This window comes from Oncorhynchus keta, unplaced genomic scaffold, assembly GCF_023373465.1.
Source record: "Oncorhynchus keta strain PuntledgeMale-10-30-2019 unplaced genomic scaffold, Oket_V2 Un_contig_18445_pilon_pilon, whole genome shotgun sequence".
NCBI lineage: Eukaryota > Metazoa > Chordata > Actinopteri > Salmoniformes > Salmonidae > Oncorhynchus > Oncorhynchus keta.
The window spans coordinates 72,090-135,509 of NW_026280921.1; the positions used below are offsets into that span (position 1 = coordinate 72,090).

Genomic DNA, 63,420 nt, shown 5'->3' on the forward strand with positions numbered 1-63,420 from the left:
TGTCAGTGGTTCCAGAACCCCCAACAGAACACATTATATACTGGGTCTCTAATGTCAGTGGTTCCAGTTCCAGAACCCCCAACAGAACACATTATATACTGGGTCTCTAATGTCAGTGGTTCCAGAACCCCCAACAGAACACATTATATACTGGGTCTCTAATGTCAGTGGTTCCAGATCCCCCAACAGAACACATTATATACTGGGTCTCTAATGTCAGTGGTTCCAGTCCTCCAGAACCCCCAACAGAACACATTATATACTGGGTCTCTAATGTCAGTGGTTCCAGTCCTCCAGAACCCCCAACAGAACACATTATATACTGGGTCTCTAATGTCAGTGGTTCCAGTCCTCCAGAACCCCCAACAGAACACATTATATACTGGGTCTCTAATGTCAGTGGTTCCAGTCCTCCAGAACCCCCAACAGAACACATTATATACTGGGTCTCTAATGTCAGTGGTTCCAGTCCTCCAGAACCCCCAACAGAACACATTATATACTGGGTCTCTAATGTCAGTGGTTCCAGAACCCCCAACAGAACACATTATATACTGGGTCTCTAATGTCAGTGGTTCCAGTCCTCCAGAACCCCCAACAGAACACATTATATACTGGGTCTCTAATGTCAGTGGTTCCAGAACCCCCAACAGAACACATTATATACTGGGTCTCTAATGTCAGTGGTTCCAGAACCCCCAACAGAACACATTATATACTGGGTCTCTAATGTCAGTGGTTCCAGAACCCCCAACAGAACACATTATTTACTGGGTCTCTAATGTCAGTGGTTCCAGAACCCCCAACAGAACACATTATATACTGGGTCTCTAATGTCAGTGGTTCCAGAACCCCAACAGAACACATTATATACTGGGTCTCTAGTGTTCAGTGGTTCCAGTCCTCCAGAACCCCCAACAGAACACATTATATACTGGGTCTCTAATGTCAGTGGTTCCAGTCCTCCAGAACCCCCAACAGAACACATTATATACTGGGTCTCTAATGTCAGTGGTTCCAGTCCTCCAGAACCCCAAACAGAAAACATTATATACTGGGTCTCTAATGTCAGTGGTTCCAGTCCTCCAGAACCCCAAACAGAAAACATTATATACTGGGTCTCTAATGTCAGTGGTTCCAGTCCTCCAGAACCCCAAACAGAAAACATTATATACTGGGTCTCTAATGTCAGTGGTTCCAGTCCTCCAGAACCCCCAACAGAACACATTATATACTGGGTCTCTAATGTCAGTGGTTCCAGAACCCCCAACATAACACATTATATACTGGGTCTCTAATGTCAGTGGTTCCAGTCCTCCAGAACCCCCAACAGAACACATTATATACTGGGTCTCTAATGTCAGTGGTTCCAGAACCCCCAACAGAACACATTATATACTGGGTCTCTAATGTCAGTGGTTCCTGAACCCCCAACAGAACACATTATATACTGGGTCTCTAATGTCAGTGGTTCCAGTCCTCCAGAACCCCCAACAGAAAACATTATATACTGGGTCTCTAATGTCAGTGGTTCCAGTCCTCCAGAACCCCCAACAGAACACATTATATACTGGGTCTCTAATGTCAGTGGTTCCAGAACCCCCAACAGAACACATTATATACTGGGTCTCTAATGTCAGTGGTTCCAGAACCCCCAACAGAACACATTATATACTGGGTCTCTAATGTCAGTGGTTCCAGAACCCCCAACAGAACACATTATATACTGGGTCTCTAATGTCAGTGGTTCCAGTCCTCCAGAACCCCCAACAGAAAACATTATATACTGGGTCTCTAATGTCAGTGGTTCCAGTCCTCCAGAACCCCCAACAGAAAACATTATATACTGGGTCTCTAATGTCAGTGGTTCCAGTCCTCCAGAACCCCCAACAGAACACATTATATACTGGGTCTCTAATGTCAGTGGTTCCAGAACCCCCAACAGAACACATTATATACTGGGTCTCTAGTATCAGTGGTTCCAGTCCTCCAGAACCCCCAACAGAACACATTATATACTGGGTCTCTAATGTCAGTGGTTCCAGTCCTCCAGAACCCCCAACAGAAAACATTATATACTGGGTCTCTAATGTCAGTGGTTCCAGTCCTCCAGAACCCCCAACAGAACACATTATATACTGGGTCTCTAATGTCAGTGGTTCCAGAACCCCCAACAGAACACATTATATACTGGGTCTCTAATGTCAGTGGTTCCAGTCCTCCAGAACCCCCAACAGAACACATTATATACTGGGTCTCTAATGTCAGTGGTTCCAGAACCCCCAACAGAACACATTATATACTGGGTCTCTAATGTCAGTGGTTCCAGTCCTTCCAGAACCCCCAACAGAACACATTATATACTGGGTCTCTAATGTCAGTGGTTCCAGAACCCCCAACAGAACACATTATATACTGGGTCTCTAGTGTTCAGTGGTTCCAGTCCTCCAGAACCCCCAACAGAACACATTATATACTGGATCTCTAATGTCAGTGGTTCCAGTCCTCCAGAACCCCCAACAGAACACATTATATACTGGGTCTCTAATGTCAGTGGTTCCAGTCCTCCAGAACCCCCAACAGAACACATTATATACTGGGTCTCTAATGTGAGTGGTTCCAGTCCTCCAGAACCCCCAACAGAACACATTATATACTGGGTCTCTAATGTTAGTGGTTCCAGTCCTCCAGAACCCCCAACAGAACACATTATATACTGGGTCTCTAATGTCAGAGGTGTCCAACTCCAAACACTGATATGATTTGGTAATAATTCCAGTGTATTAATTAAGCAACAGTGATGTGGTTTTCAGTGGAGGTATTCTCCTTCCCCGCAGGCCAACACCTGTATTAATCAACAGTGACGTGGTTTTCAGTGGAGGTATTCTCCGCAGGCCAACACCTTCTCCAGTGGAGGTATTCTCCTTCTCCGCAGGCCAACACCTGTATTAATCAACAGTGATGTGGTTTTCAGTGGAGGTATTCTCCTTCCCCGCAGGCCAACACCTGCATTTTCACCTGCCTTTTCACTATGCCACAAACAGACAGACTTCTTCTATGGTAGTTCGACATTATGGCCCAGTATTGATACAGTAACACTAGAGAAATGCCACTGGTTCGAATCCCTGACCACGTGGAACATCTGCCACTGTGCCCTTGAGCAAGGCACTTCACCTTAATAGCTCCCGTAAGTCTTCTACACCCCCGTTTTCAGACCCTTGATTTATTTTGTGCACCTTTTGTTTTACTGTTCAGTCTAATTCTAAAATTGATTAAATACATTTTTTTTTACCTCGTCAATCTTATTTTTTTTAAACCTTTATTTAATTAGGCAAGTCAGTTTAAGAACAAATTCTAATTTACAATGACGGCCCTAGGAACACGGGCAGAAGGACAGATGTGTGCCTTGTCAGCTCGGGGATTCGACCTTGCAACCTTTCGGTTACTCGTCCAACGCTCCATCCACTAGGATACCCCGCCGCCTATCTACACACAATACCCCATATTGACGAAGTGGGAACAGGTTTTTAAGACATTTTTGCAAATGTATTAAAAATAACTAAAAACAGAAACCTTATTGACATAAGTATTCAGACCCTTTGCTATGAGACCTGACATTGAGCTCAGGTGCATCCTGTTTCCATTGATCATCCTTGCGATGTTTCTACAACTTGATTGGAGTCCATCTGTGGTAAATTCAATAGGATTGGATGTGATTTGGAAAGGCTCACACCTGTCTATATAAGGTCCCACAGTTGTCAGAGCAAAAACCCAAGCCATGAGGTCGAAGGAATTGTCTGTAGAACTCCGAGACAGGATTGTGTCGAGGCACAGATCTGGGGAAGGGTAACAAAAAAGTTTGGCAGCATTAAAGGTCCCGAAGAACGCTGTGGCCTCCATCATTTTTAATGGAAGAACTTGGGATCCACCAAGACTGTCTCTGCAGCCCTCCGCCAATTAGGCTTCATGGTAGAGTGGCCAGACGGAAGCCACTCCTCAGTAAAAGGCACATGACAGACAGCCCGCTTGGAGTTTTCTAAAAGGCATCTAAAGGACTCTCAGTTCATGAGAAACAAGATTCTCTGGTTTTATGAAACCAAGATTAAACTCTTTGGCCTGAATGCCAAACGTCAAGGCCTGGAGGAAACCTGGCACCATCCCTACGGTGAATCATGGTGGTTGTGGCAGCATCATGTTGAGGGGGATGTTTTTCATTGGCAGGGACCGGGAGACTAGTCAGGATCGAGGGAAAGATAAACAGAGAGATCCTTGATGAGAACCTTCTCCAGAGCACTCAGGACCTCAGACTGGGGTGAAGGTTCACCTTCCAACAGGACCACGACCCTAAGCACACAGCCATAACAATGCAGGACAAGTCTCTGGATGTCGCTCAGTGGCCAGGCCAGAGCCCGGACTTGAACCTGATCGAACATCTCTGGAGAGACCTGAAAATAGCTGTGCAGCGACGCTCTCCATCCATCCTGACAGAGCTTCAGAGGATCTGCAGAGAAGAATGGGAGAAACTCCCCAAATACAGCTGTGCCAAGCTTGTAGCGTCATACCCAAGAAGACCGAGGCTGTAATCGCTGGCAGAGGTGCTTCAACAAAGAACTGAGTAAAGGGTCTGAAATTCTTATGTAAATGTGATAACATGTTGGTTTTTTTTTTTAAAGAAAGAAATTTGCCAAAATGTCAACACATGTTCTTGCTTAATCATTACGGGGTATTATGTGTAGATTGACGTAACAAAATGTGGGAAAAGTCCAGGGGTCTGAATACTTTCTGAATGCTCTGTAAATTACTAAAATGTATTTACATAAATCCTGTTGTTTTAATGTTTGAATTTTTCTTTCTTCTACCAGGCAATTTGCCAGCGCTAATTAGATGTGGGCTAACGGAAACCCTGGAGTGTGTGGTGGTGAGCCCGTGTGAGAGGTGCAATATGCCCTGTCCAGACTTGCCTATGCGGCCACCAGAAACTCAGGAGTAATACAGTAAACTGGTGACTCCCCTCCACAGCTAGTCTCTCTGCGTCAGCCTCAAACAGAACACAATACGAACTGACGGTCTGATTGAGAAACAACAGTTTATACAGTTGACGTCAGAAGTTCATACATACACCTTAGCCAAATACGTTTTAACTCAGTTTTTCCACAATTCCTGACATTTTAATCCTAGTTTTAAAACAATCCCTGTTTTAGGTCAGTTAGGATCACCACTTTATTTTAAGAATGTGAAATGTCAGAATAATAGTAGAGATAATTATTTATTTCAGCATTTATTTCATTCATCACATTCCCAGTGGGTCAGAAGTTTACATCGACTCAATTAGTATTTAGTAGCATTGCCTTTAAATTGTTTAACTTGGGTCAAACGTTTTGGGTATCCTTCCACAAGCTTCCCACAATAGGTTGGGTGAATTTTGGTCCATTCCTCCTGACAGAGCTGGTGTAACTGAGTCAGGTTTGTAGTCCTCCTTGCTCGCACACGCTTTTTCAGTTCTGCCCACACATTTTCTACAACATTGAGGTCAGGGCTTTGTGATGGCCACTCCAATACCTTGACTTTGTTGCCATTTTGCCACAACTTTGGAAGTATGCTTGGGGTCATAACATCTAGTTACACAGCAGCGCCGACGCAGAACAGGAAGCCAGTTCATAGTGGCAGGAAGTGGCAGCAGGATGAGTGAGCAGACTCAGTCGGCTTAAATAGACCCAATCAGGTAGGTGTGATTTGTTCCTAGCCTTGTCTAATTGGTGCCATCTCAGCTGATGCGTCAGCCTGAAGCAGGGCATTTGGGTTTCCCCTCTGAACAGGCTCAGCTTCACACCCACCAGTCAGACTGAGAAACAACAGGCTCAGCTTCACACCCACCAGTCAGACTGAGAAACAACAGGCTCAGCTTCACACCCACCAGTCAGACTGAGAAACAACAGGCTCAGCTTCACACCCACCAGTCAGACTGAGAAACAACAGGCTCAGCTTCACACCCACCAGTCAGACTGAGAAACAACAGGCTCAGCTTCACACCCACCAGTCAGACTGAGAAACAACAGGCTCAGCTTCACACCCACCAGTCAGACTGAGAAACAACAGGCTCAGCTTCACACCCACCAGTCAGACTGAGAAACAACAGGCTCAGCTTCACACCCACCAGTCAGACTGAGAAACAACAGGCTCAGCTTCACACCCACCAGTCAGACTGAGAAACAACAGGCTCAGCTTCACACCCACCAGTCAGACTGAGAAACAACAGGCTCAGCTTCACACCCACCAGTCAGACTGAGAAACAACAGGCTCAGCTTCACACCCACCAGTCAGACTGAGAAACAACAGGCTCAGCTTCACACCCACCAGTCAGACTGAGAAACAACAGGCTCAGCTTCACACCCACCAGTCAGACTGAGAAACAACAGGCTCAGCTTCACACCCACCAGTCAGACTGAGAAACAACAGGCTCAGCTTCACACCCACCAGTCAGACTGAGAAACAACAGGCTCAGCTTCACACCCACCAGTCAGACTGAGAAACAACAGGCTCAGCTTCACACCCACCAGTCAGACTGAGAAACAACAGGCTCAGCTTCACACCCACCAGTCAGACTGAGAAACAACAGGCTCAGCTTCACACCCACCAGTCAGACTGAGAAACAACAGGCTCAGCTTCACACCCACCAGTCAGACTGAGAAACAACAGGCTCAGCTTCACACCCACCAGTCAGACTGAGAAACAACAGGCTCAGCTTCACACCCACCAGTCAGACTGAGAAACAACAGGCTCAGCTTCACACCCACCAGTCAGACTGAGAAACAACAGGCTCAGCTTCACACCCACCAGTCAGACTGAGAAACAACAGGCTCAGCTTCACACCCACCAGTCAGACTGAGAAACAACAGGCTCAGCTTCACACCCACCAGTCAGACTGAGAAACTACAGGCTCATCGATCAACATGAGTCAAAATAATATCACGCTATTGTGTTTATTATGTTGTTAAATATGGAACCATTTCCTGTCTAGTATCACTGCAGGTGGTTTGTTGTCAGTGATAAATATGGAACCATTTCCTGTCTAGTATCACTGCAGGTGGTTTGTAGTCAGTGATAAATATGGAACCATTTCCTGTCTAGTATCACTGCAGGTGGTTTGTAGTCAGTGATAAATATGGAACCATTTCCTGTCTAGTATCACTGCAGGTGGTTTGTAGTCAGTGATAAATATGGAACCATTTCCTGTCTAGTATCACTGCAGGTGGTTTGTAGTCAGTGATAAATATGGAACCATTTCCTGTCTAGTATCACTGCAGGTGGTTTGTAGTCAGTGATAAATATGGAACCATTTCCTGTCTAGTATCACTGCAGGTGGTTTTAGTCAGTGATAAATATGGAACCATTTCCTGTCCAGTATCACTGCAGGTGGTTTGTAGTCAGTGATAAATATGGAACCATTTCCTGTCTAGTATCACTGCAGGTGGTTTGTAGTCAGTGATAAATATGGAACCATTTCCTGTCTAGTATCACTGCAGGTGGTTTGTAGTCAGTGATAAATATGGAACCATTTCCTGTCTAGTATCACTGCAGGTGGTTTGTAGTCAGTGATAAATATGGAACCATTTCCTGTCCAGTATCACTGCAGGTGGTTTGTAGTCAGTGATAAATATGGAACCATTTCCTGTCTAGTATCACTGCAGGTGGTTTATAGTCAGTGATAAATATGGAACCATTTCCTGTCCAGTATCACTGCAGGTGGTTTGTAGTCAGTGATAAATATGGAACCATTTCCTGTCTAGTATCACTGCAGGTGGTTTGTCGTCAGTGATAAATATGGAACCATTTCCTGTCCAGTATCACTGCAGGTGGTTTGTAGTCAGTGATAAATATGGAACCATTTCCTGTCTAGTATCACTGCAGGTGGTTTGTAGTCAGTGATAAATATGGAACCATTTCCTGTCCAGTATCACTGCAGGTGGTTTGTAGTCAGTGATAAATATGGAAGCATTTCCTGTCTAGTATCACTGCAGGTGGTTTGTAGTCAGTGATAAATATGGAAGCATTTCCTGTCCAGTATCACTGCAGGTGGTTTGTAGTCAGTGATAAATATGGAACCATTTCCTGTCTAGTATCACTGCAGGTGGTTTGTAGTCAGTGATAAATATGGAACCATTTCCTGTCTAGTATCACTGCAGGTGGTTTGTAGTCAGTGATAAATATGGAACCATTTCCTGTCCAGTATCACTGCAGGTGGTTTGTCGTCAGTGATAAATATGGAACCATTTCCTGTCTAGTATCACTGCAGGTGGTTTGTAGTCAGTGATAAATATGGAACCATTTCCTGTCCAGTATCACTGCAGGTGGTTTGTCGTCAGTGATAAATATGGAACCATTTCCTGTCTAGTATCACTGCAGGTGGTTTGTAGTCAGTGATAAATATGGAACCATTTCTGTCTAGTATCACTGCAGGTGGTTTGTAGTCAGTGATAAATATGGAACCATTTCCTGTCCAGTATCACTGCAGGTGGATTGTAGTCAGTGATAAATATGGAACCATTTCCTGTCTAGTATCACTGCAGGTGGTTTGTAGTCAGTGATAAATATGGAACCATTTCCTGTCTAGTATCACTGCAGGTGGATTGTAGTCAGTGATAAATATGGAACCATTTCCTGTCTAGTATCACTGCAGGTGGTTTGTAGTCAGTGATAAATATGGAAGCATTTCCTGTCTAGTATCACTGCAGGTGGTTTGTAGTCAGTGATAAATATGGAACCATTTCCTGTCCAGTATCACTGCAGGTGGTTTGTCGTCAGTGATAAATATGGAACCATTTCCTGTCCAGTATCACTGCAGGTGGTTTGTAGTCAGTGATAAATATGGAACCATTTCCTGTCTAGTATCACTGCAGGTGGTTTGTCGTCAGTGATAAATATGGAACCATTTCCTGTCCAGTATCACTGCAGGTGGTTTGTAGTCAGTGATAAATATGGAACCATTTCCTGTCTAGTATCACTGCAGGTGGTTTGTAGTCAGTGATAAATATGGAACCATTTTGTCCAGTATCACTGCAGGTGGTTTGTCGTCAGTGATAAATATGGAACCATTTCCTGTCTAGTATCACTGCAGGTGGTTTGTAGTCAGTGATAAATATGGAACCATTTCCTGTCCAGTATCACTGCAGGTGGATTGTAGTCAGTGATAAATATGGAACCATTTCCTGTCTAGTATCACTGCAGGTGGTTTGTAGTCAGTGATAAATATGGAAGCATTTCCTGTCTAGTATCACTGCAGGTGGTTTGTAGTCAGTGATAAATATGGAACCATTTCCTGTCCAGTATCACTGCAGGTGGTTTGTCGTCAGTGATAAATATGGAACCATTTCCTGTCGAGTATCACTGCAGGTGGTTTGTAGTCAGTGATAAATATGGAACCATTTCCTGTCCAGTATCACTGCAGGTGGTTTGTAGTCAGTGATAAATATGGAACCATTTCCTGTCTAGTATCACTGCAGGTGGTTTGTAGTCAGTGATAAATATGGAACCATTTCCTGTCTAGTATCACTGCAGGTGGTTTGTAGTCAGTGATAAATATGGAACCATTTCCTGTCCAGTATCACTGCAGGTGGTTTGTCGTCAGTGATAAATATGGAACCATTTCCTGTCCAGTATCACTGCAGGTGGTTTGTAGTCAGTGATAAATATGGAACCATTTCCTGTCTAGTATCACTGCAGGTGGTTTGTCGTCAGTGATAAATATGGAACCATTTCCTGTCTAGTATCACTGCAGGTGGTTTGTAGTCAGTGATAAATATGGAACCATTTCCTGTCCAGTATCACTGCAGGTGGTTTTCGTCAGTGATAAATATGGAACCATTTCCTGTCTAGTATCACTGCAGGTGGTTTGTAGTCAGTGATAAATATGGAACCATTTCCTGTCCAGTATCACTGCAGGTGGTTTGTCGTCAGTGATAAATATGGAACCATTTCCTGTCCAGTATCACTGCAGGTGGTTTGTAGTCAGTGATAAATATGGAACCATTTCCTGTCTAGTATCACTGCAGGTGGTTTGTCGTCAGTGATAAATATGGAACCATTTCCTGTCTAGTATCACTGCAGGTGGTTTGTAGTCAGTGATAAATATGGAACCATTTCCTGTCCAGTATCACTGCAGGTGGTTTGTAGTCAGTGATAAATATGGAACCATTTCCTGTCTAGTATCACTGCAGGTGGTTTGTAGTCAGTGATAAATATGGAACCATTTCCTGTCCAGTATCACTGCAGGTGGTTTGTAGTCAGTGATAAATATGGAACCATTTCCTGTCTAGTATCACTGCAGGTGGTTTGTAGTCAGTGATAAATATGGAACCATTTCCTGTCCAGTATCACTGCAGGTGGTTTGTAGTCAGTGATAAATATGGAACCATTTGTCTAGTATCACTGCAGGTGGTTTGTAGTCAGTGATAAATATGGAACCATTTCCTGTCTAGTATCACTGCAGGTGGTTTGTAGTCAGTGATAAATATGGAACCATTTCCTGTCTAGTATCACTGCAGGTGGTTTGTAGTCAGTGATAAATATGGAACCATTTCCTGTCTAGTATCACTGCAGGTGGTTTGTAGTCAGTGATAAATATGGAACCATTTCCTGTCTAGTATCACTGCAGGTGGTTTGTCGTCAGTGATAAATATGGAACCATTTCCTGTCTAGTATCACTGCAGGTGGTTTGTCGTCAGTGATAAATATGGAACCATTTCCTGTCTAGTATCACTGCAGGTGGTTTGTCGTCAGTGATAAATATGGAACCATTTCCTGTCTAGTATCACTGCAGGTGGTTTGTCGTCAGTGATAAATATGGAACCATTTCCTGTCTAGTATCACTGCAGGTGGTTTGTCGTCAGTGATAAATATGGAACCATTTCCTGTCTAGTATCACTGCAGGTGGTTTGTCGTCAGTGATAAATATGGAACCATTTCCTGTCTAGTATCACTGCAGGTGGTTTGTAGTCAGTGATAAATATGGAACCATTTCCTGTCTAGTATCACTGCAGGTGGTTTGTAGTCAGTGATAAATATGGAAGCATTTCCTGTCCAGTATCACTGCAGGTGGTTTGTAGTCAGTGATAAATATGGAACCATTTCCTGTCTAGTATCACTGCAGGTGGTTTGTAGTCAGTGATAAATATGGAACCATTTCCTGTCCAGTATCACTGCAGGTGGTTTGTAGTCAGTGATAAATATGGAACCATTTCCTGTCTAGTATCACTGCAGGTGGTTTGTAGTCAGTGATAAATATGGAACCATTTCCTGTCCAGTATCACTGCAGGTGGTTTGTAGTCAGTGATAAATATGGAACCATTTCCTGTCTAGTATCACTGCAGGTGGTTTATAGTCAGTGATAAATATGGAACCATTTCCTGTCCAGTATCACTGCAGGTGGTTTGTAGTCAGTGATAAATATGGAACCATTTCCTGTCCAGTATCACTGCAGGTGGTTTGTAGTCAGTGATAAATATGGAACCATTTCCTGTCCAGTATCACTGCAGGTGGTTTGTAGTCAGTGATAAATATGGAACCATTTCCTGTCCAGTATCACTGCAGGTGGTTTGTAGTCAGTGATAAATATGGAACCATTTCCTGTCTAGTATCACTGCAGGTGGTTTGTAGTCAGTGATAAATATGGAACCATTTCCTGTCCAGTATCACTGCAGGTGGTTTGTCGTCAGTGATAAATATGGAACCATTTCCTGTCTAGTATCACTGCAGGTGGTTTGTAGTCAGTGATAAATATGGAACCATTTCCTGTCCAGTATCACTGCAGGTGGTTTGTAGTCAGTGATAAATATGGAACCATTTCCTGTCTAGTATCACTGCAGGTGGTTTGTAGTCAGTGATAAATATGGAACCATTTCCTGTCTAGTATCACTGCAGGTGGTTTGTAGTCAGTGATAAATATGGAACCATTTCCTGTCTAGTATCACTGCAGGTGGTTTGTAGTCAGTGATAAATATGGAACCATTTCCTGTCTAGTATCACTGCAGGTGGTTTGTAGTCAGTGATAAATATGGAACCATTTCCTGTCCAGTATCACTGCAGGTGGTTTGTCGTCAGTGATAAATATGGAACCATTTCCTGTCCAGTATCACTGCAGGTGGTTTGTAGTCAGTGATAAATATGGAACCATTTCCTGTCTAGTATCACTGCAGGTCACTGCAGGTGGTTTGTAGTCAGTGATAAATATGGAACCATTTCCTGTCTAGTATCACTGCAGGTGGTTTGTCGTCAGTGATAAATATGGAAGCATTTCCTGTCTAGTATCACTGCAGGTGGTTTGTAGTCAGTGATAAATATGGAACCATTTCCTGTCTAGTATCACTGCAGGTGGTTTATAGTCAGTGATAAATATGGAACCATTTCCTGTCTAGTATCACTGCAGGTGGTTTGTAGTCAGTGATAAATATGGAACCATTTCCTGTCTAGTATCACTGCAGGTGGTTTGTAGTCAGTGATAAATATGGAACCATTTCCTGTCTAGTATCACTGCAGGTGGTTTATAGTCAGTGATAAATATGGAACCATTTCCTGTCTAGTATCACTGCAGGTGGTTTATAGTCAGTGATAAATATGGAACCATTTCCTGTCTAGTATCACTGCAGGTGGTTTGTAGTCAGTGATAAATATGGAACCATTTCCTGTCTAGTATCACTGCAGGTGGTTTGTAGTCAGTGATAAATATGGAACCATTTCCTGTCTAGTATCACTGCAGGTGGTTTGTAGTCAGTGATAAATATGGAACCATTTCCTGTCTAGTATCACTGCAGGTGGTTTGTAGTCAGTGATAAATATGGAACCATTTCCTGTCTAGTATCACTGCAGGTGGATTGTAGTCAGTGATAAATATGGAACCATTTCCTGTCTAGTATCACTGCAGGTGGTTTGTAGTCAGTGATAAATATGGAACCATTTCCTGTCTAGTATCACTGCAGGTGGTTTGTAGTCAGTGATAAATATGGAACCATTTCCTGTCTAGTATCACTGCAGGTGGTTTGTAGTCAGTGATAAATATGGAACCATTTCCTGTCTAGTATCACTGCAGGTGGTTTGTAGTCAGTGATAAATATGGAACCATTTCCTGTCTAGTATCACTGCAGGTGGTTTGTAGTCAGTGATAAATATGGAACCATTTCCTGTCTAGTATCACTGCAGGTGGTTTATAGTCAGTGATAAATATGGAACCATTTCCTGTCTAGTATCACTGCAGGTGGATTGTAGTCAGTGGTAAATATGGAACCATTTCCTGTCTAGTATCACTGCAGGTGGTTTGTAGTCAGTGATAAATATGGAACCATTTCCTGTCTAGTATCACTGCAGGTGGTTTGTAGTCAGTGATAAATATGGAACCATTTCCTGTCCAGTATCACTGCAGGTGGTTTGTAGTCAGTGATACACAAGGCCAATAGAACATAGAGTAAGGAGACCTCTACTCTCTCTATCCCAACTTAACACACGTGTTTAACTGAACAGCCCCCATGCAAGATGCACTGGGAAGAGTTCATGTGTCTTGTCTCTGGATAAGAACTCAAATGTAAAAGTGTCTCTGTGTCCCCAGGTTAAATATATATAACTGTGTGTGTGTGTCCCCAGGTTAAATATATATAACTGTGTGTGTCCAGGTTAAATATATATAACTGTGTGTGTCCAGGTTAAATATATATAACTGTGTGTGTGTCCAGGTTAAATATATATAACTGTGTGTGTCCCCAGGTTAAATATATATAACTGTGTGTGTCCCCAGGTTAAATATATATAACTGTGTGTCCCCAGGTTAAATATATATAACTGTGTGTCCCCAGGTTAAATATATATAACTGTGTGTCCAGGTTAAATATATATAACTGTGTGTGTCCAGGTTAAATATATATAACTGTGTGTGTGTCCAGGTTAAATATATATAACTGTGTGTCCCCAGGTTAAATATATATAACTGTGTGTCCCCAGGTTAAATATATATAACTGTGTGTGTCCAGGTTAAATATATATAACTGTGTGTGTCCCCAGGTTAAATATATATAACTGTGTGTGTGTCCTCTGGTTAAATATATATAACTGTGTGTCCCCAGGTTAAATATATATAACTGTGTGTCCTCAGGTTAAATATATATAACTGTGTGTGTCCCCAGGTTAAATATATATAACTGTGTGTGTCCAGGTTAAATATATATAACTGTGTGTGTGTCCAGGTTAAATATATATAACTGTGTGTGTCCCCAGGTTAAATATATATAACTGTGTGTCCCCAGGTTAAATATATATAACTGTGTGTCCCCAGGTTAAATATATATAACTGTGTGTGTCCAGGTTAAATATATATAACTGTGTGTGTCCCCAGGTTAAATATATATAACTGTGTGTGTCCTCAGGTTAAATATATATAACTGTGTGTGTCCAGGTTAAATATATATAACTGTGTGTGTCCCCAGGTTAAATATATATAACTGTGTGTGTCCAGGTTAAATATATATAACTGTGTGTCCCCAGGTTAAATATATATAACTGTGTGTGTCCCCAGGTTAAATATATATATAACTGTGTGTGTGTGTCCTCTGGTTAAATATATATAACTGTGTGTGTCCCCAGGTTAAATATATATAACTGTGTGTCCCCAGGTTAAATATATATAACTGTGTGTCCCCAGGTTAAATATATATAACTGTGTGTCCCCAGGTTAAATATATATAACTGTGTGTGTCCTCAGGTTAAATATATATAACTGTGTGTGTCCAGGTTAAATATATATAACTGTGTGTGTCCCCAGGTTAAATATATATAACTGTGTGTGTCCAGGTTAAATATATATAACTGTGTGTGTCCTCAGGTTAAATATATATAACTGTGTGTGTCCAGGTTAAATATATATAACTGTGTGTGTCCCCAGGTTAAATATATATAACTGTGTGTGTCCAGGTTAAATATATATAACTGTGTGTCCCCAGGTTAAATATATATAACTGTGTGTCCCCAGGTTAAATATATATAACTGTGTGTGTCCCCAGGTTAAATATATATAACTGTGTGTGTCCCCAGGTTAAATATATATAACTGTGTGTGTCCCCAGGTTAAATATATATAACTGTGTGTGTCCAGGTTAAATATATATAACTGTGTGTGTGTCCAGGTTAAATATATATAACTGTGTGTGTCCCCAGGTTAAATATATATAACTGTGTGTGTCCCCAGGTTAAATATATATAACTGTGTGTGTCCAGGTTAAATATATATAACTGTGTGTGTGTCCAGGTTAAATATATATAACTGTGTGTGTCCAGGTTAAATATATATAACTGTGTGTGTCCCCAGGTTAAATATATATAACTGTGTGTGTCCCCAGGTTAAATATATATAACTGTGTGTGTCCAGGTTAAATATATATAACTGTGTGTGTGTCCAGGTTAAATATATATAACTGTGTGTGTCCAGGTTAAATATATATAACTGTGTGTGTGTCCAGGTTAAATATATATAACTGTGTGTGTCCCCAGGTTAAATATATATAACTGTGTGTGTCCCCAGGTTAAATATATATAACTGTGTGTGTCCCCAGGTTAAATATATATAACTGTGTGTGTCCAGGTTAAATATATATAACTGTGTGTGTCCAGGTTAAATATATATAACTGTGTGTGTGTCCAGGTTAAATATATATAACTGTGTGTGTCCAGGTTAAATATATATAACTGTGTGTGTCCCCAGGTTAAATATATATAACTGTGTGTGTCCCCAGGTTAAATATATATAACTGTGTGTCCCCAGGTTAAATATATATAACTGTGTGTGTCCCCAGGTTAAATATATATAACTGTGTGTCCCCAGGTTAAATATATATAACTGTGTGTGTCCCCAGGTTAAATATATATAACTGTGTGTCCCCAGGTTAAATATATATAACTGTGTGTGTCCCCAGGTTAAATATATATAACTGTGTGTGTCCCCAGGTTAAATATATATAACTGTGTGTGTCCCCAGGTTAAATATATATAACTGTGTGTCCCCAGGTTAAATATATATAACTGTGTGTCCCCAGGTTAAATATATATAACTGTGTGTGTGTCCCCAGGTTAAATATATATAACTGTGTGTGTCCAGGTTAAATATATATAACTGTGTGTGTCCCCAGGTTAAATATATATAACTGTGTGTCCCCAGGTTAAATATATATAACTGTGTGTGTCCCCAGGTTAAATATATATAACTGTGTGTGTCCAGGTTAAATATATATAACTGTGTGTGTCCCCTGGTTAAATATATATAACTGTGTGTGTGTCCAGGTTAAATATATATAACTGTGTGTGTCCCCAGGTTAAATATATATAACTGTGTGTGTCCCCAGGTTAAATATATATAACTGTGTGTGTCCCCAGGTTAAATATATATAACTGTGTGTCCCCAGGTTAAATATATATAACTGTGTGTGTCCCCTGGTTAAATATATATAACTGTGTGTGTCCCCTGGTTAAATATATATAACTGTGTGTGTCCAGGTTAAATATATATAACTGTGTGTGTCCCCAGGTTAAATATATATAACTGTGTGTGTGTCCAGGTTAAATATATATAACTGTGTGTGTCCCCAGGTTAAATATATATAACTGTGTGTCCCCAGGTTAAATATATATAACTGTGTGTGTCCCCAGGTTAAATATATATAACTGTGTGTGTCCAGGTTAAATATATATAACTGTGTGTGTCCAGGTTAAATATATATAACTGTGTGTGTGTCCAGGTTAAATATATATAACTGTGTGTGTCCCCAGGTTAAATATATATAACTGTGTGTCCCCAGGTTAAATATATATAACTGTGTGTGTCCTCAGGTTAAATATATATAACTGTGTGTGTCCCCAGGTTAAATATATATAACTGTGTGTGTCCAGGTTAAATATATATAACTGTGTGTGTGTCCAGGTTAAATATATATAACTGTGTGTGTCCCCAGGTTAAATATATATAACTGTGTGTCCCCAGGTTAAATATATATAACTGCGTGTCCCCAGGTTAAATATATATAACTGTGTGTCCCCAGGTTAAATATATATAACTGTGTGTCCCCAGGTTAAATATATATAACTGTGTGTGTCCCCAGGTTAAATATATATAACTGTGTGTGTCCCCAGGTTAAATATATATAACTGTGTGTGTCCAGGTTAAATATATATATAACTGTGTGTGTCCAGGTTAAATATATATAACTGTGTGTGTGTCCAGGTTAAATATATATAACTGTGTGTGTGTGCCCAGGTTAAATATATATAACTGTGTGTGTCCAGGTTAAATATATATAACTGTGTGTGTGTCCAGGTTAAATATATATAACTGTGTGTGTCCCCAGGTTAAATATATATAACTGTGTGTCCCCAGGTTAAATATATATAACTGTGTGTGTCCAGGTTAAATATATATAACTGTGTGTGTGTCCAGGTTAAATATATATAACTGTGTGTGTCCCCAGGTTAAATATATATAACTGTGTGTCCCCAGGTTAAATATATATAACTGTGTGTGTCCTCAGGTTAAATATATATAACTGTGTGTGTCCCCAGGTTAAATATATATAACTGTGTGTGTCCAGGTTAAATATATATAACTGTGTGTGTGTCCAGGTTAAATATATATAACTGTGTGTGTCCCCAGGTTAAATATATATAACTGTGTGTCCCCAGGTTAAATATATATAACTGTGTGTGTCCCCAGGTTAAATATATATAACTGTGTGTCCCCAGGTTAAATATATATAACTGTGTGTGTCCAGGTTAAATATATATAACTGTGTGTCCCCAGGTTAAATATATATAACTGTGTGTGTCCCCAGGTTAAATATATATAACTGTGTGTGTCCCCAGGTTAAATATATATAACTGTGTGTGTCCAGGTTAAATATATATAACTGTGTGTGTCCCCAGGTTAAATATATATAACTGTGTGTGTCCCCAGGTTAAATATATATAACTGTGTGTGTCCCCAGGTTAAATATATATAACTGTGTGTGTCCCCAGGTTAAATATATATAACTGTGTGTGTGTCCAGGTTAAATATATATAACTGTGTGTGTGTCCAGGTTAAATATATATAACTGTGTGTGTGTCCAGGTTAAATATATATAACTGTGTGTGTCCCCAGGTTAAATATATATAACTGTGTGTGTGTCCAGGTTAAATATATATAACTGTGTGTGTGTCCCCAGGTTAAATATATATAACTGTGTGTGTCCAGGTTAAATATATATAACTGTGTGTGTGTCCAGGTTAAATATATATAACTGTGTGTGTCCCCAGGTTAAATATATATAACTGTGTGTGTCCTCAGGTTAAATATATATAACTGTGTGTGTCCAGGTTAAATATATATAACTGTGTGTGTCCAGGTTAAATATATATAACTGTGTGTGTCCAGGTTAAATATATATAACTGTGTGTGTCCCCAGGTTAAATATATATAACTGTGTGTCCCCAGGTTAAATATATATAACTGTGTGTGTCCTCAGGTTAAATATATATAACTGTGTGTGTCCCCAGGTTAAATATATATAACTGTGTGTGTCCCCAGGTTAAATATATATAACTGTGTGTCCCCAGGTTAAATATATATAACTGTGTGTGTCCAGGTTAAATATATATAACTGTGTGTGTCCCCAGGTTAAATATATATAACTGTGTGTGTCCAGGTTAAATATATATAACTGTGTGTGTCCCCAGGTTAAATATATATAACTGTGTGTGTCCAGGTTAAATATATATAACTGTGTGTGTCCAGGTTAAATATATATAACTGTGTGTGTCCCCAGGTTAAATATATATAACTGTGTGTGTCCCCAGGTTAAATATATATAACTGTGTGTGTCCCCAGGTTAAATATATATAACTGTGTGTGTGTCCAGGTTAAATATATATAACTGTGTGTGTCCAGGTTAAATATATATAACTGTGTGTGTGTCCAGGTTAAATATATATAACTGTGTGTGTCCCCAGGTTAAATATATATAACTGTGTGTGTCCAGGTTAAATATATATAACTGTGTGTGTCCCCAGGTTAAATATATATAACTGTGTGTGTCCAGGTTAAATATATATAACTGTGTGTGTCCAGGTTAAATATATATAACTGTGTGTGTGTCCAGGTTAAATATATATAACTGTGTGTGTCCCCAGGTTAAATATATATAACTGTGTGTGTCCAGGTTAAATATATATAACTGTGTGTCCCCAGGTTAAATATATATAACTGTGTGTGTCCAGGTTAAATATATATAACTGTGTGTGTCCCCAGGTTAAATATATATAACTGTGTGTGTCCCCAGGTTAAATATATATAACTGTGTGTGTCCAGGTTAAATATATATAACTGTGTGTGTCCCCAGGTTAAATATATATAACTGTGTGTCCCCAGGTTAAATATATATAACTGTGTGTGTCCAGGTTAAATATATATAACTGTGTGTGTCCAGGTTAAATATATATAACTGTGTGTGTCCCCAGGTTAAATATATATAACTGTGTGTGTCCCCTGGTTAAATATATATAACTGTGTGTGTCCAGGTTAAATATATATAACTGTGTGTGTCCCCAGGTTAAATATATATAACTGTGTGTGTCCCCAGGTTAAATATATATAACTGTGTGTGTCCAGGTTAAATATATATAACTGTGTGTGTCCTCAGGTTAAATATATATAACTGTGTGTCCCCAGGTTAAATATATATAACTGTGTGTCCCCAGGTTAAATATATATAACTGTGTGTGTCCCCAGGTTAAATATATATAACTGTGTGTGTCCCCAGGTTAAATATATATAACTGTGTGTCCCCAGGTTAAATATATATAACTGTGTGTGTCCCCAGGTTAAATATATATAACTGTGTGTGTCCAGGTTAAATATATATAACTGTGTGTGTCCTCAGGTTAAATATATATAACTGTGTGTCCCCAGGTTAAATATATATAACTGTGTGTCCCCAGGTTAAATATATATAACTGTGTGTCCCCAGGTTAAATATATATAACTGTGTGTGTCCCCAGGTTAAATATATATAACTGTGTGTGTCCCCAGGTTAAATATATATAACTGTGTGTGTCCCCAGGTTAAATATATATAACTGTGTGTGTGTCCAGGTTAAATATATATAACTGTGTGTGTCCAGGTTAAATATATATAACTGCGTGTGTCCCCAGGTTAAATATATATAACTGTGTGTGTCCAGGTTAAATATATATAACTGTGTGTCCCCAGGTTAAATATATATAACTGTGTGTCCCCAGGTTAAATATATATAACTGTGTGTCCCCAGGTTAAATATATATAACTGTGTGTGTCCAGGTTAAATATATATAACTGTGTGTGTCCTCAGGTTAAATATATATAACTGTGTGTCCCCAGGTTAAATATATATAACTGTGTGTCCCCAGGTTAAATATATATAACTGTGTGTGTCCCCAGGTTAAATATATATAACTGTGTGTGTCCCCAGGTTAAATATATATAACTGTGTGTGTGTCCAGGTTAAATATATATAACTGTGTGTGTCCAGGTTAAATATATATAACTGTGTGTGTCCAGGTTAAATATATATAACTGTGTGTGTGTCCAGGTTAAATATATATAACTGTGTGTGTCCCCAGGTTAAATATATATAACTGTGTGTGTCCCCAGGTTAAATATATATAACTGTGTGTCCCCAGGTTAAATATATATAACTGTGTGTGTCCAGGTTAAATATATATAACTGTGTGTGTCCCCAGGTTAAATATATATAACTGTGTGTGTCCAGGTTAAATATATATAACTGTGTGTGTCCCCAGGTTAAATATATATAACTGTGTGTGTCCCCAGGTTAAATATATATAACTGTGTGTGTGTGCCCAGGTTAAATATATATATCTGTGTCCCCAGGTTCCGTGGTGTCCAGACGGGGACAGACAGCCGGGTGGCAGAGCTCCTGAACCAGGTGAAGCTGAAGAGCTTTGAGACAGAGCGCTCTCAGATGGTACAAGAGGAGACCGCCAGGAACCTGGGACAGTGTCAGATGGAGACAGAGAAACACCAGAAGAAGCTGGAGGTGGGGTCCCAAATGGTGCCCTGTTCCCTATATAGTGCACTACTTTAGACCAGAGCCCTATAGAACCCTATTCCCTATTATAGTGCACTACTTTAGACCAGGGCCCTATAGAACCCTATTCCCTATATATAGTGCACTACTTTAGACCAGAGCCCTATAGCACCCTATTCCCTATTATAGTGCACTACTTTCGACCAGGGCCCTATAGAACCCTATTCCCTATATATAGTACACTATAGACCAGGGCCCTATAGAACCCTATTCCCTATATATAGGGCACTACTTTAGACCATTACCCCAGAGGAGGAACCAGAAAACCAGAATCCTAAGCATTTTGGTTGTTAGAACGTCCTAGTAGGGCAGCCCATTAGCTCTGGTCCAGGGTGTTACATACAGCATGTAGCTCTGGTCCAGGGTGTTACATACAGCCCATAGCTCTGGTCCAGGGTGTTACAGCCCATAGCTCTGGTCCAGGGTGTTACATACAGACCCTAGATCTGGTCCAGGGTGTTACATACAGCCCCTTAGCTCCTGTCCAGGGTGTTACATACAGCCCCTTAGCTCCTGTCCAGGGTGTTACATACAGCCCCTTAGCTCCTGTCCAGGGTGTTACATACAGCCCCTTAGCTCCTGTCCAGGGTGTTACATACAGCCCCTTAGCTCCTGTCCAGGGTGTTACATACAGCCCCTTAGCTCCTGTCCAGGGTGTTACATACAGCCCGTAGCTCCTGTCCAGGGTGTTACATACAGCCCCTTAGCTCCTGTCCAGGGTGTTACATACAGCCCTTAGATCTGGTCCAGGGTGTTACATACAGCCCCTTAGCTCCTGTCCAGGGTGTTACATACAGCCCTTAGCTCCTGTCCAGGGTGTTACATACAGCTCTTAGATCCTGTCCAGGGTGTTACATACAGCTCTTAGCTCCGGTCCAGGGTGTTACATACAGCCCCTTAGCTCCTGTCCAGGATGTTACATACAGCCCCTTAGCTCCTGTCCAGGGTGTTACATACAGCCCTTAGCTCCTGTCCAGGGTGTTACATACAGCCCTTAGCTCCTGTCCAGGGTGTTACATACAGCCCTTAGCTCCTGTCCAGGGTGTTACATACAGCTCTTAGCTCCTGTCCAGGGTGTTACATACAGCCCTTAGCTCCTGTCCAGGGTGTTACATACAGCTCTTAGCTCCTGTCCAGGGTGTTACATACAGCTCTTAGCTCCTGTCCAGGGTGTTACATACAGCCCTTAGCTCCTGTCCAGGGTGTTACATACAGCCCTTAGCTCCTGTCCAGGGTGTTACATACAGCCCTTAGCTCCTGTCCAGGGTGTTACATACAGCCCTTAGCTCCTGTCCAGGGTGTTTACATACAGCCCTTAGCTCCTGTCCAGGGTGTTTACATATAGCCCTTAGCTCCTGTCCAGGGTGTTACATACAGCCCTTAGCTCCTGTCCAGGGTGTTACATACAGCCCTTAGCTCCTGTCCAGGGTGTTACATACAGCCCTTAGCTCCTGTCCAGGGTGTTACATACAGCTCTTAGCTCCTGTCCAGGGTGTTTACATACAGCCCTTAGCTCCTGTCCAGGGTGTTACATACAGCTCTTAGCTCCTGTCCAGGGTGTTACATACAGCTCTTAGCTCCTGTCCAGGGTGTTTACATACAGCCCCTTAGCTCCTGTCCAGGGTGTTACATACAGCTCTTAGCTCCTGTCCAGGGTGTTACATACAGCCCTTAGCTCCTGTCCAGGGTGTTACATACAGCTCTTAGCTCCTGTCCAGGGTGTTACATACAGCTCTTAGCTCCTGTCCAGGGTGTTACATACAGCCCTTAGCTCCTGTCCAGGGTGTTACATACAGCCCTTAGCTCCTGTCCAGGGTGTTACATACAGCCCTTAGCTCCTGTCCAGGGTGTTACATACAGCTCTTAGCTCCTGTCCAGGGTGTTACATACAGCCCTTAGCTCCTGTCCAGGGTGTTACATACAGCTCTTAGCTCCTGTCCAGGGTGTTACATACAGCCCCTTAGCTCCTGTCCAGGGTGTTTACATACAGCCCCTTAGCTCCTGTCCAGGGTGTTACATACAGCTCTTAGCTCCTGTCCAGGGTGTTACATACCCTATTCCCTATATAGTGAGCCCTGGCCCACAGCTAACTGCCCCTGGTCTTCCATCAGGTCATGACCAAGGAGTTGTACAGGCTTCAGGCGTCCTCGGAGAAGCAGATAACGGAACTCCAGGCCCAGAATGCTGAGCAGCAGGCCAGACTACAGACCTACGAGAAACTGGAGCAGGAGCTGGACGACGTCACCATGCAGGCTGCTGAAAGTAATGTTCTCACGACGTTAGAGGCATGTTGGCACGACGTTAGGATAGTCATGTTCTCACGACGTTAGAGGCATGTTGGCACGACGTTAGGATAGTCATGTTGGCACGACGTTAGGATAGTCATGTTCTCACGACGTTAGGAGAGTCATGTTGGCACGACGTTAGGGTCATGTTCTCACGACGTTAGGATAGTCATGTTGGCACGACGTTAGAGTCATGTTCTCACGACGTTAGGATAGTCATGTTGGCACGACGTTAGGATAGTCATGTTGGCACGACGTTAGGATAGTCATGTTCTCACGACGTTAGGATAGTCATGTTGGCACGACGTTAGGATAGTCATGTTCTCACGACGTTAGGATAGTCATGTTGGCACGACGTTAGAGTCATGTTGGCACGACGTTAGAGTCATGTTGGCACGACGTTAGGATAGTCATGTTGGCACGACGTTAGGATAGTCATGTTGGCACGACGTTAGAGTCATGTTCTCACGACGTTAGGATAGTCATGTTGGCACGACGTTAGGATAGTCATGTTGGCACGACGTTAGGATAGTCATGTTGGCACGACGTTAGGATAGTCATGTTGGCACGACGTTAGAGTCATGTTGGCACGACGTTAGAGTCATGTTGGCACGACGTTAGAGTCATGTTGGCACGACGTTAGGATAGTCATGTTGGCACGACGTTAGAATCATGTTGGCACGACGTTAGAGTCATGTTCTCACGACGTTAGGATAGTCATGTTGGCACGACGTTAGAATCATGTTGGCACGACGTTAGAGTCATGTTCTCACGACGTTAGGATAGTCATGTTCTCACGACGTTAGGATAATCATGTTGGCACGACGTTAGAGTCATGTTGGCACGACGTTAGAGTCATGTTGGCACGACGTTAGAGTCATGTTCTCACGACGTTAGAGTCATGTTCTCACGACGTTAGGATAGTCATGTTGGCACGGCGTTAGAGTCATGTTCTCACGACGTTAGAGTCATGTTGGCACGACGTTAGAGTCATGTTGGCATGACGTTAGAGTCATGTTGGCACGACGTTAGAGTCATGTTGGCATGACGTTAGAGTCATGTTGGCACGACGTTAGGATAGTCATGTTGGCACAACGTTAGAGTCATGTTGGCACGGCGTTAGGATAGTCATGTTGGCACGGCGTTAGAGTCATGTTGGCACGACGTTAGGATAGTCATGTTGGCACGACGTTAGAATCATGTTGGCACGACGTTAGAGTCATGTTCTCACGACGTTAGGATAGTCATGTTGGCACGACGTTAGAGTCATGTTGGCACGACGTTAGAGTCATGTTGGCACGACGTTAGAGTCATGTTGGCACGACGTTAGAGTCATGTTGGCACGACGTTAGAGTCATGTTGGCACGACGTTAGAGTCATGTTGGCACGACGTTAGAGTCATGTTGGCACGACGTTAGAGTCATGTTGGCACGACGTTAGAGTCATGTTCTCACGACGTTAGAGTCATGTTGGCACGACGTTAGAGTCATGTTGGCACGACGTTAGAGTCATGTTGGCACGACGTTAGAGTCATGTTGGCACGACGTTAGAGTCATGTTGGCACGACGTTAGAGTCATGTTGGCACGACGTTAGAGTCATGTTGGCACGACGTTAGAGTCATGTTGGCACGACGTTAGAGTCATGTTGGCACGACGTTAGGATAATACTAGTAGCAGTGATTGACACTACTAGTTATCTGACTATAGAATATGCTGCACAACCAGCAGAGTGATACACACAAACACACACACACACACACACACACACACACACACACACACTGCTCTGATGCAATATGTTCCGTTATGAAATGTAACCATTATTTCCGTTGGTCGTTGTCTCTCTGGTCAGTTGATAATGAGGAGGAAGCAGAGAGAGTTCTGTTCTCCTACGGTTACGGTGCCAACGTTCCCACAACCGCCAAGAGACGACTCAGGCAGAGGTGAGATCTGATCTGACGGGGTCCCTAACGGCCTCATATTCACTATGGGCCCTGGTCTAAAGTAGTGCACTATATAGGGTTCTATAGGGCCCTGGTCTAAAGTAGTGCACTATATAGGGAATAGGGTTCTATAGGGCCCTGGTCTAAAGTAGTGTACTATATAGGGTTCTATAGGGCCCTGGTCTAAAGTAGTGCACTATATAGGGTTCTATAGGGCCCTGGTCTAAAGTAGTGCACTATATAGGGTTCTATAGGGCCCTGGTCTAAAGTAGTGCACTATATAGGGAATAGGGTTCTATAGGGCCCTGGTCTAAAGTAGTGCACTATATAGGGTTCTATAGGGCCCTGGTCTAAAGTAGTGCACTATATAGGGTTCTATAGGGCCCTGGTCTAAAGTAGTGCACTATATAGGGTTCTATATGTCCCTGGTCTAAAGTAGTGCACTATATAGGGAATAGGGTTCTATAGGGTCCTGGTCTAAAGTAGTGCACTATATCGGGAATAGGGTTCTATAGGGCTCTGGTCTAAAGTAGTGCACTATATAGGGAATAGGGTTCTATAGGGCCCTGGTCTAAAGTAGTGCACTATATAGGGAATAGGGTTCTATAGGGCCCTGGTCTAAAGTAGTGTACTATATAGGGAATAGGGTTCTATAGGGCCCTGGTCTAAAGTAGTGCACTATATAGGGAATAGGGTTCTATAGGGTCCTGGTCTAAAGTAGTGCACTATATAGGTAATAGGGTGCAATTTGTGATACATGATTATTTTTTGGTTTTATGTTTGAAAGTTTATTTAATGTGTGTTGCAGTGTCCATCTGGCCCGTAGACTGTTGCAGCTGGAGAAACAGAACACACTGCTGAGGAGAGATCTGGAGAGACGCAACACACACACAGGACAGATCTCTGAGGAGGTATCACACACAGGACAGATCTCTGAGGAGGTATCACACACAGGACAGATCTCTGAGGAGGTAACACACACAGGACAGATATCTGAGGAGGTAACACACACAGGACAGATCTCTGAGGAGGTAACACACACAGGACAGATCTCTGAGGAGGTATCACACACAGGACAGATCTCTGAGGAGGTATCACACACAGGACAGATCTCTGAGGAGGTAACACACACAGGACAGATCTCTGAGGAGGTAACACACACAGGACAGATCTCTGAGGAGGTAACACAGGACAGATCTCTGAGGAGGTATCACACACAGGACAGATCTCTGAGGAGGTAACACAGGACAGATCTCTGAGGAGGTAACACACACAGGACAGATCTCTGAGGAGGTATCACAGGACAGATCTCTGAGGAGGTAACACACACAGGACAGATCTCTGAGGAGGTATCACACACAGGACAGATCTCTGAGGAGGTAACACACACAGGACAGATCTCTGAGGAGGTAACACAGGACAGATCTCTGAGGAGGTAACACACACAGGACAGATCTCTGAGGAGGTAACACAGGACAGATCTCTGAGGAGGTAACACACACAGGACAGATCTCTGAGGAGGTAACACAGGACAGATCTCTGAGGAGGTAACACAGGACAGATCTCTGAGGAGGTAACACACACAGGACAGATCTCTGAGGAGGTAACACACACAGGACAGATCTCTGAGGAGGTAACACAGGACAGATCTCTGAGGAGGTATCACACACAGGACAGATCTCTGAGGAGGTAACACACACAGGACAGATCTCTGAGGAGGTATCACACACAGGACAGATCTCTGAGGAGGTAACACACACAGGACAGATCTCTGAGGAGGTAACACACACAGGACAGATCTCTGAGGAGGTAACACACACAGGACAGATCTCTGAGGAGGTATCACACACAGGACAGATCTCTGAGGAGGTAACACACACAGGACAGATCTCTGAGGAGGTAACACACACAGGACAGATCTCTGAGGAGGTATCACAGGACAGATCTCTGAGGAGGTAACACACACAGGACAGATCTCTGAGGAGGTATCACACACAGGACAGATCTCTGAGGAGGTAACACACACAGGACAGATCTCTGAGGAGGTAACACAGGACAGATCTCTGAGGAGGTATCACACACAGGACAGATCTCTGAGGAGGTAACACAGGACAGATCTCTGAGGAGGTAACACACACAGGACAGATCTCTGAGGAGGTAACACACACAGGACAGATCTCTGAGGAGGTAACACACACAGGACAGATCTCTGAGGAGGTAACACACACAGGACAGATCTCTGAGGAGGTATCACACACAGGACAGACCCACAGTGTAGTAGTAGTATTGACTCCTAACCCACAGTGTAGTAGTATAGACTCCTAACCCACAGTGTAGTAGTATAGACTCCTAACCCACAGTGTAGTAGTATAGACTCCTAACCCACAGTGTAGTAGTAGTATAGACTCCTAACCCACAGTGTAGTAGTATAGACTCCTAACCCACAGTGTAGTAGTATAGACTCCTAACCCACACAGTGTAGTAGTATAGACTCCTAACCCACAGTGTAGTAGTAGTATTGACTCCTAACCCACAGTGTAGTAGTAGTATAGACTCCTAACCCACAGTGTAGTAGTATAGACTCCTAACCCACAGTGTAGTAGTAGTATAGACTCCTAACCCACACTGTCCTGTCCTCACCACACCTTCCTTCCTGACTCAGTGTAGTAGTATAGACTCCTAACCCACAGTGTAGTAGACTCCTAACCCACAGTGTAGTAGACTCCTAACCCACAGTGTAGTAGACTCCTAACCCACACTGTCCTCACCACACCTTCCTTCCTGACTCAGTGTAGTAGTATAGACTCCTAACCCACAGTGTAGTAGTAGTATAGACCTTCTAACCCACAGTGTGGTAGTAGTATAGACTCCTAACCCACAGTGTAGTAGTAGTATAGACTCCTAACCCACAGTGTGGTAGTAGTATAGACTCCTAACCCACAGTGTAGTAGTATAGACTCCTATCCCACAGTATAGTAGTATAGACTCCTAACCCACACTGTCCTCACCTAACCTTCCTTCCTGTCACAGTGTAGTAGTAGTATAGACTCCTAACCCACAGTGTAGTAGTCTCCTAACCCACACTGTCCTCACAACACCTTCCTTCCTGTCTCAGTGTAGTAGTATAGACTCCTAACCCACAGTGAAATAGACTCCTAACCCACAGTGAAATAGACTCCTAACCCACACTGTCCTTACCTCACCTTCCTTCCTGTCACAGTGTAGTAGTAGTATTGACTCCTAACCCACAGTGTAGTAGTATAGACTCCTAACCCACAGTGTAGTAGTAGTATAGACTCCTAACCCACAGTGTAGTAGTAGTATAGACTCCTAACCCACAGTGTAGTAGTAGTATAGACTCCTAACCCACAGTGTAGTAGTAGTATAGACTCCTAACCCACAGTGTAGTAGTAGTATTGACTCCTAACCCACACAGTGTAGTAGTAGTATAGACTCCTAACCCACAGTGTAGTAGTAGTATAGACTCCTAACCCACAGTGTAGTAGTAGTATAGACTCCTAACCCACAGTGTAGTAGTAGTATAGACTCCTAACCCACAGTGTAGTAGTAGTATAGACTCTAACCCACAGTGTAGTAGACTCCTAACCCACAGTGTAGTAGACTCCTAACCCACAGTGTAGTAGACTCCTAACCCACAGTGTAGTAGTATAGACTCCTAACCCACACTGTCCTCACCACACCTTCCTTCCTGACTCAGTGTAGTAGTATAGACTCCTAACCCACACTGTCCTCACCACACCTTCCTTCCTGACTCAGTAGTATGTTGTTTTGTGTTGTGGTGTTTGTGTGTTGTTGTAGTAGTATAGACTCCTAACCCACACTGTCCTCACCACACCTTCCTTCCTGACTCAGTGTAGTAGTATAGACTCCTAACCCACACTGTCCTCACCACACCTTCCTTCCTGACTCAGTGTAGTAGTATAGACTCCTAACCCACAGTGTAGTAGTAGTATAGACTCCTAACCTACACAGTGTGGTAGTATAGACTCCTAACCCACAGTGTAGTAGTAGTATTGACTCCTAACCCACAGTGTAGTAGTAGTATAGACTCCTAACCCACAGTGTAGTAGTAGTATTGACTCCTAACCCACAGTGTAGTAGTAGTATTGACTCCTAACCCACACTGTCCTTACCTCACCTTCCTTCCTGTCACAGTGTTTGACATCATGTTAGAAGGGTTGCCAACATGAAATATATTCCACCTGAAAGGTGTGTTTTTAGAGGGCCCTCCCAATCAAAGGCCAAGTCAGTGACTGTAGCGTGAATCAACAAACGGGTTCAACAAGTGTGTGTGTGTGTGTGTGTGTGTGTGTGTGTGTGTGTGTGTGTGTGTGTGTGTGTGTGTGTGTGTGTGTGTGTGTGTGTGTGTGTGTGTGTGTGTGTGTGTGTGTGTGTGTGTGTGTGTGTGTGTGTGTGTGTGTGTGTCCTAGCTGGAAGCAGCTAACCGTCTCCTACAGCAGGCCCAGCAGCCCTACAGTTACCTGATCGACACGGTGAGACAGAGAGACACACAGATACTGTCCCTCAGAGAACGCATCACACAGCTGGAGGAGGACACCAGGTACACACACCACTGTCTCCTCCTTTCAGTCTCCCCCCTCCAGTCTCCTCCTTTCTGTCTCCTCCTTTCAGTCTCCCTCCTCCAGTCTCCTCCTTTCAGTCTCCCCTCCAGTCTCCCTCCAGTCTCCTCCTTTCAGTCTCCCCTCCAGTCTCCTCATTTCAGTCTCCTCCTTTCAGTCTCCCCTCCAGTCTCCTCCTTTCAGTCTCCCCTCCAGTCTCCTCATTTCAGTCTCCCTCCTCCAGTCTCCCCTTCCAGTCTCCCCTCCAGTCTCCTCCTTTCAGTCTCCCTCCAGTCTCCCCTTTCAGTCTCCCCCTCCAGTCTCCTCCTTTCAGTCTCCCCCTCCAGTCTCCCCTTTCAGTCTCCCCTTTCTGTCTCCCCTTTCAGTCTCCCCCTCCAGTCTCCTCCTTTCAGTCTCCCCTCCATTCTCCCCCTCCAGTCTCCCCCAGTCTCCCCCTCCAGTCTCCTCCTTTCAGTCTCCTCCTTCCAGTCTCCCCCTTTCAGTCTCCCCTTTCAGTCTCCTCCTTTCAGTCTCCCCTTTCAGTCTCCCCTTTCAGTCTCCCCTTTCAGTCTCCTCCTTTCAGTCTCCCCCTTTCAGTCTCCCCCTTTCAGTCTCCTCCTTCCAGTCTCCCCCTTTCAGTCTCCCCCTCCAGTCTCCTCCTTTCAGTCTCCCCCTCCAGTCTCCTCCTTCCAGTCTCCCCCTCCAGTCTCCTCCTTTCAGTCTCCCTCCTCCCAGTCTTCTCCTTTCAGTCTCCCCTTTCAGTCTCCCCTTCCAGTCTCCTCCTTTCAGTCTCCCCCTTTCAGTCTCCCCTTTCAGTCTCCCCTTTCAGTCTCCTCCTTCCAGTCTCCTCCTTTCAGTCTCCCCCTTTCAGTCTCCCCCTCCAGTCTCCTCCTTCCAGTCTCCCCCTTTCAGTCTCCCCCTTCCAGTCTCCTCCTAAAAGTCTCCTCCTTCCAAACTCCCCCTTTCAGTCTCCCCCCTCCAGTCTCCTCCTTTCAGTCTCCCCCCTCCAGTCTCCTCCTTTCAGTCTCCCTCCTCCAGTCTCCTCCTTTCAGTCTCCCCTTTCAGTCTCCCCCTTTCAGTCTCCCCCTTCCAGTCTCCCCTTTCAGTCTCCCCCTCCAGTCTCCTCCTTTCAGTCTCCCCCTCCAGTCTCCTCCTTTCAGTCTCCCCCTTCCAGTCTCCTCCTTTCAGTCTCCCCCCTCCAGTCTCCTCCTTTCAGTCTCCCCCTCCAGTCTCCTCCTTTCAGTCTCCCCCCTCCAGTCTCCTCCTTTCAGTCTCCCCCTCCAGTCTCCTCCTTTCAGTCTCCCCCTCCAGTCTCCTCCTTTCAGTCTCCCTCCTTTCAGTCTCCCCTTTCTGTCTCCCCTTTCTGTCTCCCCTTTCAGTCTCCCCCTCCAGTCTCCCCTCCAGTCTGCCCTCCAGTCTCCCCTCCAGTCTCCCCCCTCCAGTCTCCCCTTTCAGTCTCCCCTCCAGTCTCCTCCTTTCAGTCTCCCCTTCCAGTCTCCCCTTCCAGTCTCCCCTTCCAGTCTCCTCCTTCCAGTCTCCCCCTCCAGTCTCCTCCTTTCAGTCTCCCCCTTCCAGTCTCCTCCTTTCAGTCTCCCCTTTCAGTCTCCCCCCTCCAGTCTCCTCCTTTCAGTCTCCCTCCTCCAGTCTCCTCCTTTCAGTCTCCCCCCTCCAGTCTCCTCATTTCAGTCTCCTCCTCTAGTCTCCCCCTTCCAGTCTCCCCCCTCCGAGGGCCCTGGCCTAAAGTAGTGCCCTATATAGGGTAACATTTGTCTTACAAGCTCCTGGTTGTTAATGTATTGAGTCCTTGTTTTGATCTACAGTATTTTACTGTGGACAGATGGATTTACTACACACTTCTGTTGTCCGGTTTCCGTAAGGTCGTATATAGGGGTCGCGCCACTCGGTGCAGGTTTGGATGTGATCTGTGTTCTGTGTTGTAACAGTGCCGTTTCAGCAGCACCTGATCTCTGAGGAAATGGAGGAAGTCGTTATTCTGTCTCATTTAGTCAGCGCTAGAGAAAGTCTCTGTTTCGGTTTGTCCGTCCAGATCTCTGAGGAAATGGAGGAAGTCGTTATTCTGTCTCATTTAGTCAGCGCTAGAGAAAGTCTCTGTTTCGGTTTGTCCGTCCAGATCTCTGAGGAAATGGAGGAAGTCGTTATTCTGTCTCATTTAGTCAGCGCTAGAGAAAGTCTCTGTTTCGGTTTGTCCGTCCAGATCTCTGAGGAAATGGAGGGAGTCGTTATTCTGTCTCATTTAGTCAGCACTAGAGAAAGTCTCTGTTTCGGTTTGTCCGTCCAGATCTCTGAGGAAATGGAGGAAGTCGTTATTCTGTCTCATTTAGTCAGCGCTAGAGAAAGTCTCTGTTTCAGTTTGTCCGTCCAGATCTCTGAGGAAATGGAGGGAGTCATTATTCTGTCTCATTTAGTCAGCACTAGAGAAAGTCTCAAATTACACCCTATTCCCTATTTAGGGCACCACTCAGAGGTCGTACACTGGAGTAGTGGTAATGAAAAGTAGTGCACTATATAGGGAATAGGGTGGCATTTGAGTTATTCTGTCTCATTTAGTCAGCGCTAAAGAAAGTCTCTGTTTTGGGTTTGTCCGTCCAGATCTCTGAGGAAAGAGAAGACGTCTCTCCAACAGGTGAAGAACAATATGGCCTCCGACCTGGAGCGACTGCTCAACCACCGAGAGGTACACACACACACACACACACACACACACACACACACACACACACACACACACACACACACACACACTCCTCAGCCACGGAGAGATATGCCCAGAGTCCACTCTCTCCTCAGCCATGGAGAGAGATATGAGTCCACTCTCTCCTCAGCCATAGAGAGATATGCCCAGAGTCCACTCTCTCCTCAGCCATGGAGAGAGATATGAGTCCACTCTCTCCTCAGCCATGGAGAGAGATATGAGTCCACTCTCTCCTCAGCCATGGAGAGAGATATGAGTCCACACTCTCCTCAGCCATAGAGAGAGATATGAGTCCACTCTCTCCTCAGCCATGGAGAGAGAGATGAGTCCACTCTCTCCTCAGCCATGAGAGAGATATGAGTCCACTCTCTCCTCAGCCATGGAGAGAGATGAGTCCACTCTCTCCTCAGCCATAGAGAGAGATATGAGTCCACTCTCTCCTCAGCCATAGAGAGAGATATGAGTCCACTCTCTCCTGAGCCATAGAGAGAGATATGAGTCCACACTCTCCTCAGCCATAGAGAGAGATATGAGTCCACTCTCTCCTCAGCCATAGAGAGAGATATGAGTCCACTCTCTCCTCAGCCATAGAGAGAGATATGAGTCCACTCTCTCCTCAGCCATGGAGAGAGATATGAGTCCACTCTCTCCTCAGCCATGGAGAGAGATATGAGTCCACTCTCTCCTCAGCCATAGAGAGAGATATGAGTCCACTCTCTCCTCAGCCATAGAGAGATATGCCCAGAGTCCACTCTCTCCTCAGCCATGGAGAGAGATATGAGTCCACTCTCTCCTCAGCCATGGAGAGAGATATGAGTCCACTCTCTCCTCAACCATAGAGAGAGATATGAGTCCACTCTCTCCTCAGCCATAGAGAGAGATATGAGTCCACTCTCTCCTCAACCATAGAGAGAGATATGAGTCCACTCTCTCCTCAACCATAGAGAGAGATATGAGTCCACTCTCCCATTGAATAAAGCCACAGGATGTGTGAGATTGCATCATATATATCCTAATGAAAGTAGATGATGTCATGTAGGTGCTAGTCTTTTATGACAGGTGTGTTTTTATATGGCTGAGGCCAGACTGCATGTCTGCAGGAGGGAGGGAGGGAGGGAGGGGGAGAGAGAGGGAGAGACTGAGGGAGGGAGGGAGGGAGGGAGAGACTGAGAGGGAGAGACTGAATACCTAGGATAGGATAAAGTAATCCTTCTCACCCCCCTTAAAAGATTTAGATGCACTATTGTAAAGTGGCTGTTCCACTGGATGTCATAAGGTGAACGCACCAATTTGTAAGTCGCTCTGGATAAGAGCGTCTGCTAAATGACTTAAATGTAAATGTAAATGAGGGAGGGAGAGACTGAGAGAGAGAGGGAGGGATAGAGGCCATGGGAGAGAGAGGGAGAGATGCGGAGGGAGGGAGGGGAGGGAAGGAGGGAGGGAGAGGCGGAGGGAGAGAGGGGCATTGAGACAGAGTCAGGAAACCCCACAGAGAGAGAGAGGTGGGAGGGAGGGAGGGAGAGGCAGAGTGAGGGAGGGAGAGGCGGAGGGAGAGAGGGACATTGAGACGGAGTCAGGGAGAGAGAGGTGTGGGAGTGAGAGAGGGAGGGAGGGAGGGAGGGAGGGAGGGAGAGGCGGAGTGAGAGAGGGAGGGAGGGAGAGGCGGAGGGAGGGAGAGTGAGTGGTTTTGCCGGTCTCTAGGTGTGCCTCCCTCTCTCTGTCTCTTCTTTCACTGTCACCCTTTTCACCTTTCGTGTCTTGGTCACTTCCTTTCTGCACTGATCCCTGTTTCAACAAGCCTCTACACTGTAGTGGTGTAGTACAGTAGAAACCCCACAGCCCAACAAGCCTCTACACTATAGTGGTGTAGTACAGTAGAAACCCCACAGCCCAACAAGCCTCTACACTGTAGTGGTGTAGTACAGTAGAAACCCCACAGCCCAACAAGCCTCTACACTGTAGTGGTGTAGTACAGTAGAAACCCCACAGCACCAACAAGCCTCTATACTGTAGTGGTGTAGTACAGTAGAAACCCCACAGCACCAACAAGCCTCTACACTGTAGTGGTGTAGTACAGTAGAAACCCCACAGCCCAACAAGCCTCTACACTGTGGTGGTGTAGTACAGTAGAAACCACATTACAGCTAATTAACCAGAAGGCTCTGGTGACCTATCCTTTTTAGTGGTTCAGGTGGTTCAGTCGGTTGGCCTGAGGCCTGTTCAGTCGGTTGGCCTGAGGCCTGTTCAGTCGGTTGGCCTGAGGCCTGTTCAGTCGGTTGGCCTGAGGCCTGTTCAGTCGGTTGGCCTGAGGCCTGTTCAGTCGGTTGGCCTGAGGCCTGTTCAGTCGGTTGGCCTGAGGCCTGTTCAGTCGGTTGGCCTGAGGCCTGTTCAGGTGGTTCAGTCGGTTGGCCTGAGGCCTGTTCAGGTGGTTCAGTCGGTTGGCCTGAGGCCTGTTCAGGTGGTTCAGTCGGTTGGCCTGAGGCCTGTTCAGGTGGTTCAGTCGGTTGGCCTGAGGCCTGTTCAGTCGGTTGGCCTGAGGCCTGTTCAGTCGGTTGGCCTGAGGCCTGTTCAGGTGGTTCAGTCGGTTGGCCTGAGGCCTGTTCAGTCGGTTGGCCTGAGGCCTGTTCAGGTGGTTCAGTCGGTTGGCCTGAGGCCTGTTCAGTCGGTTGGCCTGAGGCCTGTTCAGGTGGTTCAGTCGGTTGGCCTGAGGCCTGTTCAGTCGGTTGGCCTGAGGCCTGTTCAGGTGGTTCAGTCGGTTGGCCTGAGGCCTGTTCAGTCGGTTGGCCTGAGGCCTGTTCAGGTGGTTCAGTCGGTTGGCCTGAGGCCTGTTCAGGTGGTTCAGTCGGTTGGCCTGAGGCCTGTTCAGGTGGTTCAGTCGGTTGGCCTGAGGCCTGTTCAGGTGGTTGGCCTGAGGCCTGTTCAGGTGGTTCAGTCGGTTGGCCTGAGGCCTGTTCAGGTGGTTCAGTCGGTTGGCCTGAGGCCTGTTCAGGTGGTTCAGTCGGTTGGCCTGAGGCCTGTTCAGGTGGTTCAGTCGGTTGGCCTGAGGCCTGTTCAGGTGGTTCAGTCGGTTGGCCTGAGGCCTGTTCAGGTGGTTCAGTCGGTTGGCCTGAGGCCTGTTCAGTCGGTTGGCCTGAGGCCTGTTCAGGTGGTTCAGTCGGTTGGCCTGAGGCCTGTTCAGGTGGTTCAGTCGGTTGGCCTGAGGCCTGTTCAGGTGGTTCAGTCGGTTGGCCTGAGGCCTGTTCAGGTGGTTCAGTCGGTTGGCCTGAGGCCTGTTCAGGTGGTTCAGTCGGTTGGCCTGAGGCCTGTTCAGGTGGTTCAGTCGGTTGGCCTGAGGCCTGTTCAGGTGGTTCAGTCGGTTGGCCTGAGGCCTGTTCAGGTGGTTCAGTCGGTTGGCCTGAGGCCTGTTCAGGTGGTTCAGTCGGTTGGCCTGAGGCCTGTTCAGGTGGTTCAGTCGGTTGGCCTGAGGCCTGTTCAGGTGGTTCAGTCGGTTGCCCTGAGGCCTGTTCAGGTGGTTCAGTCGGTTGCCCTGAGGCCTGTTCAGGTGGTTCAGTTGGTTGTTCAGTCGGTTGCCCTGAGGCCTGTTCAGATGGTTCAGTCGGTTATCAGTGATGTATTTAGAGGTTATCAGTGATGTATTGAGAGGTTATCAGTGGTGTATTTAGAGGTTATCAGTGATGTATTTAGAGGTTATCAGTGGTGTATTTAGAGGTTTTCAGTGATGTATTTAGAGGTTATCAGTGATGTATTGAGAGGTTATCAGTGGTGTATTTAGAGGTTATCAGTGGTGTATTTAGAGGTTATCAGTGGTGTATTGAGAGGTTATCAGTGATGTATTGAGAGGTTATCAGTGATGTATTGAGAGGTTATCAGTGATGTATTGAGAGGTTATCAGTGGTGTATTTAGAGGTTATCAGTGGTGTATTTAGAGGTTATCAGTGGTGTATTGAGAGGTTATCAGTGATGTATTTAGAGGTTATCAGTGATGTATTGAGAGGTTATCAGTGGTGTATTGAGAGGTTATCAGTGATGTATTTAGAGGTTATCAGTGATGTATTGAGAGGTTATCAGTGATGTATTTAGAGGTTATCAGTGATGTATTTAGAGGTTATCAGTGGTGTATTTAGAGGTTATCAGTGATGTATTGAGAGGTTATCAGTGGTGTATTTAGAGGTTATCAGTGATGTATTTAGAGGTTATCAGTGATGTATTGAGAGGTTATCAGTGATGTATTTAGAGGTTATCAGTGATGTATTTAGAGGTTATCAGTGATGTATTGAGAGGTTATCAGTGATGTATTGAGAGGTTATCAGTGATGTATTGAGAGGTTATCAGTGATGTATTTAGAGGTTATCAGTGATGTATTGAGAGGTTATCAGTGATGTATTGAGAGGTTATCAGTGATGTATTGAGAGGTTATCAGTGATGTATTGAGAGGTTATCAGTGATGTATTGAGAGGTTATCAGTGGTGTATTTAGAGGTTATCAGTGGTGTATTTAGAGGTTATCAGTGATGTATTGAGAGGTTATCAGTGATGTATTTAGAGGTTATCAGTGATGTATTTAGAGGTTATCAGTGGTGTATTGAGAGGTTATCAGTGATGTATTTAGAGGTTATCAGTGATGTATTTAGAGGTTATCAGTGATGTATTGAGAGGTTATCAGTGGTGTATTTAGAGGTTATCAGTGATGTATTGAGAGGTTATCAGTGATGTATTTAGAGGTTATCAGTGATGTATTGAGAGGTTATCAGTGATGTATTGAGAGGTTATCAGTGATGTATTTAGAGGTTATCAGTGATGTATTGAGAGGTTATCAGTGGTGTATTTAGAGGTTATCAGTGATGTATTGAGAGGTTATCAGTGATGTATTTAGAGGTTATCAGTGATGTATTGAGAGGTTATCAGTGATGTATTGAGAGGTTATCAGTGATGTATTGAGAGGTTATCAGTGATGTATTGAGAGGTTATCAGTGATGTATTGAGAGGTTATCAGTGATGTATTGAGAGGTTATCAGTGATGTATTGAGAGGTTATCAGTGGTGTATTTAGAGGATATCAGTGATGTATTTAGAGGTTATCAGTGATGTATTTAGAGGTTATCAGTGATGTATTTAGAGGTTATCAGTGATGTATTTAGAGGTTATCAGTGATGTATTTAGAGGCTATCAGTGATGTATTTAGAGGTTATCAGTGATGTATTTAGAGCTACACTAACTACCTACCTAACTACCTAACTAAATGCACTAGACGACACAGTGCCTGGCGTCTACTGCTACACTAACTAACTACCTAACTACCACTAGACTACACAGTGCCTGGAGTCTACTGCTACACTAACTACCTTCCTAACTACCACTAGACTACACAGTGCCTGGCGTCTACTGCTACACTAACTACCTTCCTAACTACCTAACTACCACTAGACTACACAGTGCCTGGCGTCTACTGCTACACTAACTACCTTCCTAACTACCTAACTACCACTAGACTACACAGTGCCGGGCGTCTACTGCTACACTAACTAACTACCTAACTACCACTAGACTACACAGTGCCTGGCGTCTACTGCTACACTAACTAACTACCTAACTACCACTAGACTACACAGTGCCTGGCGTCTACTGCTACACTAACTACCTTCCTAACTACCACTAGACTACACAGTGCCGGGCGTCTACTGCTACACTAACTACCTTCCTAACTACCACTAGACTACACAGTGCCTGGCGTCTACTGCTACACTAACTACCTTCCTAACTACCACTAGACTACACAGTGCCTGGCGTCTACTGCTACACTAACTACCTTCCTAACTACCTAACTACCACTAGACTACACAGTGCCTGGCGTCTACTGCTACACTAACTACCTTCCTAACTACCTAACTACCACTACACTACACAGTCCATGTTCCACGTGTCTGAAGGATTAAACATCCTTAGTGGAAGTGTGTTTAACAAGTGGCATCAGGGATCATAGCTTTCACCTGGTATCAGTAAGGGATCATAGCTTTCACCTGGTATCAGTAAGGGATCATAGCTTTCACCTGGTATCAGTAAGGGATCATAGCTTTCACCTGGTATCAGTAAGGGATCATAGCTTTCACCTGGTATCAGTAAGGGATCATAGCTTTCACCTGGTATCAGTAAGGGATCATAGCTTTCACCTGGCATCAGGGATCATAGCTTTCACCTGGTATCAGTAAGGGATCATAGCTTTCACCTGGCATCAGGGATCATAGCTTTCACCTGGTATCAGTAAGGGATCATAGCTTTCACCTGGCATCAGGGATCATAGCTTTCACCTGGCATCAGGATCATAGCTTTCACCTGGCATCATTAAGGGATCATAGCTTTCACCTGGCATCAGGATCATAGCTTTCACCTGGCATCATTAAGGGATCATAGCTTTCACCTGGCATCAGGGATCATAGCTTTCACCTGGCATCAGGATCATAGCTTTCACCTGGTATCAGTAAGGGATCATAGCTTTCACCTGGCATCAGTAAGGGATCATAGCTTTCACCTGGTATCAGGGATCATAGCTTTCACCTGGCATCAGGATCATAGCTTTCACCTGGCATCAGTAAGGGATCATAGCTTTCACCTGGTATCAGGGATCATAGCTTTCACCTGGCATCAGGGATCATAGCTTTCACCTGGTATCAGGGATCATAGCTTTCACCTGGTATCAGGGATCATAGCTTTCACCTGGCATCAGGGATCATAGCTTTCACCTGGTATCAGGGATCATAGCTTTCACCTGGTATCAGGGATCATAGCTTTCACCTGGCATCAGTAAGGGATCATAGCTTTCACCTGGTATCAGTAAGGGATCATAGCTTTCACCTGGCATCAGGATCATAGCTTTCACCTGGCATCAGTAAGGGATCATAGCTTTCACCTGGCATCAGTAAGGGATCATAGCTTTCACCTGGCATCAGGGATCATAGCTTTCACCTGGTATCAGGGATCATAGCTTTCACCTGGCATCAGGATCATAGCTTTCACCTGGCATCAGTAAGGGATCATAGCTTTCACCTGGCATCAGTAAGGGATCATAGCTTTCACCTGGCATCAGGGATCATAGCTTTCACCTGGTATCAGGGATCATAGCTTTCACCTGGTATCAGGGATCATAGCTTTCACCTGGCATCAGGATCATAGCTTTCACCTGGCATCAGTAAGGGATCATAGCTTTCACCTGGCATCAGTAAGGGATCATAGCTTTCACCTGGCATCAGGGATCATAGCTTTCACCTGGTATCAGGGATCATAGCTTTCACCTGGCATCAGGGATCATAGCTTTCACCTGGCATCAGTAAGGGATCATAGCTTTCACCTGGCATCAGGATCATAGCTTTCACCTGGTATCAGGGATCATAGCTTTCACCTGGTATCAGTAAGGGATCATAGCTTTCACCTGGCATCAGGATCATAGCTTTCACCTGGTGTCAGGGATCATAGCTTTCACCTGGTATCAGGGATCATAGCTTTCACCTGGCATCAGGATCATAGCTTTCACCTGGCATCAGTAAGGGATCTTAGTTTTCACCTGGCATCAAGATCATAGCTTTCACCTGGTATCAGTAAGGGATCATAGCTTTCACCTGGCATCAGTAAGGGATCATAGCTTTCACCTGGCATCAGTAAGGGATCATAGCTTTCACCTGGTATCAGGGATCATAGCTTTCACCTGGCATCAGGATCATAGCTTTCACCTGGCATCAGGATCATAGCTTTCACCTGGCATCAGTAAGGGATCATAGCTTTCACCTGGCATCAGGATCATAGCTTTCACCTGGCATCAGGATCATAGCTTTCACCTGGCATCAGTAAGGGATCATAGCTTTCACCTGGCATCAGGGATCATAGCTTTCACCTGGCATCAGTAAGGGATCATAGCTTTTACCTGGCATCAGTAAGGGATCATAGCTTTCACCTGGCATCAGGATCATAGCTTTCACCTGGTATCAGGGATCATAGCTTTCACCTGGCATCAGTAAGGGATCATAGCTTTCACCTGGCATCAGGATCATAGCTTTCACCTGGCTCAGTAAGGGATCATAGCTTTCACCTGGCATCAGTAAGGGATCATAGCTTTAACCTGACATCAGTAAGGGATCATAGCTTTAACCTGGCATCAGTAAGGGATCATAGCTTTCACCTGGCATCAGTAAGGGATCATAGCTTTCACCTGGCATCAGTAAGGGATCATAGCTTTCACCTGGCATCAGGGATCATAGCTTTCACCTGGCATCAGGATCATAGCTTTCACCTGGCATCAGTAAGGGATCATAGCTTTCACCTGGCATCAGTAAGGGATCATAGCTTTCACCTGGTATCAGGGATCATAGCTTTCACCTGGCATCAGTAAGGGATCATAGCTTTCACCTGGCATCAGGATCATAGCTTTCACCTGGCATCAGGATCATAGCTTTCACCTGGTATCAGTAAGGGATCATAGCTTTCACCTGGTATCAGTAAGGGATCATAGCTTTCACCTGGTATCAGGGATCATAGCTTTCACCTGGTATCAGGGATCATAGCTTTCACCTGGCATCAGGATCATAGCTTTCACCTGGCATCAGGATCATAGCTTTCACCTGGCATCAGTAAGGGATCATAGCTTTCACCTGGCATCAGGATCATAGCTTTCACCTGGCATCAGGATCATAGCTTTCACCTGGTATCAGTAAGGGATCATAGCTTTCACCTGGTATCAGGGATCATAGCTTTCACCTGGTATCAGGGATCATAGCTTTCACCTGGCATCAGGATCATAGCTTTCACCTGGCATCAGGGATCATAGCTTTCACCTGGCATCAGGATCATAGCTTTCACCTGGTATCAGGGATCATAGCTTTCACCTGGCATCAGGATCATAGCTTTCACCTGGCATCAGGATCATAGCTTTCACCTGGTATCAGTAAGGGATCATAGCTTTCACCTGGCATCAGGATCATAGCTTTCACCTGGCATCAGGATCATAGCTTTCACCTGGCATCATTAAGGGATCATAGCTTTCACCTGGCATCAGGATCATAGCTTTCACCTGGCATCAGGATCATAGCTTTCACCTGGCATCAGTAAGGGATCATAGCTTTCACCTGGCATCAGTAAGGGATCATAGCTTTCACCTGGCATCAGTAAGGGATCATAGCTTTCACCTGGCATCAGGATCATAGCTTTCACCTGGCATCAGTAAGGGATCATAGCTTTCACCTGGCATCAGTAAGGGATCATAGCTTTCACCTGGTATCAGGGATCATAGCTTTCACCTGGCATCAGGATCATAGCTTTCACCTGGCATCAGGATCATAGCTTTCACCTGGCATCAGTAAGGGATCATAGCTTTCACCTGGCATCAGTAAGAGATCATAGCTTTCACCTGGCATCAGTAAGGGATCATAGCTTTTACCTGGCATCAGTAAGGGATCATAGCTTTCACCTGGCATCATTAAGGGATCATAGCTTTCACCTGGCATCAGTAAGGGATCATAGCTTTCACCTGGCATCATCATAGCTTTCACCTGGCATCAGGATCATAGCTTTCACCTGGCATCAGGATCATAGCTTTCACCTGGCATCAGGATCATAGCTTTCACCTGGCATCAGGATCATAGCTTTCACCTGGCATCAGGATCATAGCTTTCACCTGGCATCAGGATCATAGCTTTCACCTGGTATCAGTAAGGGATCATAGCTTTCACCTGGCATCAGGGATCATAGCTTTCACCTGGTATCAGGGATCATAGCTTTCACCTGGTATCAGGGATCATAGCTTTCACCTGGCATCAGGATCATAGCTTTCACCTGGCATCAGGATCATAGCTTTCACCTGGCATCAGGGATCATAGCTTTCACCTGGCATCAGGGATCATAGCTTTCACCTGGTATCAGTAAGGGATCATAGCTTTCACCTGGCATCAGGGATCATAGCTTTCACCTGGTATCAGTAAGGGATCATAGCTTTCACCTGGTATCAGGGATCATAGCTTTCACCTGGCATCAGGATCATAGCTTTCACCTGGCATCAGGATCATAGCTTTCACCTGGTATCAGTAAGGGATCATAGCTTTCACCTGGCATCAGGATCATAGCTTTCACCTGGCATCAGGATCATAGCTTTCACCTGGCATCATTAAGGGATCATAGCTTTCACCTGGCATCAGGATCATAGCTTTCACCTGGCATCAGGATCATAGCTTTCACCTGGCATCAGTAAGGGATCATAGCTTTCACCTGGCATCAGTAAGGGATCATAGCTTTCACCTGGCATCAGTAAGGGATCATAGCTTTCACCTGGTATCAGGATCATAGCTTTCACCTGGTATCACCTGGATCATAGCTTTCACCTGGCATCAGGATCATAGCTTTCACCTGGTATCACTAAGGATCATAGCTTTCACCTGGCATCAGGGATCATAGCTTTCACCTGGTATCAGGGATCATAGCTTTCACCTGGCATCAGTAGGGATCATAGCTTTCACCTGGCATCAGTAAGGGATCATAGCTTTCACCTGGCATCAGGATCATAGCTTTCACCTGGCATCAGGATCATAGCTTTCACCTGGCATCAGTAAGGGATCATAGCTTTCACCTGGCATCAGGGATCATAGCTTTCACCTGGTATCAGGGATCATAGCTTTCACCTGGTATCAGGGATCATAGCTTTCACCTGGCATCAGGATCATAGCTTTCACCTGGCATCAGTAAGGGATCATAGCTTTCACCTGGCATCAGTAAGGGATCATAGCTTTCACCTGGCATCAGGGATCATAGCTTTCACCTGGTATCAGGGATCATAGCTTTCACCCGGCATCAGGGATCATAGCTTTCACCTGGCATCAGTAAGGGATCATAGCTTTCACCTGGCATCAGTAAGGGATCATAGCTTTCACCTGGCATCAAGATCATATCTTTCACCTGGTATCAGAAAGGGATCATAGCTTTCACCTGGCATCAGGATCATAGCTTTCACCTGGTATCAGGGATCATAGCTTTCACCTGGTATCAGGGATCATAGCTTTCACCTGGCACCAGGATCATAGCTTTCACCTGGCATCAGTAAGGGATCATAGCTTTCACCTGGCATCAAGATCATAGCTTTCACCTGGTATCAGTAAGGGATCATAGCTTTCACCTGGCATCAGTAAGGGATCATAGCTTTCACCTGGCATCAGTAAGGGATCATAGCTTTCACCTGGTATCAGGGATCATAGCTTTCACCTGGCATCAGGATCATAGCTTTCACCTGGCATCAGGATCATAGCTTTCACCTGGCATCAGTAAGGGATCATAGCTTTCACCTGGCATCAGGATCATAGCTTTCACCTGGCATCAGGATCATAGCTTTCACCTGGCATCAGTAAGGGATCATAGCTTTCACCTGGCATCAGGGATCATAGCTTTCACCTGGCATCAGTAAGGGATCATAGCTTTCACCTGGCATCAGTAAGGGATCATAGCTTTCACCTGGCATCAGGATCATAGCTTTCACCTGGCATCAGTAAGGGATCATAGCTTTCACCTGGCATCAGTAAGGGATCATAGCTTTCACCTGGCATCAGTAAGGGATCATAGCTTTCACCTGGTATCAGGATCATAGCTTTCACCTGGCTCAGTAAGGGATCATAGCTTTCACCTGGCATCAGTAAGGGATCATAGCTTTAACCTGACATCAGTAAGGGATCATAGCGTTAACCTGGCATCAGTAAGGGATCATAGCTTTCACCTGGCATCAGTAAGGGATCATAGCTTTCACCTGGCATCAGTAAGGGATCATAGCTTTCACCTGGCATCAGGGATCATAGCTTTCACCTGGCATCAGGATCATAGCTTTCACCTGGCATCAGTAAGGGATCATAGCTTTCACCTGGCATCAGTAAGGGATCATAGCTTTCACCTGGCATCAGTAAGGGATCATAGCTTTCACCTGGCATCAGGATCATAGCTTTCACCTGGCATCAGGATCATAGCTTTCACCTGGTATCAGTAAGGGATCATAGCTTTCACCTGGTATCAGGGATCATAGCTTTCACCTGGTATCAGGGATCATAGCTTTCACCTGGCATCAGGATCATAGCTTTCACCTGGCATCAGGATCATAGCTTTCACCTGGCATCAGTAAGGGATCATAGCTTTCACCTGGCATCAGGATCATAGCTTTCACCTGGCATCAGGATCATAGCTTTCACCTGGTATCAGTAAGGGATCATAGCTTTCACCTGGTATCAGGGATCATAGCTTTCACCTGGTATCAGGGATCATAGCTTTCACCTGGCATCAGGATCATAGCTTTCACCTGGCATCAGGGATCATAGCTTTCACCTGGCATCAGGATCATAGCTTTCACCTGGCATCAGGGATCATAGCTTTCACCTGGTATCAGGGATCATAGCTTTCACCTGGCATCAGGATCATAGCTTTCACCTGGCATCAGGATCATAGCTTTCACCTGGTATCAGTAAGGGATCATAGCTTTCACCTGGCATCAGGATCATAGCTTTCACCTGGCATCAGGATCATAGCTTTCACCTGGAATCAGGATCATAGCTTTCACCTGGCATCAGGATCATAGCTTTCACCTGGCATCAGGATCATAGCTTTCACCTGGCATCAGGATCATAGCTTTCACCTGGCATCAGTAAGGGATCATAGCTTTCACCTGGCATCAGGATCATAGCTTTCACCTGGCATCAGTAAGGGATCATAGCTTTCACCTGGCATCAGTAAGGGATCATAGCTTTCACCTGGTATCAGGGATCATAGCTTTCACCTGGCATCAGGATCATAGCTTTCACCTGGCATCAGGATCATAGCTTTCACCTGGCATCAGTAAGGGATCATAGCTTTCACCTGGCATCAGTAAGAGATCATAGCTTTCACCTGGCATCAGGATCATAGCTTTCACCTGGCATCAGTAAGGGATCATAGCTTTCACCTGGCATCAGTAAGGGATCATAGCTTTCACCTGGCATCATTAAGGGATCATAGCTTTCACCTGGCATCAGTAAGGGATCATAGCTTTCACCTGGCATCAGGATCATAGCTTTCACCTGGCATCAGGATCATAGCTTTCACCTGGCATCAGGATCATAGCTTTCACCTGGCATCAGGATCATAGCTTTCACCTGGCATCAGGATCATAGCTTTCACCTGGTATCAGTAAGGGATCATAGCTTTCACCTGGTATCAGGGATCATAGCTTTCACCTGGTATCAGGGATCATAGCTTTCACCTGGCATCAGGATCATAGCTTTCACCTGGTATCAGTAAGGGATCATAGCTTTCACCTGGCATCAGGATCATAGCTTTCACCTGGCATCAGGATCATAGCTTTCACCTGGCATCATTAAGGGATCATAGCTTTCACCTGGCATCAGGATCATAGCTTTCACCTGGCATCAGGATCATAGCTTTCACCTGGCATCAGGATCATAGCTTTCACCTGGCATCAGGATCATAGCTTTCACCTGGCATCAGTAAGGGATCATAGCTTTCACCTGGCATCAGGATCATAGCTTTCACCTGGTATCAGTAAGGGATCATAGCTTTCACCTGGTATCAGTAAGGGGTCATAGCTTTCACCTGGCATCAGTAAGGGATCATAGCTTTCACCTGGTATCAGTAAGGGATCATAGCTTTCACCTGGCATCAGGATCATAGCTTTCACCTGGCATCAGGGATCATAGCTTTCACCTGGCATCAGTAAGGGATCATAGCTTTCACCTGGCATCAGTAAGGGATCATAGCTTTCACCTGGCATCAGGATCATAGCTTTCACCTGGCATCAGTAAGGGATCATAGCTTTCACCTGGCATCAGGGATCATAGCTTTCACCTGGGGATCATAGCTTTCACCTGGCATCAGGGATCATAGCTTTCACCTGGCATCAGGATCATAGCTTTCACCTGGCATCAGGATCATATCTTTCACCTGGCATCAGGATCATAGCTTTCACCTGGCATCAGGGATCATAGCTTTCACCTGGCATCAGGGATCATAGCTTTCACCTGGCATCAGGATCATAGCTTTCACCTGGTATCAGGGATCATAGCTTTCACCTGGCATCAGGGATCATAGCTTTCACCTGGCATCAGGGATCATAGCTTTCACCTGGCATCAGTAAGGGATCATAGCTTTCACCTGGCATCAGGGATCATAGCTTTCACCTGGCATCAGTAAGGGATCATAGCTTTCACCTGGCATCAGGGATCATAGCTTTCACCTGGCATCAGGGATCATAGCTTTCACCTGGTATCAGTAAGGGATCATAGCTTTCACCTGGCATCAGGGATCATAGCTTTCACCTGGCATCAGGGATCATAGCTTTCACCTGGCATCAGGGATCATAGCTTTCACCTGGCATCAGGATCATAGCTTTCACCTGGCATCAGGGATCATAGCTTTCACCTGGCATCAGATCATAGCTTTCACCTGGCATCAGTAAGGGATCATAGCTTTCACCTGGCATCAAGATCATAGCTTTCTTTCACCTGGCATCAAGGGATCATAGCTTTCACCTGGCATCAGTAAGGATCATAGCTTTCACCTGGCATCAGTAAGGGATCATAGCTTTCACCTGGTATCAGGGATCATAGCTTTCACCTGGCATCAGGATCATAGCTTTCACCTGGCATCAGGATCATAGCTTTCACCTGGCATCAGTAAGGATCATAGCTTTCACCTGGCATCAGGATCATAGCTTTCACCTGGCATCAGGATCATAGCTTTCACCTGGCATCAGTAAGGGATCATAGCTTTCACCTGGCATCAGGGATCATAGCTTTCACCTGGCATCAGTAAGGATCATAGCTTTTACCTGGCATCAGTAAGGGATCATAGCTTTAACCTGGCATCAGTAAGGGATCATAGCTTTAACCTGGCATCAGTAAGGGATCATAGCTTTCACCTGGCATCAGTAAGGGATCATAGCTTTCACCTGGCATCAGGGATCATAGCTTTCACCTGGCATCAGTAAGGGATCATAGCTTTTACCTGGCATCAGTAAGGGATCATAGCTTTAACCTGATATCAGTAAGGGATCATAGCTTTAACCTGGCATCAGTAAGGGATCATAGCTTTCACCTGGCATCAGTAAGGGATCATAGCTTTCACCTGGCATCAGTAAGGATCATAGCTTTCACCTGGCATCAGGGATCATAGCTTTCACCTGGCATCAGGATCATAGCTTTCACCTGGCATCAGTAAGGGATCATAGCTTTCACCTGGCATCAGTAAGGGATCATAGCTTTCACCTGGCATCAGGGATCATAGCTTTCACCTGGCATCAGTAAGGGATCATAGCTTTCACCTGGCATCAGGATCATAGCTTTCACCTGGTATCAGGATCATAGCTTTCACCTGGTATCAGTAAGGGATCATAGCTTTCACCTGGTATCAGTAAGGGATCATAGCTTTCACCTGGCATCAGGGATCATAGCTTTCACCTGGCATCAGGGATCATAGCTTTCACCTGGCATCAGGATCATAGCTTTCACCTGGCATCAGGATAGCTTTCACCTGGCATCAGTAAGGGATCATAGCTTTCACCTGGCATCAGGATCATAGCTTTCACCTGGCATCAGGATCATAGCTTTCACCTGGTATCAGTAAGGGATCATAGCTTTCACCTGGTATCAGGGATCATAGCTTTCACCTGGTATCAGGGATCATAGCTTTCACCTGGCATCAGGATCATAGCTTTCACCTGGCATCAGGGATCATAGCTTTCACCTGGCATCAGGATCATAGCTTTCACCTGGTATCAGGGATCATAGCTTTCACCTGGCATCAGGATCATAGCTTTCACCTGGCATCAGGATCATAGCTTTCACCTGGTATCAGTAAGGGATCATAGCTTTCACCTGGCATCAGGATCATAGCTTTCACCTGGCATCAGGATCATAGCTTTCACCTGGCATCATTAAGGGATCATAGCTTTCACCTGGCATCAGGATCATAGCTTTCACCTGGCATCAGGATCATAGCTTTCACCTGGCATCAGGATCATAGCTTTCACCTGGCATCAGTAAGGGATCATAGCTTTCACCTGGCATCAGTAAGGGATCATAGCTTTCACCTGGCATCAGTAAGGGATCATAGCTTTCACCTGGCATCAGGATCATAGCTTTCACCTGGCATCAGTAAGGGATCATAGCTTTCACCTGGCATCAGTAAGGGATCATAGCTTTCACCTGGTATCAGGGATCATAGCTTTCACCTGGCATCAGGATCATAGCTTTCACCTGGCATCAGGATCATAGCTTTCACCTGGCATCAGTAAGGGATCATAGCTTTCACCTGGCATCAGTAAGAGATCATAGCTTTCACCTGGCATCAGGATCATAGCTTTCACCTGGCATCAGTAAGGGATCATAGCTTTTACCTGGCATCAGTAAGGGATCATAGCTTTCACCTGGCATCATTAAGGGATCATAGCTTTCACCTGGCATCAGTGAGGGATCATAGCTTTCACCTGGCATCAGGGATCATAGCTTTCACCTGGCATCAGGATCATAGCTTTCACCTGGCATCAGGATCATAGCTTTCACCTGGCATCAGGATCATAGCTTTCACCTGGCATCAGTAAGGGATCATAGCTTTCACCTGGTATCAGGGATCATAGCTTTCACCTGGTATCAGGGATCATAGCTTTCACCTGGCATCAGGATCATAGCTTTCACCTGGCATCAGGATCATAGCTTTCACCTGGCATCAGTAAGGGATCATAGCTTTCACCTGGCATCAGTAAGGGATCATAGCTTTCACCTGGTATCAGTAAGGGATCATAGCTTTCACCTGGCATCAGGGATCATAGCTTTCACCTGGCATCAGTAAGGGATCATAGCTTTCACCTGGCATCAGTAAGGGATCATAGCTTTCACCTGGTATCAGGGATCATAGCTTTCACCTGGTATCAGGGATCATAGCTTTCACCTGGCATCAGGATCATAGCTTTCACCTGGTATCAGGGATCATAGCTTTCACCTGGCATCAGGATCATAGCTTCACCTGGCATCAGGATCATAGCTTTCACCTGGCATCAGGGATCATAGCTTTCACCTGGCATCAGGATCATAGCTTTCACCTGGCATCAGGATCATAGCTTTCACCTGGCATCAGTAAGGGATCATAGCTTTCACCTGGCATCAGTAAGGGATCATAGCTTTCACCTGGCATCAGTAAGGGATCATAGCTTTCACCTGGCATCAGTAAGGGATCATAGCTTTCACCTGGTATCAGGGATCATAGCTTTCACCTGGCATCAGGATCATAGCTTTCACCTGGCATCAGGATCATAGCTTTCACCTGGCATCAGTAAGGGATCATAGCTTTCACCTGGCATCAGTAAGAGATCATAGCTTTCACCTGGCATCAGTAAGGGATCATAGCTTTCACCTGGCATCATTAAGGGATCATAGCTTTCACCTGGCATCAGTAAGGGATCATAGCTTTCACCTGGCATCAGGGATCATAGCTTTCACCTGGCATCAGGATCATAGCTTTCACCTGGCATCAGGATCATAGCTTTCACCTGGCATCAGCATCATAGCTTTCACCTGGCATCAGTAAGGGATCATAGCTTTCACCTGGCATCAGTAAGGGATCATAGCTTTCACCTGGCATCAGGATCATATCCTTCACCTGGTATCAGGGATCATAGCTTTCACCTGGCATCAGTAAGGGATCATAGCTTTCACCTGGCATCAGGATCATAGCTTTCACCTGGTATCAGTAAGGATCATAGCTTTCACCTGGCATCAGGGATCATAGCTTTCACCTGGTATCAGGGATCATAGCTTTCACCTGGTATCAGGGATCATAGCTTTCACCTGGCATCAGTAAGGGATCATAGCTTTCACCTGGCATCAGGATCATAGCTTTCACCTGGCATCAGTAAGGGATCATAGCTTTCACCTGGCATCAGTAAGGGATCATAGCTTTCACCTGGCATCAGGGATCATAGCTTTCACCTGGTATCAGGGATCATAGCTTTCACCTGGTATCAGGGATCATAGCTTTCACCTGGCATCAGGATCATAGCTTTCACCTGGCATCAGTAAGGGATCATAGCTTTCACCTGGCATCAGTAAGGGATCATAGCTTTCACCTGGCATCAGGGATTTTAGCTTTCACCTGGTATCAGGGATCATAGCTTTCACCTGGCATCAGTAAGGGATCATAGCTTTCACCTGGCATCAGTAAGGGATCATAGCTTTCACCTGGCATCAAGATCATAGCTTTCACCTGGTATCAGAAAGGGATCATAGCTTTCACCTGGCATCAGGATCATAGCTTTCACCTGGTATCAGGGATCATAGCTTTCACCTGGTATCAGGATCATAGCTTTCACCTGGCATCAGGATCATAGCTTTCACCTGGCATCAGTAAGGGATCATAGCTTTCACCTGGCATCAAGATCATAGCTTTCACCTGGTATCAGTAAGGGATCATAGCTTTCACCTGGCATCAGTAAGGGATCATAGCTTTCACCTGGCATCAGTAAGGGATCATAGCTTTCACCTGGTATCAGGGATCATAGCTTTCACCTGGCATCAGGATCATAGCTTTCACCTGGCATCAGGATCATAGCTTTCACCTGGCATCAGTAAGGGATCATAGCTTTCACCTGGCATCAGGATCATAGCTTTCACCTGGCATCAGGATCATAGCTTTCACCTGGTATCAGTAAGGATCATAGCTTTCACCTGGCATCAGGGATCATAGCTTTCACCTGGCATCAGTAAGGGATCATAGCTTTCACCTGGCATCAGTAAGGGATCATAGCTTTCACCTGGCATCAGGATCATAGCTTTCACCTGGTATCAGGGATCATAGCTTTCACCTGGTATCAGTAAGGGATCATAGCTTTCACCTGGCATCAGGATCATAGCTTTCACCTGGCTCAGTAAGGGATCATAGCTTTCACCTGGCATCAGTAAGGGATCATAGCTTTAACCTGACATCAGTAAGGGATCATAGCTTTAACCTGGCATCAGTAAGGGATCATAGCTTTCACCTGGCAGTCAGGGATCATAGCTTTCACCTGGCATCAGTAAGGGATCATAGCTTTAACCTGGCATCAGGGATCATAGCTTTAACCTGGCAAAGTAAGGGATCATAGCTTTCACCTGGCATCAGTAAGGGATCATAGCTTTCACCTGGTATCAGGGATCATAGCTTTCACCTGGCATCAGGATCATAGCTTTCACCTGGCATCAGGATCATAGCTTTCACCTGGCATCAGTAAGGGATCATAGCTTTCACCTGGCATCAGTAAGAGATCAGCTTTCAAGGGATCATAGCTTTCACCTGGCATCATTAAGGGATCATAGCTTTCACCTGGCATCAGTAAGGGATCATAGCTTTCACCTGGCATCAGGGATCATAGCTTTCACCTGGCATCAGGATCATAGCTTTCACCTGGCATCAGGATCATAGCTTTCACCTGGCATCAGCATCATAGCTTTCACCTGGCATCAGTAAGGGATCATAGCTTTCACCTGGCATCAGTAAGGATCATAGCTTTCACCTGGCATCAGGATCATATCCTTCACCTGGTATCAGGGATCATAGCTTTCACCTGGCATCAGTAAGGGATCATAGCTTTCACCTGGCATCAGGATCATAGCTTTCACCTGGTATCAGTAAGGATCATAGCTTTCACCTGGCATCAGGGATCATAGCTTTCACCTGGTATCAGGGATCATAGCTTTCACCTGGTATCAGGGATCATAGCTTTCACCTGGCATCAGTAAGGGATCATAGCTTTCACCTGGCATCAGGATCATAGCTTTCACCTGGCATCAGTAAGGGATCATAGCTTTCACCTGGCATCAGTAAGGGATCATAGCTTTCACCTGGCATCAGGGATCATAGCTTTCACCTGGTATCAGGGATCATAGCTTTCACCTGGTATCAGGGATCATATCACCTGGCATCAGGATCATAGCTTTCACCTGGCATCAGGATCATAGCTTTCACCTGGCATCAGTAAGGGATCATAGCTTTCACCTGGCATCAGGGATTTTAGCTTTCACCTGGTATCAGGGATCATAGCTTTCACCTGGCATCAGGGATCATAGCTTTCACCTGGCATCAGGGATCATAGCTTTCACCTGGCATCAAGATCATAGCTTTCACCTGGTATCAGAAAGGGATCATAGCTTTCACCTGGCATCAGGATCATAGCTTTCACCTGGCATCAGGGATCATAGCTTTCACCTGGTATCAGGGATCATAGCTTTCACCTGGCATCAGGATCATAGCTTTCACCTGGCATCAGGGATCATAGCTTTCACCTGGCATCAAGATCATAGCTTTCACCTGGCATCAGTAAGGATCATAGCTTTCACCTGGCATCAGTAAGGGATCATAGCTTTCACCTGGCATCAGGATCATAGCTTTCACCTGGCATCAGGATCATAGCTTTCACCTGGCATCAGTAGCTTTCACCTGGGATCATAGCTTTCACCTGGCATCAGTAAGGGATCATAGCTTTCACCTGGCATCAGGATCATAGCTTTCACCTGGCATCAGGATCATAGCTTTCACCTGGCATCAGTAAGGGATCATAGCTTTCACCTGGCATCAGGGATCATAGCTTTCACCTGGCATCAGTAAGGGATCATAGCTTTCACCTGGCATCAGTAAGGGATCATAGCTTTCACCTGGCATCAGTAACCTGGTATCAGGGATCATAGCTTTCACCTGGCATCAGTAAGGGATCATAGCTTTCACCTGGCATCAGGATCATAGCTTTCACCTGGCATCAGTAAGGATCATAGCTTTCACCTGGCATCAGTAAGGGATCATAGCTTTAACCTGGCATCAGTAAGGGATCATAGCTTAACCTGGCATCAGTAAGGGATCATAGCTTTCACCTGGCATCAGTAAGGATCATAGCTTTCACCTGGCATCAGGGATCATAGCTTTCACCTGGCATCAGTAAGGGATCATAGCTTTAACCTGGCATCAGTAAGGGATCATAGCTTTCACCTGGCATCAGTAAGGGATCATAGCTTTCACCTGGCATCAGTAAGGATCATAGCTTTCACCTGGCATCAGGGATCATAGCTTTCACCTGGCATCAGGATCATAGCTTTCACCTGGCATCAGTAAGGGATCATAGCTTTCACCTGGCATCAGTAAGGGATCATAGCTTTCACCTGGTATCAGGGATCATAGCTTTCACCTGGCATCAGTAAGGGATCATAGCTTTCACCTGGCATCAGGATCATAGGGCATCAGGATCATAGCTTTCACCTGGTATCAGGGATCATAGCTTTCACCTGGTATCAGGGATCATAGCTTTCACCTGGTATCAGGGATCATAGCTTTCACCTGGCATCAGGATCATAGCTTTCACCTGGCATCAGGATCATAGCTTTCACCTGGCATCAGTAAGGGATCATAGCTTTCACCTGGCATCAGGATCATAGCTTTCACCTGGCATCAGGATCATAGCTTTCACCTGGCATCAGTAAGGGATCATAGCTTTCACCTGGTATCAGGGATCATAGCTTTCACCTGGCATCAGGATCATAGCTTTCACCTGGCATCAGGATCATAGCTTTCACCTGGCATCAGGATCATAGCTTTCACCTGGCATCATAGCTTTCACCTGGCATCAGGATCATAGCTTTCACCTGGCATCAGTAAGGGATCATAGCTTTCACCTGGTATCAGGGATCATAGCTTTCACCTGGCATCAGGATCATAGCTTTCACCTGGCATCAGGATCATAGCTTTCACCTGGTATCAGTAAGGGATCATAGCTTTCACCTGGCATCAGATCATAGGACCTGGCATCAGGATCATAGCTTTCACCTGGCATCATTAAGGGATCATAGCTTTCACCTGGCATCATAGCTTTCACCTGGCATCAGGATCATAGCTTTCACCTGGCATCAGGATCATAGCTTTCACCTGGCATCAGTAAGGGATCATAGCTTTCACCTGGCATCAGTAAGGGATCATAGCTTTCACCTGGCATCAGTAAGAGATCATAGCTTTCACCTGGCATCAGGATCATAGCTTTCACCTGGCATCAGGGATCATAGCTTTCACCTGGCATCAGTAAGGGATCATAGCTTTCACCTGGCATAAGGATCATAGCTTTCACCTGGCATCAGTAAGGATCATAGCTTTCACCTGGTATCAGGGATCATAGCTTTCACCTGGCATCAGGGATCATAGCTTTCACCTGGCATCAGGATCATAGCTTTCACCTGGCATCAGTAAGGGATCATAGCTTTCACCTGGCATCAGTAAGGGATCATAGCTTTCACCTGGTATCAGGGATCATAGCTTTCACCTGGCATCAGTAAGGGATCATAGCTTTCACCTGGCATCAGGATCATAGCTTTCACCTGGCATCAGGATCATAGCTTTCACCTGGTATCAGTAAGGGATCATAGCTTTCACCTGGTATCAGGGATCATAGCTTTCACCTGGTATCAGGGATCATAGCTTTCACCTGGCATCAGGATCATAGCTTTCACCTGGCATCAGGATCATAGCTTTCACCTGGCATCAGTAAGGGATCATAGCTTTCACCTGGCATCAGGATCATAGCTTTCACCTGGCATCAGGATCATAGCTTTCACCTGGTATCAGTAAGGGATCATAGCTTTCACCTGGCATCAGGGATCATAGCTCACCTGGTATCAGGGATCTAGCTTTCACCTGGCATCAGGATCATAGCTTTTACCTGGCATCAGGATCATAGCTTTCACCTGGCATCAGGGATCATAGCTTTCACCTGGCATCAGGATCATAGCTTTCACCTGGCATCAGGATCATAGCTTTCACCTGGTATCAGGGATCATAGCTTTCACCTGGCATCAGGATCATAGCTTTCACCTGGCATCAGGATCATAGCTTTCACCTGGTATCAGGATCATAGCTTTCACCTGGCATCAGGATCATAGCTTTCACCTGGCATCAGGGATCATAGCTTTCACCTGGCATCAGGATCATAGCTTTCACCTGGCATCAGGATCATAGCTTTCACCTGGCATCAGGATCATAGCTTTCACCTGGCATCAGTAAGGATCATAGCTTTCACCTGGCATCAGTAAGGGATCATAGCTTTCACCTGGCATCAGCTTTCACCTGGCATCAGGGATCATAGCTTTCACCTGGCATCAGTAAGGATCATAGCTTTCACCTGGTATCAGGGATCATAGCTTTCACCTGGCATCAGGATCATAGCTTTCACCTGGCATCAGGATCATAGCTTTCACCTGGCATCAGTAAGGGATCATAGCTTTCACCAGGCATCAGTAAGAGATCATAGCTTTCACCTGGCATCAGGATCATAGCTTTCACCTGGCATCAGTAAGGGATCATAGCTTTCACCTGGCATCAGTAAGGATCATAGCTTTCACCTGGCATCATTAAGGGATCATAGCTTTCACCTGGCATCAGTAAGGGATCATAGCTTTCACCTGGCATCAGGGCAGCTTTCACCTGGCATCAGGATCATAGCTTTCACCTGGCATCAGGATCATAGCTTTCACCTGGCATCTCATAGCTTTCACCTGGCATCATAGCTTTCACCTGGCATCAGGATCATCACCTGGTATCAGTAAGGGATCATAGCTTTCACCTGGTATCAGTAAGGGATCATAGCTTTCACCTGGTATCAGGGATCATAGCTTTCACCTGGCATCAGGATCATAGCTTTCACCTGGCATCAGGATCATAGCTTTCACCTGGCATCAGTAAGGGATCATAGCTTTCACCTGGCATCAGTAAGGGATCATAGCTTTCACCTGGTATCAGGGATCAGCTTTCACCTGGCATCAGGGATCATAGCTTTCACCTGGCATCAGTAAGGGATCATAGCTTTCACCTGGCATCAGTAAGGGATCATAGCTTTCACCTGGTATAGATCATAGCTTTCACCTGGCATCAGGGCTTTCACCGGGTATCAGTAAGGGATCATAGCTTTCACCTGGCATCAGGATCATAGCTTTCACCTGGCATCAGGATCATAGCTTTCACCTGGCATCATTAAGGGATCATAGCTTTCACCTGGCATCAGGATCATAGCTTTCACCTGGCATCAGGATCATAGCTTTCACCTGGCATCAGTAAGGGATCATAGCTTTCACCTGGCATCAGTAAGGGATCATAGCTTTCACCTGGCATCAGTAAGGGATCATAGCTTTCACCTGGCATCAGTAAGGGATCATAGCTTTCACCTGGCATCAGTAAGGGATCATAGCTTTCACCTGGTATCAGGGATCATAGCTTTCACCTGGCATCAGGATCATAGCTTTCACCTGGCATCAGGATCATAGCTTTCACCTGGCATCAGTAAGGGATCATAGCTTTCACCTGGCATCAGTAAGAGATCATAGCTTTCACCTGGCATCAGGATCATAGCTTTCACCTGGCATCAGTAAGGGATCATAGCTTTCACCTGGCATCAGTAAGGGATCATAGCTTTCACCTGGCATCATTAAGGGATCATAGCTTTCACCTGGCATCAGTAAGGGATCATAGCTTTCACCTGGCATCAGGGATCATAGCTTTCACCTGGCATCAGGATCATAGCTTTCACCTGGCATCAGGATCATAGCTTTCACCTGGCATCAGCATCATAGCTTTCACCTGGCATCAGTAAGGGCTTTCACCTGGTATCAGGATCATAGCTTTCACCTGGCATCAGGATCATAGCTTTCACCTGGCATCAGGATCATAGCTTTCACCTGGCATCAGTAAGGGATCATAGCTTTCACCTGGCATCAGTAAGGGATCATAGCTTTCACCTGGCATCAGTAAGGGATCATAGCTTTCACCTGGCATCAGGATCAAGGCTTTCATCATAGCTTAGCTTTCACCTGGCATCAGTAAGGATCATAGCTTTCACCTGGCATCACCTGGCATCAGGATCATAGCTTTCACCTGGCATCATTAAGGATCATAGCTTTCACCTGGCATCAGGATCATAGCTTTCACCTGGCATCAGGATCATAGCTTTCACCTGGCATCAGGATCATAGCTTTCACCTGGCATCAGTAAGGGATCATAGCTTTCACCTGGCATCAGGATCATAGCTTTCACCTGGCATCAGGATCATAGCTTTCACCTGGCATCAGTAAGGGATCATAGCTTTCACCTGGCATCAGGATCATAGCTTTCACCTGGTATCAGGGATCATAGCTTTCACCATGGCATCAGTGGCATCAAGGGATCATAGCTTTCACCTGGCATCAGTAAGGATCATAGCTTTCACCTGGCATCAGGATCATAGCTTTCACCTGGCATCAGGATCATAGCTTTCACCTGGCATCAGTAAGGATCATAGCTTTCACCTGGCATCATTAAGGGATCATAGCTTTCACCTGGCATCAGTAGCTTTCACCTGGCATCAGGGGCATCAGGATTCACCTGGCATCATAGCTTTCACCTGGCATCAGTCATAGCTTTCACCTGGATCAGGATCATAGCTTTCACCTGGTATCAGTAAGGATCATAGCTTTCACCTGGCATCAGGATCATAGCTTTCACCTGGCATCAGTAAGGGATCATAGCTTTCACCTGGCATCAGTAAGGATCATAGCTTTCACCTGGCATCAGTAAGGGATCATAGCTTTCACCTGGCATCAGTAAGGGATCATAGCTTTCACCTGGCATCAGGGATCATAGCTTTCACCTGGCATCAGGATCATAGCTTTCACCTGGTATCAGTAAGGGATCATAGCTTTCACCTGGATCATAGCTTTCACCTGGCATCAGGATCATAGCTTTCACCTGGCATCAGGATCATAGCTTTCACCTGGCATCAGGATCATAGCTTTCACCTGGCATCAGGGATCATAGCTTTCACCTGGCATCAGGATCATAGCTTTCACCTGGCATCAGTAAGGGATCATAGCTTTCACCTGGCATCAGGGATCATAGCTTTCACCTGGCATCAGGGATCATAGCTTTCACCTGGTCATCAGGGATCATAGCTTTCACCTGGCATCAGGGATCATAGCTTTCACCTGGCATCAGGATCATAGCTTTCACCTGGTCAGTAAGGATCAGGGATCATAGCTTTCACCTGGCATCAGGATCATATCACCTGGTATCAGGGATCATAGCTTTCACCTGGCATCAGGGATCATAGCTTTCACCTGGCATCATTAAGGGATCATAGCTTTCACCTGGCATCAGTAAGGGATCATAGCTTTCACCTGGCATCAGGGATCATAGCTTTCACCTGGCATCAGGATCATAGCTTTCACCTGGCATCAGGGATCATAGCTTTCACCTGGCATCAGGATCATAGCTTTCACCTGGCATCAGGATCATAGCTTTCACCTGGCATCAGTAAGGGATCATAGCTTTCACCTGGTATCAGGGATCATAGCTTTCACTGGTATCAGGGATCATAGCTTTCACCTGGCATCAGGATCATAGCTTTCACCTGGCATCAGTAAGGGATCATTTCACCTGGCATCAGTAAGGGATCATAGCTTTCACCTGGTATCAGGATCATAGCTTTCACCTGGCATCAGGATCATAGCTTTCACCTGGCATCAGTAAGGGATCATAGCTTTCACCTGGCATCAGGATCATAGCTTTCACCTGGCATCAGGATCATAGCTTTCACCTGGCATCAGGGTATAGCTTTCACCTGGCATCATAGCTTTCACCTGGCATCAGTAAGGGATCATAGCTTTCACCTGGCATCAGGATCATAGCTTTCACCTGGCATCAGTAAGGGATCATAGCTTTCACCTGGCATCAGTAAGGGATCATAGCTTTCACCTGGCATCAGTAAGGGATCATAGCTTTCACCTGGCATCAGTAAGGGATCATAGCTTTCACCTGGCATCAGGATCATAGCTTTCACCTGGCATCAGTAAGGGATCATAGCTTTCACCTGGCATCAGGGATCATAGCTTTCACCTGGCATCAGGATCATAGCTTTCACCTGGCATCAGGATCATAGCTTTCACCTGGCATCAGTAAGGGATCATAGCAGTAAGGATTCACCTGGCATCAGGGATCATAGCTTTCACCTGGCATCAGTAAGATCATAGCTTTCACCTGGCATCAGGGATCATAGCTTTCACCTGGCATCAGGATCATAGCTTTCACCTGGCATCAGTAACCTGGGATCATAGCTTTCACCTGGCATCAGGATCATAGCTTTCACCTGGCATCAGGGATCATAGCTTTCACCTGGCATCAGGATCATATCCTTCACCTGGTATCAGGGATCATAGCTTTCACCTGGCATCAGGGATCAAGCTTTCACCTGGCATCAGGAACATAGCTTTCACCTGGTATCAGTCAGGATCATAGCTTTCACCTGGCATCAGGATCATAGCTTTCACCTGGCATCAGTAAGGGATCATAGCTTTCACCTGGCATCAGGGATCATAGCTTTCACCTGGCATCAGTAAGGATCATAGCTTTCACCTGGCATCAGGGATCATAGCTTTCACCTGGTATCAGGGATCATAGCTTTCACCTGGCAGTCAGGATCATAGCTTTCACCTGGCATCAGGGATCATAGCTTTCACCTGGCATCAGTAAGGATCATAGCTTTCACCTGGCATCAGTAAGGATCATAGCTTTCACCTGGCATCAGGGATCATAGCTTTCACCTGGTATCATCAGGGATCATAGCTTTCACCTGGCATCAGGATCATAGCTTTCACCTGGCATCAGTAAGGGATCATAGCTTTCACCTGGCATCAGGATCATAGCTTTCACCTGGCATCAGGGATCATAGCTTTCACCTGGCATCAGCAAGGGATCATAGCTTTCACCTGGCATCAGGATCATAGCTTTCACCTGGCATCAGGATCATGTATTTAGTCCACCTGGCTATCAGATGGATAAATAGTTTAACTAGTGGCATCAGGATCATATGTTTAGTCCACTCAGTGTACAGCCTATGCCTAATGATGTACAGTAATAAATGGGTTTAACTAGTGGCATCAGTAAGGGATCAGGTGTTCTTAATGTTTAGTCCACTCAGTGTATCAGCCTATCATAGGTTTAACTAGTGGCATCAGGGATCATAGTTTAGTCCACCTGGTATACAGTAATGATGTACACTAAAGTGGGTTTAACTAGTGGCATCAGTAAAGGGATCAGGTGTTCTTAATGTTTAGATCAGTCTAAAGTGGGTTTAACTAGTGGCTCAGTGTACAGCCTGTGGCATCAGTAATAATGGGTTTAACTAGTGGCATCAGGGATCATAGTTTAGTCCACTCAGTGTACAGCCTATCTAATGATGTACAGTAACTAAAGTGGGTTTAACTAGTGGCATCAGTAAGGGATCAGGTGTTCTTAATGTTTAGTCCACTCAGTGTACAGCCTACTGCCTAATGATGTACAGTAACTAAAGTGGGTTTAACTAGTGGCATCAGTAAGGGATCAGGTGTTCTTAATGTTTAGTCCACTCAGTGTACAGCCTACTGCCTAATGATATACAGTAACTAAAGTGGGTTTAACTAGTGGCATCAGTAAGGGATCAGGTGTTCTTAATGTTTAGTCCACTCAGTGTACAGCCTACTGCCTAATGATATACAGTAACTAAAGTGGGTTTAACTAGTGGCATCAGTAAGGGATCAGGTGTTCTTAATGTTTAGTCCACTCAGTGTACAGCCTACTGCCTAATGATGTACAGTAACTAAAGTGGGTTTAACTAGTGGCATCAGTAAGGGATCAGGTGTTCTTAATGTTTAGTCCACTCAGTGTACAGCCTACTGCCTAATGATGTACAGTAACTAAAGTGGGTTTAACTAGTGGCATCAGTAAGGGATCAGGTGTTCTTAATGTTTAGTCCACTCAGTGTACAGCCTACTGCCTAATGATGTACAGTAACTAAAGTATCACATTATGTTGATATCTCAAATATCAATCCTCGCAGGGTCAATTCTGAGATCCGTTTTTTTTTAAAGTGAATTTAAATTGTAATTGCTCTCACTTGAATTGAATAAATAAAAAACGTCCACAGTTCATCAGAATGACACAGATTGTTTTCGGGCCTCCATCGAGTTTAGCTACTAGTCACCACACTGCTCTGTAACCAACTAGCTACTAGTCACCATACTGCTCTGTAACCAACTAGCTACTAGTCACCACACTGCTCTGTAACCAACTAGCTACTAGTCACCACACTGCTCTGTAACCAACTAGCTACTAGTCACCACACTGCTCTGTAACCAACTAGCTACTAGTCACCACACTGCTCTGTAACCAACTAGCTACTAGTCACCACACTGCTCTGTAACCAACTAGCTACTAGTCACCACACTGCTCTGTAACCAACTAGCTACTAGTCACCACACTGCTCTGTAACCAACTAGCTACTAGTCACCTACTGCTCTGTAACCAACTAGCTACTAGTCACCACACTGCTCTGTAACCAACTAGCTACTAGTCACCACACTGCTCTGTAACCAACTAGCTACTAGTCACCACACTGCTCTGTAACCAACTAGCTACTAGTCACCACACTGCTCTGTAACCAACTAGCTACTAGTCACCACACTGCTCTGTAACCAACTAGCTACTAGTCACCACACTGCTCTGTAACCAACTAGCTACTAGTCACCACACTGCTCTGTAACCAACTAGCTACTAGTCACCACACTGCTGTAACCAACTAGCTACTAGTCACCACACTGCTCTGTAACCAACTAGCTACTAGTCACCACACTGCTCTGTAACCAACTAGCTACTAGTCACCACACTGCTCTGTAACCAACTAGCTACTAGTCACCATACTGCTCTGTAACCAACTAGCTACTAGTCACCACACTGCTCTGTAACCAACTAGCTACTAGTCACCACACTGCTCTGTAACCAACTAGCTACTAGTCACCATACTGCTCTGTAACCAACTAGCTACTAGTCACCCACTGCTCTGTAACCAACTAGCTACTAGTCACCATACTGCTCTGTAACCAACTAGCTACTAGTCACCACACTGCTCTGTAACCAACTAGCTACTAGTCACCATACTGTTTGTAACCAACTAGCTACTAGTCACCACACTGCTCTGTAACCAACTAGCTACTAGTCACCATACTGCTCTGTAACCAACTAGCTACTAGTAGTCACCATCACCATACTGCTCTGTAACCAACTAGCTACTAGTCACCACACTGCTCTGTAACCAACTAGCTACTAGTCACCAACTAGCTACTAGTCACCACACTGCTCTGTAACCAACTAGCTACTAGTCACCACACTGCTCTGTAACCAACTAGCTACTAGTCACCACACTGCTCTGTAACCAACTAGCTACTAGTCACCACACTGCTCTGTAACCAACTAGCTACTAGTCACCACACTGCTCTGTAACCAACTAGCTACTAGTCACCACACTGCTCTGTAACCAACTAGCTACTAGTCACCACACTGCTCTGTAACCAACTAGCTACTAGTCACCACACTGCTCTGTAACCAACTAGCTACTAGTCACCACACTGCTCTGTAACCAACTAGCTACTAGTCACCACACTGCTCTGTAACCAACTAGCTACTAGTCACCACACTGCTCTGTAACCAACTAGCTACTAGTCACCACACTGCTCTGTAACCAACTAGCTACTAGTCACCATACTGCTCTGTAACCAACTAGCTACTAGTCACCACACTGCTCTGTAACCAACTAGCTACTAGTCACCACACTGCTCTGTAACCAACTAGCTACTAGTCACCATACTGCTCTGTAACCAACTAGCTACTAGTCACCACACTGCTCTGTAACCAACTAGCTACTAG

At 45.1% G+C, this 63,420-nt stretch overlaps 3 long non-coding RNA genes across 4 annotated transcripts; all 3 read left to right on the forward strand.

Moving 5' to 3' along the window:
• The first annotated feature begins 14,205 nt into the window (after nt 1-14,205).
• Nucleotides 14,206-15,499, forward strand: LOC127920122 (uncharacterized). The gene is made up of 3 exons (XR_008105155.1): nt 14,206-14,523; nt 15,039-15,160; nt 15,374-15,499. It is a non-coding gene; the product is annotated as an uncharacterized LOC127920122 (long non-coding RNA).
• Nucleotides 15,500-18,263: 2,764 nt separating this feature from the next.
• LOC127920121 (uncharacterized) lies at nt 18,264-20,614 on the forward strand. The gene is made up of 3 exons (XR_008105154.1): nt 18,264-18,345; nt 20,148-20,207; nt 20,504-20,614. It is a non-coding gene; the product is annotated as an uncharacterized LOC127920121 (long non-coding RNA).
• Nucleotides 20,615-36,708: 16,094 nt separating this feature from the next.
• Nucleotides 36,709-37,879, forward strand: LOC127920115 (uncharacterized). Of its 2 annotated transcripts, none has more exons than XR_008105130.1 (3): nt 36,709-36,745; nt 37,120-37,163; nt 37,736-37,879. It is a non-coding gene; the product is annotated as an uncharacterized LOC127920115 (long non-coding RNA). The 2 variants fall into 2 exon arrangements; XR_008105131.1 differs by lacking the exon at nt 36,709-36,745 and adding an exon at nt 36,863-36,899.
• Nucleotides 37,880-63,420: the final 25,541 nt, after the last annotated feature.